Genomic DNA, 72089 nt, shown 5'->3' with positions numbered 1-72089 from the left:
TGACTTAAAATGTTTACTGGGTAAACTTAAATTTTTGCAACGGCATGTATTATTGGCGAAATATTTTTGAAAAACGCTGGATTACAGATTAAAACTAATTCAACCGATAGCGTAATGGATAACTACCCAACACTATAGGACAAATTGGGTACATTTTGGATTGAATTTGTGTGCTTGTTTCCCATATTTTCCAAAAGATTATTTTTACCCTTCTTTTGGGTAAATATTTGGGTATTTACACATTTTTACCATATATAACCAATTTACCGGGTATTTACCATTTGGGTATTTACCCCTTTCCCATCTCTAGCCATGCTAGAACAACAGGATTTTTCGTGTATTTTTTTTTCTGTCTAGGTGTCAAGCTGCCATAAAGATATGAGTCATTAACCCATGTATGAGTCATTATCCACTATTTTTCAATAAAATTGCATGTTTTACTGTATTGTTAATCAATATATATGCACATATATCGTGCTAAAGCATATTATTGTTGTCTCATATGGCCATTGCTTTTTCATCCTAAGGGAAATTTCTATCTCGAAAAACCACAATTTCGCCTTAAACAGTAACGGCAAAACAACAAACATTATGAAACTTCAAAAATTCCCAAATACGTAAAAAAATTTTGAGTGGAACTACCTTCTTTTTTGTACCATGGTTGAAACCATGATGGAATTACATTAATTATTATTATTATGGCTGAAACTATGAAAACCAATCTCAAAAACAAAGAATTCGATAATTCGAGAAAATTTTACGAAATTTGAGATATTTGACATGCAGAAATATCTCGTACCTGATCGTATCCTGCTGCCCCATGATGCTCTGGCTATGACCAATTGCCCGATCACCTGACTTCCACTAGTAGTGCGACCAGCAGAAATAGTTGTAGTCCAACCGGTGTTCTTCGTTGTTAGATATGGTTTTTCCTATGGTGTTTTATCAGCACCAGGCCAGTTCGTGATAACCCCACATAGACTGAATGAGACCATAGTGTGGGATATGTCTTGGAGAAGGAGGAAAACAAAATCATGCAAATGAACGACCGACGAATATGCTTATCTGTGAGAGTCATACCATCTTATCCAGTAGCTGACCAAAGCTTCGTCGCCCAGATTCTAGTCCGTATTTCAAAGTGGCAGTCTCTTTCACAGTTCCGATAACGTGTCTTTCAGATACATAAATTGCCCAGTTACATAGGTTAACTATTCCACAGTTAACTTTAATTCTCGGCAATGTGCTGGGCAAGCATATAATAGTCATGGGGAGCTGTACAATGTATATGATATATTGAATTTGAAGCTCATAGGTGTCTCGAGTTCTCCAGTAGTCCTGTGAAAAGTGAGCACCGAGTTAATCTGGATATATTTAGCCTATCCATCTTTTCTCCTTTACATAAAGATCAACGACTACTGATGACGCTGCAGGACTGCAACTGTTCACTGCTACAACAACAACAACAACTACAAATATTTTGTTTTGTTTACTATTATTTGTTTATTATTAACGTCCTAAAAACTAGTGGTAATAGATACAATTTTTGATAGGATAAAAATAAACTACTTCGCGTTTCCAACATCCCTAGTTAAAGAAATACTACTCAAACTCACCTAATTCTTGACCCACTCTCTTCAGTGAATAACCAAACTCTATGTTATCTTTGATGAACGAAAATAACAAAATGTAACCGGGACGACGACTACTTTATTACCAGTACTCTGCTTGCATGCGTCCTGGAAAGCAAGGGTTTCGGGTTTCAGAACGCGCCATAGACCAGTGAGCCTCATAAATATGGAGGTTTGGGGAGTTTTGCAAAGTTTTTTGTTCTTACTCCAGAGGTTATTGAAATCAGTCGAAACTGCAAGTTTACAAAAGTGAAAACAATGCAATATCCCCTTTTACGGAGTTATGTAAGTTACCTGTGATGTTTTAAGTCTTCTCGCTCCTGATTTCTTTAAGTTATCTCAGGAACTCTTTACTACATACGACTAAACTAATCGGGTCCTTACTTTAAAGCGGGCATCGGGCGACATGATTTGCCGAGCTGGCTGTGAGAATACTGTTGGTGGTAGCAAATAAACCAATACTAGTGCATCGACATCTATTAAAATACTGTGACGAATATTCACATCATTATGTGATACTAGCATCCTTAATCCTATACTAAGCAGCCACTTGTATGTACGTAAACAAATCCATCATCATTTACACATGTACATACAAGGCAGCAGAGAGATGCTCACCATCAGCCGAAGTAGTACTCACATATACACACGCATATGTGAGAGACTATATACTATAAAATAATAATAATAAATATACATGTACATATATGGCTGGTAACCAATCATGAAGTTCGCCAAGTTACTAGACCTTAGGAGAAATGGGTGGACGAGGCAACAGATAGTATAAAAGAAGCGAAAGCTGAGTAGTCAGTAACCAGTTTTGATTTAAACACGCTATTGGTTGTGAAGTATAATTGTGAAGTACTACTCTTGAAGTAATCTAAATAAATACCAGTTTGCAATACTAAATATCGGAGTGATTTATTCAACAGTTTAGCGATTCGAACGTTTGCAGAAGGTGTAAAATAATCGGAATTCACCAAAATTCGATACAATACATATGGGGTATTCCATCCCATTTCGACCAATTTTGAACCCGACCCCTTTAGAATTGGCTGAAAGTTTTTCTTCTTTTTCTAGCTTACGAAAGACGTATTTCAGAATTTTTTCAAATTTTTTCATCCAACTCAAAAAAAGTTATGAATTTAAAAAAAAAAACACCGTTTTTGTTTTCAAAATGCTATAACTTTTTCAAAAACTAACCGTTTGGGATCTTTTTTTTTAATAATTTGTTTTACATACATAGTACATACATTTAGTACTTTTCGGAAAAAATACAAAACAATTTTTAAAGTTTTTTTTTTTTAATTTTTCAGTTTTTCGAGATTTTTCGAATTTCGCCATTTTTTTTCTCATAAAAAACTTCAATCAATTCTGCAATCACCCCCAATAATCCCGGAGTGGGCCGATTTTTTTTTATATTTTTTTTTATTTAAATGAAAAACAAATTTTCAAATATAAAAATTTTTTTTTTATCAATTTTATTTATATAACAAAAAATGTAAAAAAATGATTTTTAAGTATTCTTTTCTTTATATATTATGGTAATCTACGATTAAAATGACTCGTTTCCTGTGTCATTCATTAATCCTGGTTATTTTAATCGTAGATTACCATAATATATAAAGAAAAGAATACTTAAAAATCATTTTCTTATATTTTTTTGTTATATAAATAAAATTGATAAAAAAAAATTTTTATTTTTGAAAAAATTTTTATTTTTGAAAATTTTTTTTTCATTTAAATAAAAAAAATATAAAAAAAAATCGGCCCACTCCGGGATTAGTGGCGATGATTGCAGAATTGACTGAAGTTTTTTATGAGAAAAGAAAATGGCGAAATTCGAAAAATCTCGAAAAACTGAAAAATTAACAAGAAAAAACTTTAAAAATTTTTTTGTATTTTTTCCGAAAAGTACATTCAAAAACAAATTTAATTAAAAGATCCCAAACGGTCAACTTTTGAAAAAGTTATAGCATTTTGAAAACAAAAAGGGTGTTTTTTTAAAAATTCATAACTTTTTTTGAGTTGGATGAAAAAATTTAAAAAAATTCTGAAAAACGTCTTTCGTAAGCTAGAAAAGGAAGAAAAACTTTCAGCCAATTCTAAAGAGGTCGGGTTCAAAATTGGTCGAAATGGGATGGAATACCCCATATATACCAACGTAATACTTTATCAGCGACGGTCGGACCCGTTCCACAGTTGTTTCGAAACTGTTCATAATCTTGAATCTTGAATTAGTCTTATTGTTTTTCGGCGTAGATGCTACAAAGACATACACGCAATGAACTGTTTGCAAAACAAGACCTCTAGGTAAAAGACTGTCCTCTAGGATGCTCTTCCATCTCGTCTGCTCATGCTAGCTTTTCCCGCACAATTTCCTCTTTAGTTAAATTTTATTATGTACAAACCAATTTGCATTTTATTTGTTCATAAAGGGAGGTAAGTGAAGATTATTGATTTCAGGTCATATGCTCACTTGAATTTCCAATGGACACAAACGAAAATATTGAAAAATGCAAATCAAATGCAAAATCCATTAGTAAAAATATTGATTCAATTCATATGCACAAGCAAATGCTGTAATGAAAAATCTCACTAGTCAGCCGTCCATTTTATTTTTGGGTAATCTAAATCTTCTTTCCAATACAACCAACCCTTCATTTATTCAACTAAAACTTTTCTCGAAAGGCATTTAGCATGACGCCGAAATTGTTTTTTAATTGCTTGCACTCAATCTTTGCAACACCTTGCATTCACCTAAATCTCTTATCTACCTAAAATTGTCAACAACATTACTCAATGACGATGCGCTCGTTTAGCTCCCAGTTTTAGGGTCATACGGAAAAGTTTAAGATAAAACAAGTAAAGATGTCTAAGATGTCGAGTGTAACCGAACATTATATACTCAGCGTGAGCTTCAATTGTACATTTCATTTCAGATAAATTACTTTTCTACATAACACGTGGCACCGCGCGGTAAAAAAAAATGTCTCCCCATTTCCTCTTACAATAAAACTTGATAAGTGAAATATCGTTGATTCAAAACTAGTTTTTGCCTAGTTATGGCTTATTATTCTAGTCTACGACCCTTTTAAACTTGTTTTATATCTAAGTTGCCGTGGTCTTTAACCGATCCCGCCCATTTTTACTAGAAATATTTTCTGCTATAAGGAAAATATGTGTACACATTTCATTACGATATGTTAATTTATCTTCGAGTTATGGCTCCCGAAAAATAGAAAATTAGTCATAAAAGGGGCGGTGACATGCCCATTTTTTTTAATTTGAAGTTTTTCCTATTTCTTGTTATAAATGCACTTGGGAAATGAAATGCCATTGATATAAAGCTCTTTTTTGCAAAGATATAGCTTATTTTATTCGTCCACGACCCTTTTAAAAATCTTTTATAGAAAAGTGGGCGTGGTCCTTAACGGATTTCGTTAATTATTCTTCAAATCATTCCTTATAGTAAAGGCAACCTCTTTGTCGAATTTTGTTACGATAGGTTTAACGATTTTTGACTTATGATTAATAATATTTGTAAAATTGATTTATCACAAATGGGCGGTGCCACGCCAAATTTTTATCAAGAGTCTCAATATCAGTGCACATGTCAAATTTCAAAATTCTAGGTGTATTATTTACTAAATAATTCAACGCTCAGCTCCCGAGAAGCTAGCTGATGAAGAAGTGAAATTCAGAAACATGTCCTAGTAACCATCGCCGTTTGTAAACTTACAATTTTTCTCTAATATCAATTACAAAACCCATTGTATAAAGCAATATGACCAAAACTCGCTAATTAAATACATATGATCTAAATAATTATGTTTTTTGTGTTTTCCAAAATGTTATATATATAAAAAGTGGGCGTGGTTATCATCCGATTTCGCTCATTTTCAATATCAATCTATTCTGGGTCCAGATAAGCTCGTGTACCAATTTGGTGAAGATACCTCAATATTTAGTCAACTTATCGTGTTAACGGACCGACGGACCGACACGGCTCAATCAAATTTTTTTTCAATACTGATGATTTTGATATATGGAAGTCTATATCTATCTCGATTCCTTTATACCTGTACAACCAACCATTACCCAATCAAAGCTAATATACTCTGTGTTCAAAGCGCTCTGAGTATAATGATAAGTGACTTTCAAACAGACAGTTATGCATTGCACACAGGCTGCACTTGATTTGTATACTCAGTTGAGCAGAGCTCACAGAGTATATTAAATTTGATTGGATCACGGTTGGTTGTACAGGTGTAAAGGAATCGAGATAGATATAGACTTCCATATATCAAAATCATCAGTATCGAAAAAAATAATTTTATTGAGCCATGTCCGTCTGTCCGTTAACATGATAACTTGAGTAAATTTTGAGATATCTTGATGAAATTTGGTATGTAGGTTCCTGGGTACTCGTCTCAGATCGCTATTTAAAATGAACGATATCGGACTATAACCACGCCCACTTTTTCGATATCGAAAATTTCGAAAAACCGAAAAAATGCGATAATTCATTGCCAAAGGCGGTTTAAGCGACGAAACTTGGTAGGTGAGTTGAACTTATGACGCAGAATAGAAAATTAGTAAAATTTTGGACAATGGACGTGGCACCGCCCACTTTTAAAAGAAGGTAATTTAAAAGTTTTGCATGCTGTAATTTGGCAGTCGTTAAAGATATCACGATGGAATTTGGCAGGAACGTTACTCCTATTACTATATGAATGCTTAATAAAAATTAGCAAAATCGGAGAACGACCACGTCCCCATTAAAAAAAAAATTTTTTTTAAGTCAAATTTTAACAAAAAATTTAATATCTTTACAGTATATAAGTAAATTATGTCAACATTCAACTCCAGTAATGGTATGGTGCAATAAAGTACAAAAATAAAAGAAAATTTAAAAATGGGCTTGGCTCCGCCCTTTTTCATTTAATTTGTCTAGGATACTTTTAATGCCATAAATCGAACAAAAATCTACCAATCTTTGAGAAATTTGGTATGGGCTTGGGTTCTAGGACGGTAACTCTTTTCTGTGAAAAAGGGCGAAATCGGTTGAAGCCACGCCCAGTTTTATACACAGTCGACCGTCTGTCCTTCCCCTCGGCCGTTAACACGATAACTTGAGCAAAAACCGATATATCTTTACTAAACTCAGTTCGCGTAATTATCTGAACTCACTTTGTATTGGTATAAAAAATGGCCGAAATCCGACTATGACCCCGGCCACTTTTTCGATATCGAAAATTACGAAAACTAAAAAAAATGCCTTAATTCTATACCAAATATGAAAAAAGGGATGAAACATGGTAATTGGATTGGTTTATTGACGTAAAATATAACTTTAGAAAAAAACTGTGTAAAATGGGTGCGACACCTACCATATTAAGTAGAAGGAAATAAAAATTTTCTGCAGGGGGAAAGCAAAAGCCCTTGGAATCTTGCAGGAATACTGTTCCTGGTATTACATATTTAAATAAATTAGCGGTACCAGAGAGATGATGTTCTGGGTCATCCTGGTCCACATTTTGGTCGATATCTCGAAAACACCTTAACATATACAACAACCACCGCTCCCTTTTAAAACCCTTTATTCCTTTAATTTGATACCCATATCGTAAAAACACATTCTAGAGTCACCCCTGGTCCGCCTATAGAACTAAGGTCCAGTCCCTTTTAAAATACTCATTAACAACTTTCATTTGATACCCATATCGTACAAACAAATTCTAGAGTCACCCCTGGTCCACCTTTATGGCGATATCTCGAAAAGGCGTCCACCCATAGAACTAAGGCCCACTCCATTTTAAAATACTCATTAACACCTTTCGTTTGATACCCATATTGTACAAACGCATTCTAGAGTCACCCCTGGTCCACCTTTATGGCGATATCTTGAAAAGGCGCCCACCTATAGAACTAAGGCCCACTCCCTTTTAAAATACTCATTAACAGCTTTCGTTTGATAACCACGTTGTTCAAACGCATTCTAGAGTCACCCCTGGTCCACCTTTATGGCGATATCTCGAAAAGGCGTCCACCTATAGAACTAAGGCCCACCCCCTTTTAAAATACTCATTAACACATTTCGTTTGATAACCATATTGTTCAAACGCATTCTAGAGTCACCCCTGGTCCACCTTTATGGCGATATCTCGAAAAGGCGTCCACCTATAGAACTAAGATCCACTCCCTTTTAAAATACTCATGAACACCTTTCATTTGATACCCATATCGTACAAACAAATTCTAGAGTCACCCCTGCTCCACCTTTATGGCGATATCTTGAAAAGGCGTCCACCTATAGAACTAAGGCCCACTCCCTTTTAAAATACTCATTAACACATTTCGTTTGATAACCATATTGTTCAAACGCATTCTAGAGTTACACCTGGTCCACCTATATGGCGATATCTCGAAAAGGCGTCCACCTATAGAACTAAGACCTACTCCTTTTTAAAATACCCATTAACACCTTTCATTTGATACCCTTATCGTACAAACAAATTCTAGAGTCACCCTAGGTCCACCTTTATGGAGATATCTCGAAAAGGCGTCCACCTATAGAACTAAGGCCCACGCCCTTTTAAAATACTCATTAATACCTTCCATTTGATACACATGTCACACAAACACATTCCAGGGTTACCTTAGGTTAATTTTGCTAAATGGCGATTTTCCCTTATTTTGTCTCCATAGCTCTCAACTGAGTATGTAATGTTCGGTTACACCCGAACTTAGCCTTCCTTACTTGTGTTTTTTTTTCATTTTGCAATTTGGAATTTTGCATTTTTGTTACGCCCAATCGAAATTGAGATTAAGCATTTAGCGATGAGATGGGATGCTAGGTTGAAGGGATAGTGCAAATATCGTATTGGAACTTTCTTTTGTAAGTTGTCAGCTTCGACTGATTTGCAGATGCAGATGCTGATTTAAAATTTGTTTTAAATTGATTGCTGCTAGAATTGAATAGTTTAAAAGAACGAAAAAATCAACTTTGTTATTTTAATGTGCGGACATTAGACAGGACCATTCTTTGCACAGTTTTCAACTTTTTATATTAAAAGCAGGGTCTTGCGCGTTCTACCAGACAGACACATCCAGACCAACACTCCATTGAAAAACATCAGCTTGACCCCCACATCATTACTCTAGGAGAAAGACCCCAGCGTTTGCCAATGAACCCACGGCAGTAAACCGAGGCTTTTCTACCTCTGTCCTTCCATGAAAGCTTGCTCAAGTAAAATGTCAAAGTATTCAATATATTCGATAGTATCACCCATAATTCTCCAAACGGATTTTTTAGTCTATATTATAGTATCATAAATATATTTAGCGAGTAAAGCTCTGGCGACCCCAAGTACCTAGTGAAACTAGAGAGTGATACGTGTTGGCCTGGAACAGTAGCGGGTTTGAGGGGGGAGGGCTATCGCCCCTTCGACCCACCCCCATGGGGGGGGGCCCCAAACTAGATCCTTTTTTTTCAAAATTTATTCGGAACAAAATTTTTTTCATGAAGTCCCAGAAACCCATTATTTAAATGCAGTATTTGTATAAATATAATGATGGATATTTGATCGCTACTTTTCATAATGCAGTTTTTGTATGCATGCTTTAATCGAGTATGAATTTTCAAATAATATTAGCGCTCAACAGTAAGAATGCTCATGCAAATCAATCCAATGCTCAGAAATATTTGCGCTGTTGATAACATACTGAATCAAACCTTACTTTATTGAATAAAGTTTATTCAGAACCTTCACTCTCACTCTACACAGTTTTCACCACTTTCTACTGGGTATTTGTCATCTCTGTAGAAACTGCAGTGCACATATTCAATTACAGTAGAATCGCGAAAAAGTTAATCGCCAGTGTTCGGACTTCTACCAATAAAGTGGTAGATCTATTACTATTTTTCTTTTATTTGAAGTTCTGCCACTTCTACCACGCAAGCTCGAAAAAAGCTGGTAGTTTTTTTTATAGGAGTTTTTTGAAGAAACCTTTGCTTTTCCACAATTTTTTGAGAAGAGAAACAATATTATTTGTAGAATAATAGTTTTATAAAACTCAAAATAACACCTAGCGATGCTTTGGTCACCAATTAATCTCTTTTCCTTTAGGTTTTTAGTACATAACTGCCACTTCCACCTTACTTACTTACTTACTTAATTGGCGCTTAACTGTCTAAACGGTTATGGCCGTCCAACAAGGCGCGCCAGTCGCTCCTTCGCTCCGCCAACCGGCGCCAATTGGTCACACCAAGAGAGTTTAAATCGTTTTCCACCTGGTTCTTCCAACGGAGTGGGGGCCGCCCTGTACCACTGCTTCCATAGGCGGGTTCCGATAGAAACACTTTCTTGGCCGGAGGATCATTTTTCATTCGCATAAAATGGCCTAGCCAGCGCAGCCGCTGCCTTTTAATTCGGTGGACTATGTGGATGTCTGCGTATAGCTCGTACAGCTCATCATTGAACTTTTCTCTCGAACACTCCCAAAGCCGCTTCATCTGCTGTTGTCAGGGTCCAAGCTTCTGCCCCATATAGCAGGACGGGAATGATAAGTGACTTGTAGAGTATGATTTTCGTTCGCCGGGAGAGGACTTTACTTTTCAATTGCCTACCTAGTCCAAAGTAGCATTTATTGGCAAGATTGATTCTTCGCTGGATTTCAGTGCTAATGTTGTTACTAGTGTTGATGCTGGTTCCCAAATAAACGAAGTCTTTTACTATTCCGAAATTATGGCTGCTAACAGTAGTGTGGTTGCCAAGGCGCTTATGCGCTGACTCTTTGCTGGATGACAGCAGGTACTTCGTTTTGTCCTCATTCACCATCAAACCTATCTGTACCGCTTCTTTTTCCAGTTTGGAGTAAGCAGAACTAAAAGCGGGTGTTTAGGCGATGATATCAATGTCATCAGCATATGCCAGTAATTGCACGCTTTTATAGTATATTGTTCCAGTGCGGTTGAGTTCTGCAGCTAGTATAATTTTCTCCAGCATCAAATTAAAGAAATCGCACGATAGGGGGTCACCCTGTCTGAAACCTCGTTTAGTTTCGAACGGCTCGGAGAGGTCCTTCCCAATTCTGACTGAGCTGATGGTGTTGCTCAACGTCATTTTGCACAGCCGTATAAGTTTTGCGGGGAAACCAAATTCAGACATAGCGGCATACAGGTAGCGCTTTTTCGTGCTGTCGAAGGCGGCTTTAAAGTCGACGAAGAAGTGATGTGTGTCGATTCTCTTTTCACGGGTTTTTTCCAAGATTTGACGCTTTGTGAAAATCTGGTCGATGGTAGATTTACCAGGTCTGAAGCCGCACTGATAAGGTCCAATCAGCCGGTTCACGGTGGGCTTCAATCTTTCGCACAATACACTTGAAAGGACCTTATATGCGATATTAAGAAGGCTGATTCCACGATAGTTTGTGCATTTTGCAGTATCTTGTGGACTGTGGACTGGGCAAAGAACACTTAGATTCCAACCGTCAGGCATGCATGCGCCTTACCAACTCCTCGCCGCCGTACTTGAATAGCTCCGTAGGCAATCCATCAGCCCCCATGGCCTTGTTGTTTTTCAATCTGGTTATTGCTATTCTAACTTCGTCATAATCGGGCGGGGGGACATATATTCCATCATCATCGATTGCGGGATCGGGTTCTTCATCTCTAAGCAGTGACTTGCTGCCTCCATTTAGGAGAGCAGAAAAGTATTCCCTCCATAATCTAAGCACTCTCTGGACACCAGTTACAAGGTCGCCGTTTTCGTCCCTACAGGAGTTTGCCCCGGTCTTAAAACCTTCCGTCTGTCGCCGTATTTTTTGGTAGAATTTTCGGGCGTTATTCCTGGTGGCTAGCAGCTCAAGCTCCTCGCACTCACGCCTTTCTGCTTCTCCTTTTTTCTTCCTGAAAAGGCGTATCGCTTCCCTTTTCAACTCACGATAGCGTTCACATACTCCTCTTGTCGCGCTCGCTTTTAACGTAGCCATGTAGGTAGCGTCTATTCTTTCGGTTGCAACGCGGCATTCTTCATCATACCAGTTGTTTTTTCGTGGCCACCGGTAACCAATTTTTTCCTCGGCGGCAGTACGAAGTATTTTGGAGATATGCTCCCACTGCTCCTGTATTCCTTCAGAAAGAGTTGTGCTCTCAGAGAGCAGGTGTGAGAGACGAGTTGCGAAATCATTGGCAGTCTGTTTTGATTGAAGCTTTTCGACGTCTAGCTTTCCTTGTGTTTTTTGTTCCTTGGTTTTAGCCGCGTTGAGGCGGGTGAGTATTTTGGCTGGAACGAGATAATGGTCCGAGTCGATGTTAGGTCCTCGGATCGTGCGCACATCTAAAACACTGGAGGCATGCCGTCCGTCTGTCACAACGTGATAGATCTGATTGCGAGTGTTTCGATGAGGAGACAGCCATGTAGCTTGATGTATCCTTTTATGCATGAACCTCGTGCTGGATATGACCATGTTTCGAGAACCGGCATAGTCAATCAGCCTCAGTCCGTTAGGAGAAGTTTCATTGTGTAGGCTGAACTTTCCGACTGTAGGGCCAAAAACACCTTCTTTGCCCACCCTGGCGTTAAAGTCGCCAAGCACGACTTTTATATCATGACGGGGGCAGCGCTCGTATGTGTGTTCTAATTGTTCATAAAAAGTGTCTTTCACCTCATCGTCTTTCTCCTCTGTCGGCGCATGGGCGCAGATGAACGATATATTAAAAAATTTTGCTTTTATTCGGATAGCGGCGAGACGCTCGTCCACAGGCGTGAACGCCAGCACTTGGCGACAAAGTCTCTCTCCCACCACGAATCCGACGCCGAAACTGCGCTTATTCTTATGGCCACTCCAATAGATTCACAATTTTTGATCTTCTTTCTTGCTTGCTTCGTCCAACGCATTTCTTGGATGGCGGTGATGTCAGATTTTGCTTTGACGAGGACATCAACCAGCCGGGCATCTGCACCAACCCCATTCAGGGAGCGGACGTTCCAGGTGCATGCTCTCAATTCATTGTCCTTCAAACGTTTGTCATGGTCGTCATCAATAGAGTGTATTTATCCGAGGCTTGTTGTTAAATTTCATTGGAGTATGGTTTTACGTGGCGGGTTGCACGTTTACATAGCGAGCCGTTTGTTCCAAGACAGACGCCCACTTTCAGCCGCACTTAGAGGTGTACAGACGCTGCCGATGAGATCTCCCACGGCTAGCCCTTAAACCGATTATGTCAGAGTGGCCTAGCCAGGTAGTCGCCTTCTTCACGCTACCCAGAGGATACTTGGCCGCAAGCGACCGGTAGTAGTGAGCTGCTTGAACCGCATTCAAAAGAATCGCTCTGTCCATTCCCAGGTGAATGGCGGTCAGAAGCTTTCCCCACTTTCGTGGACTTCTACACACGGCTCCACCCTTCACTACTTAAAAATATTTCAAATATATCCCAATGCTACCACCTTTTTCATAAATCTACCACTATTTTTTGAAAATCTACCACTAAACAAAATATTAAAGTCCGCACACTCTTAATCGCTTGGCTAAGTTGACCGAGTATGAGCGCCTACGTCCTGCTCTAAAAAGTTAACTATGTATTGGTTAACTTTTCTGAGCTCATCAATTTTTTCAAATCTAACCATTTGTTTGGCAATAAAAAAAGTGTGGGTATTCCCCGAATTCCTGTGTGAAAAATTAATGTCGGTGTCGCGTGGCGCAAATGTAGTTAGTCATGGGCATTTAAACTTGTGAGTTGTGTACTTGTGTTAACTTGTGTTAAAGCTTGTGTTTTGGTTAACTTTTTCGCGATTCTACTGTATTAACCTTAGAATATTAAAAAATTTAACCTAATTCATTCGATTTACCGGCTCTTTCGGCATTGTTAACTAATAAATCTGTTTAATTAATCGACAATTGGAAGTTCGAGTGACAGATAACCAGCAAACTAAAAGAGCGAGGGCGGAGAAACTCGAAAATTGTAAGTACGGATTTTCCATTAAGGTGGGATTCGGGTTTCTCCATCGAGCATACATTGCTATTTTCATATAATCGATAAACATTTAATAAAATTTCATGAATCAGACTGCTTTTTAACAGTCGAGTATAAATAACAATAGCGAGCAATATATTTGCACCAGCTTTTTTTCGTGAGATCACTCGGATATATATAGTATGTTTATGCATATACTGAAATCGCGGCACGAAAACACGTGCATATAGCTCGTTTTTATAGCTTTTTTTTTAATATCAAAAGAGGAATCTTGTATCTACGTACTTCTAATTCGCTACATCAATCAGCATCAAAAAAATTCAAGTATATAAATTTCACAACATGCAAATATTGCTCACTGCTTCCACGTGAATCAAAGAGAATTCTTGAATAACGTGAAATATATACTTGCAGAACTCTGAGGGAAAAGATAATAAGAAGCGACGAGAATATTTTTGCAAGCTGCCAAAACTTCAAGAACAGGTCTGCGATGATACAAATGTAGAAAACGGAAGTACTGTTCCACTCTTAACTCATACTGATCGCGACGCTAATACATTGTTGGTTGATAATAATAATGAGGAAACGTTGCATTCTTGCAACTTACTAAAATATCCTTGGGTACCACCGAAGGAATATATCTTCTCTTTTTCGAGTCATGGTGAAAAAGGAAAAATAGAAAAGCGATAATTTAAACATCATTTTTTAACTGAATGAGTGGCTTGTTTATTCTTAACAAAAAAAGGATGTTTTTTTAAATATTGTTTCTTATTTGCATGTGATACTGGTGACTTGAAATCGAATATTTCTTTCAATGCACTTGTCCTGTGACATCGTTTGCAAAGTTGTCCGGTAAAGAAGGTGTACTAAATAACCACGCTATTAACAAATATCACTCTAAGTCAGCCCTCTTTAGTCAAGATTTCATAAATACTTATGAAAATCCAGGAAAGGAAATCATTAATTTGCTTTCTTCTCATCGCATGGAACAAGTTGAGAAAAATAGAAGATTTTATAAAGAGAGATTATTATAAAAACCATTATTCTTTGTGGGCGACAGAATTTAGCACTAAGAGGCCATAGAGATGACGGTAAACTTAACTTTTCTGAATCAGTAACAAACGAGGGTAATTTTAGGGCAATTTTGAAATTTTTAGTCGCTGCAGGTCATAAAGAGCTTGAAGAACTTTTAATTTCTACACATCCAAGAGCTAGTTATATAAGCAACACGACTCAAAACGATCTTATTCAATGCTTCAAAGATGAATTTCAATCTATTTTGATAGAGAGGGTTAAAAAAGCTAGATTTTTTGCAATTATTTTCGATGAAACTACTGATTGTAGTCATACTGAGCTACTCAGCCTTGGTTTGCGGTATTTAATTGATGGCAATATAATAGAAGATTTTGTAACTTTCCTTGATGCGTACGATTCGATCCGAGAAGAAGCTGTTATAAATGGAGAAAAAAATTGACAGGTGTAGCCTTGGTACACATAGTGATCGATATTTTTAATAATTTAGGACTATTGGAATGGCTGGATGTTCCATATTGACATCAAAAGTTAAGGGAGCTGTGCAGGAACTTCTTACAATATGTACCAATGCTAATCATTGTCCGTGTTTCAACAATTTTCTTAATAACTCGCTTGCGAAAGCGTCGAAAGTTCTTCAAGCAAAGGATTGTATTGCGTTGATAAAAAAAATTATCAGTTTTCCAAATCAGTCTCCGAAACGTACCATAGTTTTCAAAAAACATCTGCAGGAATCATTAAGTGGACTATGTGAAAGGCGCTGGTCTGAAAAACATGATGGTATATTGCAGTTTGAAGAAAACATCACAAAAATTGTTGCTTCGTTTCGAGAAATTTCTACTTGGCAAGATTCAACAACAAGTTCTGAGGTCCGTTCTATGTTGAAATCTATTTGCGAGACAGAGTTCGTGATTTCAATGATTTGTTTGAGCAATGTACTTTCTGTTACACGACCATTAAACTTACTTTTGCAAACACCGTAAATAAATTTGAATCAAGCTTGCGAAGCATTGATTGGCACTTTGCGAACATTAAAAAACCATAGACTTGAAGCAGGAAGTCGTTCTTCGGGACTTTACAAAAAAATAGCCGCTTTAGCAGATGAGTTGAAGTTTGATATTGTCCTCCCACGAATTGCTAAAAAGCAAATACATCGAGCGAATTACACTTCATAAGATGCTGAAGAGTATTATCGAAAAGCAATTTATATACCTCTTCTTGATCATATTATTCTTGATTTGCAAGGTAGATTACCTGAAGATACATTGCAAGTTTTTAATCTTAATTTGCTACTTCCATCGCGAATCATCAAAGATAATACACTGCAAAAAAAGAATTTGTCTAAAGAGCTTGTCCGAGATCTTGGTAAACGATACGCATCTCTTATTGGAGGAAATAAAATTAATCTACATCGAGAGTACGAAGTGTGGTCAGAACGCTGGTCTGATAAGCAACGAAAAAAATCAATTCCACTATCAGTTGAAAAAGTCTTAAATGATTACAATGAATATGCGTTTCCATCAATAAATGCTCTTACCAAATTCTGGCCACACTTCCAGCTAGCAATGCTTGTGCTGATAGGAGTTTTTCGACACTTCGCCGGTTGAAAACGTGGTTACGGTCCACAATGTCCCAGAACAGACTCACTGGTCTGGCACTTTTAAATACCCATTTCGATATTGAGATTGATATTGATCATATAATTGAAAGATATGTAAAAAAAGGGAAGCATAGAATTAAATTTACTGTGTGAATATGAACTATGCAGAAGATAAAAATGACGTCAAAAAATTAGATGTACTATTGTTAATTTGAGTAACTAAATGAAACCAAATATGTGTATGAAATTATTAAACGATGTAAAAAAATACTAATAAATTTCCCCCAAAAAAATAACGGTCTGCTATACGTTTCCCTTGTTGTTTTTTCTTGCATTTTCACGTATAAAATATCTTGATGTGAACTTTGTTTAAAACACATCAGCTATTGGAAGAAACAATTACTGACTGAAAGTTCGAGATTGACTCGCCTGGATACATTGCGAATCTTGCGGCCTATTCCTTCAATGCACAGCGTCGACTGTGATGAGCTCAATGATAGGATATTCAGGATTCTCTGCATTATTAAATTAACTTGCGACCCAGGGTCGAGTAGTGCTCGAAATATGCCACTGGGGCTATTGCTTCCTGTCACCTGTACCCTTGCTGTCGCTAGTAGTATGTAATGATTATCGAACTGTGGCTGGTATGCTGACGCTACGATTGGACTGGTTGAGCCTTTATTACTCTTGTGGTCGTACCTTCTGGTGTTGTGTTTCTTCTGAGATGGTTGTTGGCTTACGTATTGACGTCTCCAAATTTAGCAATGTGTCATGCTTCTTTATGCACTTGGAGCAGGAGAGTCTGGTACATTCCTTGCTCCGATGGTCCGTCATAAAACAGTTGACACACAACCGCTTCCTTTGGGTCCATTGTAATCTGTCATTCGGTGACATTTTCAAAAATTTCTCACAGTAATATATGGGATGATCTGCTGATCCACATACTTTACACACAGTGGTCGAGGCAATTACCGTTGTTTTGACCTTGTCATTTACCGAGCCAGTTTCGCCGGTCCTTCCACGAGTTTCCAATGCTTGGAAGCGATGTTCTATGAATCATAGCAGCTCACTTACGCTTATGAGCCTCTTGTTATCATTAAGAGATTGCTCAAACAATGTTTCAGTGGAGTGATCCAATTTTATTAATAATAGGTGCACTATTATAGCATCCCATTGGTCCACTGGAAGCCCCTGTGCCTTCAACCCATGTATGCGTTCCTTGGCAAGGTCATGTAGGCATTTGAGGGCTTGCGCTGTTTCGTGTTTTATCTTTGGATGAGATAGTAGGTTGTTCCGTAGTGTCGTCACAATGAGCCGTTTGTTGTCGTATCTGTTTAGTAACAGGCTCATTGGTGCATTGTGAATCATCTGAACATACAGGTCCTTGAAAGCTATCCAATGGAGACAGCTTCCGTTGAATTTTGGGATCTGGATTTTTGGTAGCCGTACTAGGTGTTGCTCATTTGCGTTGTGGTTGGGTAACATACCTACTTGTGATGTTATTACCGATGTGCTGCTGTAATTTAGAGAGGGTGTTGTGCGCTCGGGCTTCTAATTCATAGTAGACGTCCAGTGTATAGCCGTCGATATCTTCACTAGTGCTCGATTGCCATAATACGTCGTTGTTGACAGAAAAATTCTGCAGATATTTGGTAATAAGTGCTACCTTGGTTGTGTAGTATGACTCAGGATGATCTTGATTGGCCTCATCCTTTACTTCGTCAATATTTCGGCTTAAGGCACGTATTAAGGCCTTCTGATTTCGAAGAACCTTATTGAGCGTGTCATCACGTGGTTCCTGATTTTTTTCCTTAGTTGCACCCTCTTGACCTTCCTTCCGTTGAATATCTGCTGATTTCAAAATCCGCAGCATTTCGAACTCAAACAATTCCCTGTCGTCATATCTGAAATACGTAGATACTGGTCCGTGAAATATTGATGATGCATTGGTAGAGAAGAGAGACACCTTATTCCATTGTCTGTACTCTCAAACTCCGAACACGCATTTTCAAGGCAAGACAAAGGTTTTTCTTGAGTCCTTCCTGAAATTCCGAATGAGGGTCTCGATCTCGTCTGCCGTATTCTGCTGGGCAGCGACAAGCCCTTCGAAAATGGTCATGACGTTGGTCAGAATGGATAATCGTTGGGGTTATGGCGTTCTATAAGTTCGTTTCCTAAAGTGAGCATGTGTCTTGTTACAGCATGACTTGTATAAGTTGATGTTGGTGCCAATGTAAAGCAACAACTTGGTTTTAAAGCTTGATGATGTTGGTGCCAGTATGAAGCAGCAACTTGTTGTAAACAGCTGATGATGACGGTGGCGCGTCTTCTTGTGTGATCCTGATCCTTGTTCGCAGGATCACGTCGGGGTCACCAAAGTGTTCGACTTGATAGAACACCAGTCGAGTAGATTGAATAGCTTAGGTAGATTCACCTTTAGCTGTTGTGTTAACTTGGGCAGATACGCCTTAAGTTGGGTTATTGGGTTTGAATTTAGCTAGGGTAGAAACACGGTTAATATAATCATAAAGGAGTTGATGGGCTTAGTAGTGTCACTAATACCGTTATGCAATAAAAGATGATATTTCTTTTCTGCACACTGTTCTACTAAGTCTTTTATACAAAATAAATGCTTACGCTAACATAAATATCTTTAACTGTTAACAAATAATAAATTGTATGCTTGGCAATAAGGAAATAAAGTTGATGATTACTAATAATTAATTAGGTCACGCGTTGTGCCTACATTGCATATTTTACCAATTTATGCATTTGCTTGCGGAATTTAGTTTTATTGGTCTTTACTTATTATTATTGATAGTGTATTATGCTTACGATTACATTTATTGCCCTTACTTAAACTACTTCTAAATATTTGTACATATGTATTAACAGTCCCATTTGAGGGGTAATTTTAAATTGCTCCTACACATTTTCATGAGGTATTTTTGATTGTTTTAAAGGATCGTATTAATTAAGCAATTCATCCTCTTTCCAACAATCACAATATATATATCTACTAGCAGACCCGGCAGACGTTGTTCTGCCCTAAATTTGGCCTATATGCATACATTTTAATAAGCTTTTTCCGTCTAACACTACCCCCCCCCCCCCCCTCCCCCCGCCCCACCACCTCTTCGCTTTTTTCTAATCATTCTATTCACTTCTCCCTCCGTCTTTTTCGCTTCATCTATCTCCATCTTCGTCTCTTTCTATCTCTTTATCAGCATCTTCCTACTCTCTGTTCTCTTCTCTCAATTCTTCTCATTCTTCTTCATCCCTTATTGCCTCTCCTAGACGGTGGTATGTATTTTGTTCTAGTCCCAGTCCCAGTCCCACTCCGATTCTTAGTCCCAGTCTCACCCCGAGTCTCAGTCCCAGTCCGTTTCCGGTCTACTTCCCGCAAAAAGGGCCGTAAATACTAATATAGGCAAATTTATATACCAAATTGCAGGCAAATCGCATAGGACGTATGTATGTAGGAATGTGGGTATTATTAATTCATGTCTTTATTTCGGCTTCGCATGCATATTTATCAGTTTTGGCAGGTTGATGCGACTAAATCGAATATCACAATGAAAATTACTTTAGAGCTCTCAGCAACAGCTTTCATTTGATATCCATAATACACACACATTCTAGGGGTATCCGGGTCCATGTTTTGGCCTATATCTCGAGACCCTGTACGTCGATCCCAAGGCTATGTAATAACCACCGTGTGAGGTATACGCCACTTGTGTGAAAGCTTGAACAAAATCGACTGACGCATCAATATTAAAATGAAATGCAGATATTCGTTGCTTTTGAAATTCGGCTTAAAAATTGCACATTGAACAACTAAAGACTCCGGGCCCGGGGGTAATCCCCCATTCCCCTCCCCCACCCCGTCTCAACGGGCCTGGTGATGTGCTATACTTGATATCATTCGCTAGAATGTTTTTTATTGATAAGCACGTTGTGTAATTAAACACCAAACAATTACACGGAAATACTACCTAAAAATATGAGTGCCGGTGAGTATACGTAACATTTTATTATTACATATAAACATTTAAAAAAATTGCAATAAAATAATATTGCGTCTATAAACTGAGAGATTACCTATCCTACATTTCAAGCTAAATCAAACTACACACGGGGTGCAAAACTAGTTCAAAATCGGTTCAGTAGTTTACGAGTCTATCGCGGACAAACATAGTGACACGTGATTTTTATATATAAAGATAATATAAAAACAAGTAAAGGTATCTAATTTCGGGTGTAACCGAAGATTATATACTCACCGTGAGCTTCACTGTACATTTAATTTAGGATAAATTACTTTTCTATATAACACGTGGCACCGTCTCACCATTTCCTCTTAAAATAATACTTGATAAGTGAAATATCATTGATTCAAAACTATTTTTTGCTAAGTTATAGTTTATTATACTAGTCTACGACCCTTTTAAACTTGTTTTATATCTAAGTTGCCGTGGTCTTTAACCGATCCCATCCATTTTTACTAGACATATTTTCTGCTATAAGGAAAATATGTGTACACAATTTCATTACGATATGTTAATTTTTCTTCGAGTTATGGCTCCCGAAACATAAAACATTGCTTAGTCATAAAAGAGGCGGTGCCACACCCATTTTCAAAAATTTTAGTGTTTTCTAATTTAATGTTATAATTCAATTTAGAAAGTAAAATTCTATTGATACAAAGCTTTTTTTCGCTAAGATATAGCTTATTATTTTCGTATAAGACCCTTTTAAAAATCTTTTATATAAAAGTGGGTGTGGCTTTAACCGATCTCGTCCATTTTTTCTAGAAATATTTCCTTATTTTTTTTTTTTTATTTCCTGTTATAGGGAAAATTTGTGTACCAAATTTTTTTACGATCCGTTACTTTTTCTTCGTGTTATGGCTCCCGAAATATAGAGAATTGCTTAGTCATAAAAGGGGCGGTCCAACGCCCATTTTTTTAAATTTCAAGTTTTTCCTATTTATTGTTATAAATCCACTTGGAGAATGAAATACAATAGATATACAGCTCTTTTTTTGCAAAAATATAGCTTATTTTATTCGTCCACGAACCTTTTAAAAGTTGGCGTGGTCCTTAATCGGTTTCGTTAATGTTTCTTCAAAGAATTCCTTGTAGTAAGGTAACCTCTCTGTTACGATAAGTTTAACGATTTTTGATTTATGATATTTGAAAAATTTATTATATCACAAGTGGGCGGTGCCAGGCCCATTTTAAAAAGAGTCTCAATATCAGTCCACACGTCAAATTTGAACATTCTAGGTGTATTATTTACTAAATAATCAGGTTTTTTGTGTTTTCCAAAATGTTGTATATATAAAAAGTGGGCGCGTTTATCATCCGATTTCGCTCATTTTCAATACCAATCTATTCTGGGTCCAGATAAGCTCATGTACCAAATTTGGTGAAGATATCTCAATATTTACTGAAGTTATCGTGTTAACGGACAGACGGACGGGCGGACATGGCTCAAAAAAATTTTTTTTCGATACTGATGATTTTGATATATGGAAGTCTATACCTATCTCGATTCTTTTATACCTGTACAACCAACCGTTATCAAATCAAAGTTAATATACTCTGTGTGCAAAGCACGCTGGGTATAATAAGTGGGGTTTTCCTTCCTGACGCTATAACTCCAGAACGCATGAACTGATTTCAACGGCTTTGCATTCGTTGGAAAGATCTCGGGCTCCGTGAAGTTTATAGCAAAGAAAATTCAGGATCGACGAACAGAGTCTCGAGATATAGGCCAAAACGTGGACCCGAGTACCTCTAGAATGTGTTTATAGAATATGGATATCAAATGAAAGCTGTTGATGAGTGCTTTAATAGAGGGTAATTTTCATACCCCTGGGTCACTAGGGTCTCGATATATAGGCCAAAACGTGGACCCGGGTACCTCTAGAATGTGTTTATATATAATATAAAAATAAGTGGGGTTTTCTTTCCTGACGCTATAACTCCAGGACGCACGAACCGATTTCCACGGTTTTGCATTCGTTGGAAATACCTCGGGCTCCGCCTGGTTCATAGCAAAGAAAATTCAGGATCAACGCACAGGTCCTCGAGATATTGGCCAAAACGTGGACCAGGGTACCTCTAGAATGTGTTTATCTTAATATATAAAAAAACACGTGTCATTGAGGCCAATGGACTCCTAAACTACTAAAACGATTTTGAATTTGTGGAGGCCCGCTATTTAGAGGTACTATGACATTTTTTTTAATTCAGGAGGGTCTTTAGTTGTTCCATGTACAATTTTTAAGCCGAATTTCAAAAGCAACGAAAATCTGCATTTCATTTTAATATTACATTAAAGTGTGAAAAATAAAAATCTATATATATAAAAAGAAAGGCTAAAATGTGTGTTAGTTGGTCGCCGGTGTTTGAAGAGATGTGTCGGTCGATTTTGTTCAAACTTTCACAGAAGTTGCGCAAACCTCACGCGGTGGTTACTATATAGGTAGAGACGAAGATGGAAATAGATGAAGCGAAAAAGGCGGAGGGAGGAGTGAATAAAAGGATTAGGAAAAAGTGAAGAGGGGGGAGAGCAGAGTCAGACGGAAAAAGCTTATTAAAATGTATGCAGATAGGCCAAATTTAGGGCAGGACAACGTCTGCCGGGTCTTCTAGTCTATAATATAAAAATAAGTGTGGTTTTCTTTCCTTACGCTATAACTCCAGAACGCATGAACCGATTTCCACGGTTTTGCATTCGTTGGAAATACCCCGGGCTCCGCGAGGTTCATAGCAAAGAAAATTCAGGATCGACGCACAGTGTCTCGAGATATAGGCCAAAACGTGGACCCGGGTACCCCTAGAATGTGATTATAGAATATGGATATCAAATGAAAGCTGTTGATGAGTGCTTTAGTAGAGGGTAATTTTCCCTGGTGACTAGGGTCTCGAGATATAGGCCAAAACGTGGACCCGGGTACATCAAGAATGTGTTTATAGGATATAGATATCAAATGAAATCTGTTGATAAGTGCTTTAGTAGAGTTTAACTTTCATACCCCTGGGTGACTAGGGTCGTGATATATAGGCCAAAACGTGGACCCGGGTACTCCTAGAATGTGTTTATAGAATATGGAAGCTGTTGAAGAGTGCTTTAGTAGAGGGTAATTTTCATACCCTTGGGTGATTAGGGTCTCGAGATATAGGCCAAAACGTGGATCAGGGTAACACTAGGATGTTAGCTGAGCGTGGGGCAGTTGAGGGCGAGCAGTTTAATGTGTGTTATAAGGGAGTAATTTGATGTGCCTGTGGGTGTATGAGTCGTGGCACAGTGAATGACGTACCCGACTCAAACGTTTGGGGTTGCGGCTTCAAAGCCCACTGCAACCAAGCATTTTTTAAATTTATTATTTTATAAATTATTAGTTTAATGGACTTTATTTTATGTTCATTTAGTTTATGGTGTATTTAAAAACATGGGACGATGCAAAGCATCGGTACATCTTTATTTATTTAATTTGGGGCGAGCATAGGGAACTCTGAGGTTTCGCTCTAATGAGCCACCTCATCTTCTATTTGAAGACCCCTTTAAAAATGTGATGTGGAGACGAGCACTGTGCTCTGAGGTATTGGCACCCCATCTTCTACTCGAAGAACCTCTATTTATTTAATTTGGGGCGATCATAGGGAACTCTGAGGTTTCGCTCTAATGAGCCACCTCATCTTCTATTTGAAGACCCCTCTCAAAATGTGATGTGGAGGCGAGCACTGGGCTCTGAGGTATTGGCACCCCATCTTCTACTCGAAGAAACTCTATTTATTTAATTTGGGGCGAGCATAGGGAACTCTGAGGTTTCGCTCTAATGAGCCACCTCATCTTCTATTTGAAGACCCCTTTCAAAATGTGATGTGGAGGCGAGCACTGGGCTCTGAGGTATTGGCACCCCATCTTCTACTCGAAGAACCTCTATTTATTTAATTTGGGGCGATCATAGGGAACTCTGAGGTTTCGCTCTAATGAGCCAACTCATCTTCTATTTGAAGACCCCTTTCAAAATGTGATGTGGAGGCGAGCACTGGGTTCTGAGGTATTGGCACCCCATCTTCTACTCGAAGAACCTCAATTTTAAATTAAAAACTAAAACTATGTCTTTAGAATATTTCATAAACCGGATGAGAATTTCAGCGCTTATGAAACAAACGAAAGAAAAAAACTCATAGTTTAAGTCGCTTAAACATGCCCCCCCCCCCCTAGACGGCTTAGTCGTCTAGTTGTAATTCCATAGGAGCCGGTCATCCGGCTCGAAGGACCATTAGTTATTTCGAGACTTACCCGGGTATTTCGGGGGATTGCCGCTTTGTGGAGATGGTTATGATGATGTTCTGGTGGTGTTGTGCTGCTACGCGCGCGGACACTTCGCTGGCGCTGTGTTGAATGCGTCGATTTCTCCTGGTCAGCAATGCGTTACATTCGCTTACAGCTTGATTTGAACTCTTTATTGATCTGCTTTGAAGATTTTGTAGGTACTTTGTATATGAATACACTCAGCACTTTGTATGTTGCCCCAATTTACGGTAATTAAAGGGAACAACAATTATTTATTTTGCTCGGTACTGGTTTGTTTTAAACACTTTTTGGATCTATGTATTTTAGAATAAATTGTTTGCGGAGAACCTTTTCGATACAGAGATCAGATTACAACTTTGCGGATTTGCGCTAGATTTATTATAAACTGCGGATTGTCGAATTACAATACTTTTTTAATTATAATAATATTAAAGAAAATAAAACCGGGGATTTGCAGAGCACAAATGAAAATTTGCAATTTACAATAAGCTAAGGAAATTAAGCAATGACCAAAAAGGTGGTCGTTTTTTGACAGGTGGCGATCGTGTCGGATCGCCATCCTATACTTGCGGCGAATTCAAGTTGGTGGATTTTCGCGGTGGAGGCTGCCACACATCCATGAGCATTCCCAGTGGGAAATTCAACGCTAAGAGCCATTCATCGCTTTTGGGTAATAGCATAAGATACATTGCAATATAATATAATTCAATATGTATACAATGCTAGATATATAATATGATATATGGGTTAGTTATAAATTCATGTATATAAGAAATGGGGATGGAGACGTAAACAGATGTGTTTTTACAAGCTGAAGCTTTTGATGTGTGCTTTAGTACAGAGTAAGTTTTATGCTGGTGGGTAACAGGGTCTCGAGATATAGGCCAAAACTTGGACCCGGATATACCTAGAATGTGTTTTTGCATTATGGATATAAAATTGAAGATGTTGATGTATACTTTAGTACAGAGTAAGTTTTACACCTCTGGGTGACTAGGGTCGCGAGATGTAGGCCAAAACATGGACTCGGATACCCCTAGAATGTATGTGTATTATGGATATCAAATGAAAGCTGTTGCTGAGAACTTTAAAGTAATTTTGATTGTGATATTCGATTTCGTCGCACCAACCTGCCAAAACTGATAAATATGCATGCGAAGCCGAAATAAAGACACGAATTAATAATACCCACATACCTGTTTACATACGTCCTATTCGATTTGCCTAAAATTTGGTATATAAATTTGCCTATATTAGTATTTACTTACTTACTTACTTACTTAATTGGCGCTTAACCGTCTAAACGGTTATGGCCGTCCAACAAGGCGCGCCAGTCGCTCCTTCGCTCCGCCAACCGGCGCCAATTGGTCACACCAAGGGAGTTTAAATCGTTTTCCACCTGGTCCTTCCAACGGAGTGGAGGCCGCCCTCTACCTCTGCTTCCATAGGCGGGTTCCGATAGAAACACTTTCTTGGCCGGATCATCATCTTTCATTCGCATAACATGGCCTAGCCAGCGCAGCCGCTGCGTTTTAATTCGCTGGACTATGTTGATGTCTGCGTATAGCTCGTACAGCTCATCATTAAATCTTCTTCGGTACTCGCCATCACCAACGCGTAGAGGTCCATAAATCTTTCGAAGAACTTTTCTCTCGAACACTCCCAAAGCCGCTTCATCTGCTGTTGTCATGGTCCATGCTTCTGCCCCATATAGCAGGACGGGTACGATAAGTGACTTGTAGAGTATGATTTTCGTTCGCCGAGAGAGGACTTTACTTTTCAATTGCCTACCTAGTCCAAAGTAGCATTTATTGGCAAGATTGATTCTTCGCTGGATTTCAGTGCTGATGTTGTGGCTAATGAATATTAGTATTTACGATGCTTTTTTCCGGGAAGTAGACCAGATACGGACTGGGACTGGGACTGAGACTGATACTCGGAGTGGGACTGGGACTGAGACTCGGAACGGGACTGGAAAAAAATACATACCACCCTCTGGGACTGGCAATAATATATGAGAAAAACTTGAGAGAAGAGAAAAGAGAGAAGGAGAAAGAGACTGAGAAAGAGATAGAATGAGACGAATATGGAGATAGATGAAGCGAAAAATAAGGAGGGAGGAGTGAATACAAATATTTGGAAAATTTGTAGAGGGGCGAGGGCAGAGTTAGGCGGAAAAAGCTTATTAAAATGTATGCAGATAGACCAAATTTAGGGCAGAACAACGTCTGCCGGGTCTGCTAGTATTAATATAAACTTCTTAAATATGTGTAGAAGGCAATTTTCTAATACCCGCCAATCAGGTACATTACAAATAAAAATTGAAATTACGTCTCTTATTATATCTATCCTCTCTGGTTTGAGCATAGAATTCACGCATGAGATTTTGATTACTTGAAGCACAAGCTAAATTGATTGACTGCCTGCTTCCCGAATTTTTGTCGCTGCGCTCAAACGACATGTAAGTGAACGCCGAATAGTTTTCCGAAGCTCTCTAGTGCACCACTGATTTAGTATGATGATTTTCCACATGCCCCAGTGCAAACCAAATTTTGATGTCTCAAACAAATATACAAAAATTATTATTTTGTCCAAACAGACGCAACGTCCATACTATAAACACGTCTTTCTTTCGTTAATCCATTTTGTTGCACGGCATAATTAACGACCCGCCTTACGGCCACACTTTACCGCGTCGCAGCTTGCTGCAACTGTACTGGTGTGGCGCGTTATTGTTGCGATATAATGCCCGTACGAAATTGGTTTTCAATTGCGAACAACGTGCGTCCCCTTGTCTCGGGCAGCACTAAGTAAATATAAATTGCCGCCAACAAAGCCATAATACCGTAGAAGACAAAGCAAAACTCATTCCCCAACGCATCTCTCATTGAAGGATATGTCTTAATACAAATAAAAGAAAAAACCATGCCCACAGAAACTGTGAGACCTCATGCAGCACCGCGCACCTTTTGCGGAAAGAGCTCGCATATCATAAAGAAGGGCAGCGTATTCAAACCAAATGTGCTCAAAACAATGAAGGCGATAATGGCTAAGACTGATAAATATGGTATACTGCGTAACAATGAGATCCAACTTTGACCAACCAAGAAGCACATACAAACACACATGCCCAATGCAGAAACTAGTCCTGATCGACGGCGACCCCAACGCTCTAAAATTACGGGCATTATACATGTGGTTACTACGAGCCCAAGCCCAACAAATATTGCACTCATGAAAGGATCTATGTTGACACCAGCCTCCTGAGATATTTGTACAGCATACACAATAACAACGAAAATGCCGGTTAGCTGTTGAAAGGCGAAAAGACCCATGAGTATTAGTAGCGGCTTATAGACTTCTGGTTGGCGTAGACATTCTAAAAATGGTGGCTTCTTTACACCATCGACTAGTTGTATCGATTTTTGTAATAAATCAAATTCAGCTTGCACTTCCGCATTTGTGATTTCACCTTGAAGGGAGGGATAGAAAAGCAGTTAAATATTGACCCAATTGTTGTCCTGCAAAAAATACTCACTTGACTTTTCCAAGCCGCGAAAATAGTTGAGCGCCTGTTTTGCTTCTGCTATGCGACCTTTGGACACCAACCAACTAGGTGATTCAGGCATTGGTATGACGCAACGCAAAGCCAAAAATTGATAAGCACAGCAAAGTATTGCAATCAACTGCCAGTCCTTACGTATAAAATATCCCAACAAATAGATTACCAAAATGCCAGTAGCTGTCGATATCGATGAACCCAGTATGAGTCGTCCACGTATGCGCGGTAAACTAATTTCGGCAGAGTATACGCCCACTGGAGCGATGGACATACCCATAGTGACGCCTGCAAACAAAAAAAAAATAATAGAAAGACATTATAGAGGAGATACAAAGTCGTTAAATAATAAATAATAGTTTAAAGAAACAGTAGTAGAAGGTCAAACAATCATTTATAGTTAATCGCCAAAAAATAAAATTTTAATAAAATTTAAGTTATTAACAGAATAATTTAATACAGTAAAAATCGTGGGGGCATTTGACTACATTTCATATCTTTCCTCTCAGATAGTTGCCAATAGAATGATTGTAACATTCAATATCAAGCACCCCACGCTTTTTACTGTGAATTAAATTATTCTGTTAATTACTTTAATTTTATTATAATTTTATTTTGAGGTGATTAACTATAAACGATTGTTTGACCTTCTACTACTGTTATATAAACTATTTTTAATTGAAAGTTATTTTCTATTTTTTAGTTCGGTTTGCTATAAAAGCGTGTTTTTTTAGTTTTTTTAAACTATTATTTATTTTTAATTTTTTAGTTCAAGTAATTTTAAAAGTTTTAGTCGAGAATGATGAAACCTCACGGCACCGAAAAGGGCCAAGACGCAGACATGCTGGACGCGGTCTTTCGCCGAAATTGCCAAGGGGCGGCAGATCATTTGCATTATAGACGAGATCAGCGAAGATGACAGGATCCCGAAACAACAGTGGAAGTGGATCGAGGCCGCGCTCGCTACGGTGGCCGTTAAGGTTAAGAAAGACAACCCTAGTCCACCGCCATCTTATACCGATGCAGGGTGGTTCCAGGGCAATATCAAGCTTATTGCCTGTAATGATGCCAGGTCGGTAAACCTCTATAGGGCCGCCGTCACGCTGAAAGGGTTGGTATATCCGGGCGCGCGCCTCAAAGTAGTGGAGGCGCGTGATATCCCCTCACGACCAAGGGCTAGAACCTGTGTTCCAGTGATGCCAACGGACCCAGCTGACATCCTGGAGCTGCTCCAGGAGTACAACCCGCCACAGGTTTGGAAGTCAACCCGGATAAAACCGAGCTTGTTCTCTTGACGAGGAGGTACAAAGTATCAAATCTTACACCGCCAAGAATTGGGGGTACGTTCTTAACGTTTAGCGATCAAGTCAAGTACATATTTGGGAGTCATTCTGGATAGGAAGCTATTATGGAGTGACCATATAGTGGAGCGATCCAAGAAGGCAGCAGCAGAGCTGTTCACATGTAAGAGGGCAATTGGCACCTCCTGGCGATTCTCCCCTAAGGTGACCTACTGTATTTACACAGCCATTTTGCGCCCGATTCTTTTTTAAGGTGCCTTGGTCTGGTGGCCTGCACTAGCTAAAAGTACCTATCTAAAAATGCTTCAAAAGGTGCAACGGAGTTCGGAGCTCTGCATTACCAGGGCTCTCGGCTCCACTTCAGATTCCTTTACATACATACATGGATACATAGATACATAGATACATAGATAGATACAGGCCAAGGTAATAAAAGCGTGTTAAATAGGGCTCCAGTATGCTCTTTCGTAGATGTGCCTTGCATCCACTTCTATCATTAATAAAGGAATGCCTTTTTCGCATTATGTGCAAGGTTTCAAATCTATGGCCATTTGGGGTGGTCATAAGTTCAATTGACCTTATGCCCGTTAACCTTATGTGACCCCACCATCACACTATTGCATTGTCATCGAGCCTTGATAAGTGCGCAAAGTTTCAATCAAACTTACGGCCATTCAAAGTGGTAATAAGGCCAATTGACCTTATGGCCGTTGACCTTAAGTTACCACACCATCACACTAAGCATTGTCATCGAGCCTTGATACGTGTGCAAAATTTCATTCAAACTTATGGCCATTAAAAGTGGTAATAAGGCCAATTGACCTTATGTCCGTTGACCTTATGTCACCACACCATCACATTAATGCATTGTCATCGAACCTTGCTACGTGTGCAAAGTTTCAATCAAACGTATGGCCATTCAAAGTGGTAATAAGGCCAACTGACCTTATGGCCGTTAACCTTATGTCACCACACCGTCACACCAATGCATGGTCATCGAGCCGTGATACGTGTGCAAAGTTTCAATCAAACTGAGTATTTTCAAAAGGAGTGGGCCTTAGTTCTATAGGTGGCCGCCTTTTAGAGATATTGTCATAAAGGTGACGCAGGGGTGGCTCTAGAATGTGTTTCTACGATATGGGTATCAATGAGTATTTTAAAAGGGAGTGGGCCTTAGTTCTATAGGTGGACGCCTTTTCGAGATATCGCCATAAAGGTGGACCAGGGGTGACTCTAGAATGTGTTTGTACGGTATGGGTATCAAATTCAAGGTACTAGTGAGAGTTTTAAAAGGGAGTGGCCGCTAGTCGTATATGTGAAGGCGTTTTCGAGATATCGGCCAATATGTGGACCAGGGTGACCCAGAACATTTATTTATATATGTAATACCACGAACAGTATTCCTGCCATGATTCCAAGGGCTTTTGATTTCGCCCTACAGAACTTTTTCATATTCTTCTACTTAATATGGTAGATGTCATACCCATTTTACAAAGTTTTTTCTAAAGTTATGTATACTTTGCGTCAAACAACCAATCCAATCACCATGTTTCATCCCTCTTTTCGTTTTTGGTATAGAATTATGGCATTTTTTTTCATTTTTCGAAATTTTCGACATCGAAAAAGTGGGCGTGGTCATAGTCGGATTTCGCCCATTTTTAATACCAAGATAAAATGAGTTCAGATAAGTACGTGAACAAAGCTTAGTAAAGATATATAGATTTTTGTTCAAGTTATCGTGTTAACGGCCGAGCGGAAGGACAGACGGTCGACTGTGTATAAAAACTGGGCGTGGCTTCAACCGATTTCGCCATTTTCACAAAAACAGTTATCGTCATAGAATCCATACCCCTACCAAATTTCATAAGGATTGGTACATTTTTGTTCGACTTAAGGCATTAAAAGTATTCTAGACAAATTAATTATATAAAAATAAATTACTCATATATAATGTAAATATATTAAATTTTTTCTTAAAATTTGACTTAAAAAAATTTTTTTTAAGCAGGTGTGTTCGTCATCCGATTTTGCTAAGCTTTATTTGGCACACATATAGTAATAGGAGTAACGTTCCTGCCAAACTTCATCATAATATCTTCAGCGACTGCCAAATTACAGATTGCAAAACTTTTAAATTACCTTCTTGTAAAAGTGGGCGGTGCCATGCCCATTGGTCAAAATTTTAAAAATTTTCTTTTCTGCGTCATAAGGTCAACCCACCTACCAAGTTTCATCGCTTTATCCGTATTTGGTAATGAATTATCGCAATTTTTCGATTTTTCGAAATTTTCGATATCGAAAAAGCGGGCGTGGTTATAGTACGATTTCATTCATTTTAAACAGCGATCTGAGATGAGTGCTCAGGAATCTGCAGACCATATTTCATCAAGAAAGCTTAAAATTTACTCAAGTTATCGTGCTCACGGACAGAAATACGAAGGGACGGGCATGGCTAAATGGATTTCTTTTTTCGCCCAGATCATTTTGATATATAGAAGTTTATATCTATCTCCATTAGTTTATGCCTTTACGGGGTACCGTTATGCGAACAAAATTAATATACTCTGTAAGCTCTGCTCAGCTGAGTATAATTAAGAACATTCGCTGACAAGAGTCTGTTAAGTACGTTTTTTCTTAACTCGTGACCGACGGACTTTTTTTAAGAACAGTTTTCCAAGCACACTGTTCGTATTTTATCACCAGTTTGGTATTGATGTGTGAATCTTCTGTGCGCATTTCAAGCACTACTTGGGCTTGATTTAAGATTTTTCGTTCTCTCGCTTCGAGAACGATTTGTGGTCGATTTAACATTTTTCGGTCTCACTTCAAGAACGGTTTGTGTTTGATCTTTGGAGGGAGTGGGAAGGTGATTTTTTCAATTAGTATACCCATTTATTTATTATTAATAACTAGCAGACCCGGCAGACGTCCTAAATTTGGCCTACGTGCATACATTTTAAAAAGGTTTTTTTCCATCTAACTCTGCCCTCCCCCTCTTCACTTTTTCCTAATACTTTTATTCCTCCCTCCCTACGTATTTTTCGCTTCATCTTTCCACATCTTCGTCTCATTCTATCTCTCTTTCAGTCTATCTCTTTTATTCCAGTCCCAGTCCCTGTCCCACTCCGAGTCTCAGTCTCAGTCCTAGTCCTAATCCCAGTCCCAGTCCGTCACTGGTCGTAAAAAGGATCGTAAACACTAATACAGGCAAATTTATATAACAAATTTCCGGCAAATCGAATAGGACGTATGTAAATAGATATGTGGGTATTATTAATTCATGTCTCTATTTCGGCTTTCACCATGGTGTGATGGTAGCGTGTTCCGCCTACCACACCGTATGCCCCGGGTTCGCACCCCGGGCAAAGCAACATCAAAATTTTAGAAATAAGTTTTTAAATTAGAAGAAATTTTTTCTAAGCGGGGTCGCCCCTCGACAGTGTTTGGCAAGCGCTCCGGGTGTATTTCTGCCATGAAAAGCTCTCAGTGAAAATTCATCTGCCTTGCAGATGCCGTTCGGAGTCGGCATAAAACATGTAGGTTCCGTCCGGCCAATTTGTAGGGAAAATCAAGAGGAGCACGACGCAAATTGGAAGAGAAGCTCGGCCTTAGATCTCTTCGGAGGTTATCGCGCCTTACATCGCATGCATATTTATTAGTTTTCCAGGTTGATGCGACTAAATCCAATATCACAATGAAAATTACTTTAGAGCTCTCAGCAACAGCTTTCATTTGATATCCATATTACCCACACATTCTAGGGTATCGTGGTCTACGTTTTGGCCTATATCTCGAGGCCCTAGTCCCCCAGCGGTATAATATATTACTCGGTACTAAAGCACTCATCAACAGCTTTCATTTGATATCCATATTCTATAAACACATTCTAGGGGTATCCTGGTCCACATTTGAACAAAATCGACTGACGCATCTCTTCAAACACCGGCGACCAACTAACACACATTTTAGCCTTATATATAGATTTTTATTTTTCACACTTCACTATAATATTAAAACGAAAGGCAGATATACGTTGCTTTTGAAATTCAGCTTAAAAATTGCACATGGAAAAATTAAAAACTCTCCTGAATTAAAAAAAAATGTCTTAATACGTATAAATCGCGGGCCCCCTCAGAAACACCGGGTCCGGGGGTAATCCCCCATTCCCCCATTTCACGGTGATCAAACACGCGCCACACGATCGCAAGCGCAACATCATAGCCGGTGCTTGATAGCTTGTGCCAAATGTTGTATATAACATTGTAGTACACACGAATTGTACCGTTTCTTTTTTCTTGTACTTAATTTAAGAACATCGTTCTCATTAATAGAACATTGTTCATATTTTAAGACCAGCCGTTCTCTTTTCAAGAAAATGGTGTCAGTTCAAGAACAAGGTTGTTGTTTTAAGAACAGGTCGTTAGTTTTTCAAGAACAACAAGTAAGGAAGGTTAAGTTCGGGTGTAACCGAACATTACATACTCAGTTGAGAGCTATGGTGACAACATAAGGGAAAATAACCATGTAGGAAATTGAACCGAGGGAAACCCTGGAATGTGTTTGTATGACATGTGTATCAAACGAAAGGCATTAAAGAGTATTTTATGAGGGAGTGGGCCATAGTTCTATAGGTGGACGCCATTTAGGGATATAGCCATAAAGGTGGATCAGGGTTGACTCTAGAATTTGTTTGTACTATATGGGTATCAAATTAAAGGTATTAAGGAGTGTTTTAAAAGGGAGTGGTGGTAGTTGTATATGTGAAGGCGTTTTCCAGATATCGACCAAAATGTGGACCAGGGTGACCCAGAACATCATCTGTTGGATACCGCTAATTTATTTATATATGTAATACCACGAACAGTATTCCTTCCAAGATTCCAAGGGCTTTTGATTTCGCCCTGCAAAACTTTTTCATTTTCTTCTACTTAATATGGTAGGTGTCACACCCATTTTACCAAGTTTTTTTCTAAAGTTATATTTTGCGTCAATAGACCAATACAATTACCATGTTTCATCCCTTTTTTCGTATTTGGTATATAACTATGGCATTTTTTTCATTTTTCGTAATTTTCGATATCGAAAAAGTGGGCGTGGTCATAGTCGGATTTCGGCCATTTTTTACACCAATACAAAGTGAGTTCAGATAAGTACGTCAACTGAGTTTAGTAAAGATATATCGATTTTTGCTCAAGTTATTGTGTTAACGGCCATGCGGAAGGACAGACGGACGACTGTGTATAAAAACTGGGCGTGGCATCAACCGATTTCGGTCATTTTCACAGAAAAGAGTTAACGTCATAAAATCTATGCCCCTACCAAATTTCAAAAGGATTGGTTAATTTTTGTTCGACTTATGGCGTTAAAAGTATCCTAGACAAATTAAATGAAAAAGGGCGGAGCCACGCCCATTTTGAAATTTTCTTTTATTTTTGTATTTTGTTGCACTATATCATTACTGGAGTTGAATGTTGACATAATTTACTTATATACTGTAAAGATATTAAATTTTTTGTTAAAATTTTACTTTAAAAAAATTTTTTTTTTAAAAGAGGGTGTGGTCCTTCTCCGATTGTGCTCAACTTATCTACTCTTTGGAGGTATCAGCCAACTGGCTGCGGCACATATATACCGCTTGTTTGGCTATGAACTATATTCCGTGTGCATGGAGGAGCGCCACGGTCATATTCATTCCTAAGGCAGGCAAAGCCTCTCATTACGAGCCGAAGGACTATAGATCTATCAGTCTTTCATCCTTCGTACTCAAGACCCTAGAGAGAATAGTTAGCGATTTTCTCACTACAAGCATTGATAGGAATCTCATTTCGGACTATCAACACGCGTACACCAAAGGTAAATCTACGGAGACTGCGCTACACAGCCTAGTCTCTACTATAGAAACATCCTTGTTCGAAAAGGAGTATTGTCTTGTGGCCTTCCTAGACATTGAAGGAGCATTCAACAACATAAGTCCAGACGCCGTTAACATTGTTTTAACTGATCTGGACGTAAATAGACCCCTAGTGGGACTAATTGATCAACTGCTCAGGGGAAGGAAAGTGCTTTCCTCACTGGGGAAGTTTGAGATAACACGATTTGTCGCAAGGGGCACGCCCCAGGGTGGTGTCCTTTCCCCCTTACTATGGAACCTAACGGTAAACTCGCTATTAAGAGATACTAGTTGGGGGAGCGGGAAGGCATATGCTGATGACCTAGCGATTATCTACAGAGGCAAGTTTCCTCAAACTTTGTGCGACTTGATGCAGGTAGCATTGCGAAAGGTTTCCTTGTGGGCTTCCCGATGTGGACTCAGCGTCAATTCCGATAAAGTAGAGCTTGTCTTATATACCAAACGATACAAAATACCATCGTTGAACCTACCAGAACTAAATGGGGTGCGCCTAAGCCTTGCAGATAAAGCCAAATTTTTAGGCGTAGTTTTAGACAAAAAGCTGAACTGGAAGGAACACGTTATCCAGCGACAAAAGAAAGCGTACATTGCATTATATACGTGTAAAAGAGCCATTGGCAAAAAATGGGGACTCACCCCCAACATATGCAGATGGATTTATACCGCGATTATCAGACCCATACTGCTGTATGGGGTAGTAGTATGGTGGCCAGCCTTGAGCAAGGCGTCAAACCTAAACTTGTTGGGTAAAGTCCACAGATCCAGCATGATAAGCATAAGCGGGGCTCTAAGAACAACGCCTAGCGAAGCTCTTCAGGTCATTCTTGACATCTTTCCACTGGATCTGGCTGGCCATCGAGCAGCGGCAACGTCAGCCCTGCGTCTAAGGGAGTTGTCGTGCTGGAACAACCGGACCACAGGACACTCAAGTATACTAAACAATTACAGTTTTCTCCCTCCTAGCACGGATCACTGTGCGACCACAACAGTTGCGGAAACCATCTTGAAGATAAACATACCCAGCAGGGATGACTGGACGGAGTCGTACAAGTGCCTTGCTATGGGCAACAGCATTTCCATATACACGGACGGCTCCAAGCTAAACGGGAGAGTTGGAGGTGGAGTATACTCAAGGGACCTTGACCTCCAGCTCTCATTCAGACTACCCGACCACTGCAGTGTATTCCAGGCAGAAGTTGCAGCCATAATGGAAGCCGCAGCTAGGATAGGGACATACATTATCGGCAAAGAAATTTTTATCTTCAGCGACAGCCAAGCTGCCATAAAATCTCTGGGCTCCCACTCGTTCAATTCTGAACTAGCACTAAACTGTCGCCGATCTCTTCAAGAGATGGCTCAACAGAACCGTGTACACCTCACGTGGGTCCCTGGACATAGGGATATCGAGGGAAACTTCATTGCAGATGAACTCGCTAGGCAGGGTACAACCAAGCAGGTTCTTCCTGGACAAGAACGCTTAGGTATGCCCCTGTCCACATGAAAGCTAATGCTAAAAGAGCACATCTACCGTCAAGCCGACGAAAGATGGCTACAAACACCAGGATGTCGAAAGTCGAAAGAAACCTAGCCGAAATGGGATCCTAAAAGGTCCCGTCACGTTTACAACATAAGAAGGGATACAATTTCCACACTTGTAGGGGCACTAACGGGTCATTGCCTCATAGGTAGGCATGCAGAAAGGCTAGGAGCGCCTTATCGTCGTTGCTGTAGGAGTTGTAAAGAAGATGAGGAGGAGGAAACGGTGGTTCACCTCATTTGCAACTGCCCAGCGCTAAGCGGAGCACGACAGCGCTTTCTGGGAGCTACATTTCTTGATACTATGAGTCAGGTTGTGGAGCATGACGTCAAGGACCTGGTAGCTTTCATCAGGTCCTCAAAATGGTTCGAAGAGGAGAGGTAACGGTGTTTTTTCGTGGTACCACAACGGGCCTAGTACTACTGGCCTAAGTGTGCCCTCGGGCAGCCACCCCAACCTAACCTAACCTATGCTAATTTTTATTAAGCGTACGTATAGTAATAGGAGTAACGTTCCTGCCAAATTTCATTATGATATCTTCAACAACTGCCAAATTACAGCTTGCAAAAGTTTTAAATTACCTTGTTTTAAAAGTGGGCGGTGCCACGCCCATTGTCCAAAATTTTACTAATTTTCTATTCTGCGTCATAAGTTCAACTCCTCTACCAAGTTTCATCGCTTCATCTTTTGTAATGAATTATCGCAATTTTTCGGTTTTTCGAAATTTTCGATATCGAAAAAGTGGGCGTGGTTATAGTCCGATATCGTTCATTTTAAATAGCGATCTGAGGTGGCTACTCAGGAACCTACATACCAAATTTCATCAAGATACCTCAAAATTTACTCAAGTTATAGTGTTAACGGTCGGACGGACGGACGGACGGACGGACATGGCTCAATCAAATTTTTTTTCGATCCTGATTATTTTGATATATGGAAGTCTATATCTATCTCGATTCCTTTATATATGTACAACCAACCGTTATCCAATCAAACTTAATATACTCTGTGAGCTCTGCTCAACTGAGTATAAAAAAGTAAGAACATGAAAATCTTGAATTGAGTCCAGTGTTGCTGGATTTTAGAACGGCATTTTTCTCTGAGTGTGGCGCTCGCCCATGAATAAAAATAAAATAAATAAATGTGAGACGCGATAACCTCCCAACATATTTTAGGCCGTGCGTCTCTTCTCGCTTCTTCAACAATTTGGCGGGACGGGACCAACATGTTTTCTGCCGACTCCGAACGGCATCTGCAAAGCAGATGAGTTTTCACTGTCAGAAATACAATCATAGTGCTTGCCAAATCACTGCCAAGGGGCGAAAACTTATTTTAATTAAAAAAACTTGTTTCTAAAATTTTATGTTGCTCTGCCCGGGGTGTGAAACCAGGATATTCGGTTTGGTAGGCGGAGCACGCTACCACACACCATGCCGGCCGCTCGCCCGTGGGTTGAATTTAATTCACAGCAGACGTAAATTTTCCTGAAAACGAAGCTGTCGTTGAGGCATTAGATTGTTATAGGGCTCTTATAGCCGCGGCAAAGACGACTTGTTGTCGACCGGTTACACATGTGTCATCGGTTTTATGTTGAAATCTTATCGATATCTGCTTCATAGCATACTACCCGTCGATAGCACGCTGATAACAAATTATTAATACTCTGATAGCAAGTCGATGGATTTTCGAAAACAAATATTTAACTTTTTGATAACGAATAGCAATCGATAACTTTTCTATACTGAGTCCATAGCAAATCGATAACTTTCCGAGAAAAAAATTTAAAAGTTTTTGAAAACAAATCGATATAGGACAATAGGAATAGCAAAAAAAAAATGGCAACAGCTAGAGACAAATCACAAAGAGGGCAGAAGGGCTTTCAAATTGCTGAGTAGATAAAGCAATCTGCCTAAACACTAGTGTGAATGCAGGTATAACTACTCGAGCTCAAAGCTCAGCACCCGAAAAGCCAGCTGATGAAGAAGTAAAATTCAGAAACATGTCCTAGTAAACTTCGCCGTGTGGAAACTTATCGATAATTTTTAGAAAAATAATCGACAAAATTTTGATTAGAAAACGATAACTCAGCGATAACCTTTCTTATCGGTTGCACGTTTATGACACTGGACCCTAGTAGTTCCGCTGTGTGCATGCTATTAAAAACCCTCCAGAAGGATCTCGACACACGAAAAGAGGTAGCGTCAGCCCAGCGCTTGCTTAGCAGGACCTAGCGAAAGGTTTCCAGGAGCAGACTGCAAGTAGCGAGTAGTGTTCTGTTGGCCACACAGCTTTGAAGCTCAGCACTTTGATAGCTGCATGACTGTCCAAGTAGATGTTGTAAGCCCTATCACATGATGCACTGCGTAGCATCCCGAAAATTAAAACATCCGCTTGAAAAAGCGGCGCAGTGTTTGGGAAGCCAAAGTTGCTTATGAATAAGCCCCCATACAGCTTGGACCCAGTCGTAAAAAATATCACCATATTCCCGCCCTAGACGAGCTCCCCACCCCACTTTTCTCACGAGGGTATATACGTTGTAAAGTTAACAGTCGGAGTAACACCGTGAACACAGTAATATGTTCTGCTAGGGATGAAGCCGAACTGGTAAGACTGCTGGTGTGCCTCGAAGCCTAACTATAGCTCGGTCCACCAGGTATGAAAATGACATTCAAAACCATAGCCAGTATTTTGCTGAGGGCCCCACCTCCGCCATTTTTTGCGCGGGCTCCAGCCTTTTTGCGTTAAACGCAGTGTCTAGTGCGATCCATCAGATCAGCAATCCAAAGAAGAGCACCCAATAGATCAACATGTCATACATCCAGGTTGCCACTTTGGAAGAGAGCTTTTGCTAATAGGCCCACTGCAGCGCCACAAGGCGGCTGAACCTTTTCCAGTTCAGATAGTACCAGAGAAACTCCGTTAGTGAAGGTTGTTCGGAATACCAGGATGCTTAACTCACAACCGCAGGACTCAGACCACCAATCCGCTGTAGCCAAGTATCCCTCTAGAAAGTGCCTCAAGCCGACGGGGAGTTTTCTCCCTCCACGTAAGCCCACGCCACCACTTGGCAGCCGCTACATTGGAGGCCTTGTTGTAGTTCGTTCACTGCCAAGGCCAAGAGAGGCAAGACAGAATAACGCGCTGCGGAGTACCCGTTCTCACCCTTCCTTAAGCTACTGAACCTCTGCATTTCACAGTGAAAGTCATTCTTCTCTTAATAACGAAGCTTTCGGTTCATGCAAATACTTGAACAAAGTATATTCGATACGAATGTATAAATATATGCAGCAAAGGGGAAAAAGTTGAGCAACAACAAGACAGGGCTTCGGACTAATCTGTTTTTGAAGAGATTTACGAAAAAGAGAAAAGGTTTTGAAGAGATTTACAAGGTCGCTTTTCTCAGTTGCATGGATACTAAAATCGTCCAATCATTATATACTACTGAAGTAGATAGGTTTTGCTGGGATAACGCAAAGCACCACAGACTGACATGTTCAAATATGTTGAGAGCTTGCCCATAGTCGAGGCCAATCTTATCGGTAATTACTTGGCTGCAGCACAGCGATTCACTAAGTGAGTGATTGGGAGCTGTTATCAGTAGGTAGTGTATATGATGTATTTCTCTTTTTGTAGCGATGTATCGATGTTGATGCTCCTTGGAGATACTGATCCGGTACTAGTAGCACCGTCAGGGATCATTTCGGGAACGAATATATATGATAAAGTTGAATCTTCTAAGTCATACAACTCCCTCTTCGCCAAAGCCTCGCCTGATAAATAAACAAAAAACGCCAGGGGTAGGTGACGTTGACAATTGGGCTCTATAAGCTATATACTGTATTGGCAACCCCTTGAATCTTTTAACATGATGTCATATCGAGTGATTTTGAAGTCACCGAAGGTCCTAGGTTCAAGTTCTCGACAAAGCATGACAAAAGCTTTAAACAAAGTTTTTCAATAAGAAGAACTTTTTCTAAGCTTGGTCGCCCTCGGATGTGGTTTCACAAAGACTCCGAGTGTATTTCTGCAATGAAAAGCTTCTTAGTGAAAACTAGTCTGCCTTGCAGGTGCTGCTCCATGTCGACATAAAACATCTAAGTCCCATCCAACCAATTTGTTGCTTTGAGGAGAGAAGAGAGCTTGGCCTAAAGCCGGAGTCATTGGTGCCGTATGTCGTATCGCTGTATCCGTATCCCTAACGTAATCAGCTGTTTATCGTTACGACGGTAAACCAAAACCCAATTGGTTGGCTACGATACGGTTACGACCTTAGCGGCACCAATAATCGATTGCATTGATTCTCATAAGATTGGTCGAATCAGCTGTTAAAAGGTAACCGATACGGTTACCGATAAAGCACCAATGTCTCCAGCTTAAATCTGCTCGAAGGTTGATCCCGCCAAGCATTTATTTTGTGTTTTTTTTTTTAAGACAAAATTTAAAGAGTGAGCAACAAGTCTCTGCAGAAACTGCTTACTCCGGCCTTCAAAGAAGTTTTGGTTGTAATCCAAGGGCATCTAAATGAGCATCGAAATATATGTGACTAATAAAATAAATAAGTCGGGTTTTTTATTCTTAACATACATCCGGTAAATTGTGTGTGAGTTTCTTTTGTTTAGTCGTTTCCGTTGGTTTAAATTTAACAATGTTTTATAAACATGACAGATTCTCATTCAATATAAGTTACTTTTTGTTAAAAGAACTGGTTTTTTTGGTTCTTTCAGCAGCGACAAACTCTCAATATATGCAAATGCATTAGCTCATTTTAAAGAGAAACTTACGCTCACGGCGCTCACAAATGGCCAAGATACAAGAGAAATCTTTGTCGAATTGGTCATATCTGGTCTGTTATTTTAACAGTTTTTATTGGTATTCCTGGCGACAGTAATAATTGTTAACTTAACAGAGCTATCGTGTGGTGGTAGCGTGCTCCGCCTACCACAACAAAGATCCTTGGTTTAAGTTCTGAGAAAAGGAAACCCAAAAATTTAGTACCAAATTCAACTCAAATTGGAAGAGAAGCTCATTCTTAATCTCTTCGGAGGTATATCGCACCTTGCATTTATATTTATTAAAAGAGCTAGGGCTTGTGTATGATGAAAATTTTTGAAGTTATGTGACCCAAAAGTCGCAGGTTGAATATGGAGTTCGTGTGTGTCTTCGCTGTGAATTGTACGAGCAAACTTGCTTTGAGTGGGATGTATTATATTCGAAAAAAAAGCCATCATTGCTAGCGCTATTTAGCGCTGCATATATATGTACGTTTGTAGGTATTTTCATTTCATATCGGCTTGACATACATACACACATTTATGCATGTTAATATTTTTAAAGTTTAAGAATGTATACATCTGTTTAAAAATACACTTTGCTTAAAAATGTATAACTTTTCGTTCAAATTCTTAAACAAAAGTTCTATTTCTTGGTATGTTTGTATGTACGTATTAACATATATGCATACTTATGTTTTTGCACCGAGGAGATTTAATCTATCTATATATATGTACACTGAAAAAAATGGTGCTAGTAAAATCAACAAACCTTTTTTGTTGTTCTTCACTTAACGGAGATTCGGCGAAATTGATCGAATTATTGTTAATTCGACGGAGTTGTTTTTCAAGCGAACAAATTAGTTTAGTCATTAGAGAGACATTGTCGCTCTTAAGTTAACAAAATTCTGTAAAATTGACAGATTCCTAATCAATCTAACTGATTTTTCTGCTAACACAATTGATCTCACTGGTCATTTCAACAGCGAACAACAGTCAATGCATGAGCAAATTTCAAAGAGGATTTTACGCTCACTGTGCTCTCTACTTTGTACTTATGACGATGGTGCCGCTTGTTAAAAAAAAAACACCAAAATAAGAAAACCACCAAATCGAAAAAACACACGAATTAGGAAAACTACAAAAAACTAGTTTTTCAGTTATCAATACAAAAGGAAAAAACCCTTTTTTGAATTTACTGTGCATAACACTGCAAAAAAAATTTGCGAGACCGGGACACCTATTTATCGGGTACAATTTTGCAACATCTCCTCCAAGCGAAATGCAAAATTGCGTCCTCTTGTTGCTACATTTTTGTCTGAACGAACAGGATTTTTCCCAAGTTAGTAACATTTTGTTCAAGTTTTTATGAATTTTAACTCACGCGAACGAATCTAATAAGATAATAAAAAACATACTTTTTTAATGTTGATGTTTGTGACAGCATAACAGTTTGAGTAGTTTGGGAATCGTTTCAAAATAAAGTGTTACGAGAACTAAACTTGCCGAATTACATGTAAAGTTACTCCAGTGGTGAATTACCTTCCCGCGATTTGATTCTTTACTTTTCTATAACTTTCAACTTCTCTATTAAAATGTTATGCCAAACATTTATACTACAAGTTTTGTTCGAAACAATCAAGTGTGGCAACTCTACATGCGAGAGAAGAAATTGAGAATGAGCTGCAACTGAAGGAATTGAGAATCAGTTTCGTGACTACTATTCTCGTTTCTATTTGAAAAGTGTATAATGTTTAATGTGTGCCAGCATATTTGATGTACGCCCAATTGAAGTTCGGTTAGAAAGTACATACATATACATACACATACACATACTTATTTGTCCGATGGTTGTTTTAAATTCAAAGAAAATGGAAACATTTTATATCAAATGTGCGTACACAAATATAAATATAATTATAATATAACAATATGGTGAAAATTTTTGAAGAAAAAGTTGTTCTTGAAAACCGACGCCAATGTGGTTTAACAAACGTTGCAGTGCCGTTATTTTCGCTAGAGCATGTACTAACGCGTGTGTGAATATGTATTTAGCAAATATATATGTAGCAAGCATACGTATTTATGTATTCACATATTTACGTATATATATGGCAACATACTTTCGTACAAAGCTGTCGATGTTAATTCGGAACAAGTTTTGTTTATTTGAATTCAGATTTAAGTTATTGTTATTTTAATTAATATTACTAAATAAAGCAATAAAAACATTAGAAATGAAATGTACTTATGTGTAATTTATACAAACAAAAAATACCACGTAAGTTTAAATATATGTGGAGTACCCTAATAGTCAGCATAACAGATCTGCATATTCTGTACAAACATTTTTACATATTCGCTTTGTATTGCAAATTTAACTCTCTTAAACTTGTTTACATAGTCACCTTTTCAATTAACTTTTTCGAGTACATAGCAATAGCATATATACCTAGCGGTAACCAAATTCTTTTATGCTGTAACCTTCGTGAAATATGAACAGTAATTTTATCAGGCCACTTGATTTTTGTCCTCTAAATACGTCGGACGTTTTACAAAAGTATTTTGTTAAAATAAAGCATAATTTTTGTTTAACTTAAAAGGTAAACCGTGCAAGTGTTTTTATTACGGCAAAAAAAGGTAAAGTCAACCATTCCAACTTCGAAAGCATCAAGGATTTAGTTCGATTGAATCCTAAAAGTGGTGACCCCGCAAAAATTGTCGTTGCAACGATTTCGAACACGTACTAGTAAGCGAATCTAGCATAAAGCACAAGGATGCCAAACGATAGCGGAATTTCTTCGGCACCAACGGCTAACACGCCACCACAGAACTCCAACAATTCCATCCACACAACACCGCTAGTCGAAAGACAAGCTGCTGCAGTTTACACCCGGCTACCAATCCCTGCCATGTCCAGTAATAATATTGAAGCTTGGTTCACGTCAATGGACTTTTGGTTCACTGCATCGGGAATCACCTCCGACAAACAGAAGGCGGCAACTGTGTTCGCCGCACTCGATCCCACGGTAATTGGTCAACTATCCGAGGTGATCGCAGCTATGCCACAACAGGATAGATTTGAGTACGTCAATACTAAAATAATAGAGCATTTCGCCGATAACGAACAAAGACGCCTGAACCGACTTCTATCCGAACTTCCACTCGGTGATAAAAAACCTTCCGAACTATATTTCGAAATGAAACGCGTCGCCGGAAATACATTAGGAGAAGCCGCCTTAAAAGGCTTGTGGACTAAACGTCTCCCAGAAATTGCGCAACCCGTCGTTGCTGCATCCTCGGGTACTGCTGCGGAATTTACAAAGATTGCGGACCCGATCATCGACGCAGTTACACCGCACCACGTTCATCAAGTGGAATCAGGAGGTGCGAGTGAAATAAATCAGCTCCGCTCAACCGTAGAAGACCTCGGCAAGCGTCTCGATAGATTCTCTATACGCTCACGTTCACGCACTCGGCAGAGATCAGCAAGTAAATTTCGACATCGAAGCACAAATCGACCAGAAACAGCCAATCCGGATTCATCAGCTAGTACCCAGTTCTGGTACCACAAAAAGTACGGCACAAACACTCGTAAGTGCCGCAGCCCGTGCCGCTATAGACACACACATAGGAAAGGCGATGGGTCCTGGAGACCATGCGGAGACTATAGAGCTCTAAACGCGCAAACCCTCCCCGATCGGTATCCCTTGCCCTATCTAACAGACTTCGCCAATATTTTTTTCGGAAAATCGTTGTTTTCAAAGATCGATCTAAAAAAGGCATTCCACCAAGTGCCAATCCACGCTGACGACGTGCAGAAGACCGCAATAACAACGCCCTTCGGTTTGTATGAGTTTCAATTTATGACATTCGGGCTGTGTAACGCGGCACAAACATTTCAGCGTCTAATCGATGAGGTCCTGCGTCGTTTGGATTTTGTCTTTCCATATATTGACGATATATGTGTGGCGTCAGAGTCGATAGAACAGCATCAGCAACATTTAAGATTACTTTTCCAGCGACTACAGGAAAATAATTTGACAATAAATATTTCCAAATGCGTTTTCGGAAAACCGGAAATAAAATTTCTAGGTCACCTTTTTAATTCCACTGGAATCAAACCGCTACCAGAAAAAGTTGCATCGCTGGTAGACTTTCCCAAACCGACTACCGCCAAGAATCTGAAACGCTTTATAGCAATGATCAATTTTTATAGAAAATTCCTTCCTCACGCTGCCGGCTACCAGTCTGAATTACAGCAGCTCGTTCGAGGAAATAAGAAAAACGACATGACGGCCCCCGTTTGGAATGCTGAAGCCGAGGATGCGTTTAAACGTTGTAAAGAAGAACTCGCAAACGCGACGCTATTGTTTCACCCATCAGGAAATGCGGAATTGTCACTGCATACCGACGCCTCTGATTTCGCTGTAGGAGCTGCTTTACACCAAATAATTGACGGCAAGTTCCAACCCCTAGCATTTTATTCCAAAAAGCTATCACCAGCACAGCACAAGTACAGTACGTACGATCGGGAACTAACCGCAATGTATCAAGCTGTGTCACACTTTCGCTACGTGATAGAGGGACGACGCTTTCATATACTTACGGATCATCGCCCTCTTGTCTTCGCATTCAGGCAAAAACTGGAAAAACAGCTCCTCGCCGTGCGCGTCAGCTTGACTACATAGGGCAGTTTACGACAGATATAAGACATATATCGGGAGAAGCTAACATTACGGCAGATCTATTATCTCGAATTCAGTCACTGGGCGAAGTAATCGATTATAATGCCATAGCACAGGCACAGCAAACCGACCCCGAGTTGCAAACGTTTTTGGCATCAGGTACAAACGCTAAATTTTCTTTATCATTAAAACCGTTTATTCCTACAGGAACGAACGTTCAATTAATCTGCGATACGTCTACGCCAAATATTCGTCCATACATTCCAAAAGAATTTCGAAACCAGATATTGTCTAAAATGCACAGCCTGGCACATCCTGGAGTTCGCGCCACTACGAAGCTGGTTACAGCTCGATTCGTTTGGAAAGGCATAAAAAAGAGCGTTGCAGATTTCGTCAAAAGATGTGAAGCATGCCAGCGATCAAAGACCCATCGTCACACGAAATCCCCACTGGTCAGATATGCTACACCTCAAGGTAGATTTACGCACATCAATATCGATATAGTCGGACCATTTCCCTTATGCGAAGGACAGCGTTACTGCCTCACTATCATCGATCGTTTTACACGATGGCCGGAAGCGGTCCCCATTCCTGATATGACCGCCGAGACTGTCGTCAAGGCGTTAATAACCGTTTGGATATCGAGATTTGGGGTCCCCGAGCGCATAACGTCGGACCGTGGGCGACAATTTGAATCCGCAATATTTCAGGAGCTTATTTCATCATTGGGAGCAACTCATTTGCGTACTACGTTGTATCACCCCCAATCCAACGGAATAGTCGAACGCTGGCACCGTTGTCTGAAATCAGCAATCCTTTGCCAAGGCTCCAGCAAATGGACGCACTATCTGCCTACGATTTTGCTTGGACTTAGAGTGGCATTCAAACCGGATATCGGCGCATCCCCAGCGGAACTGGTCTACGGTACGACGTTAAAAGTTCCTGGAGAATTTTTCCACCCACTAGGCCAACAGATGTAACCAGTGATACGGTAGCAGAATTTCGTAAGTCAATGGAAAAGCTTCGGGCTAGTGACACTGCCCACCATTCGCCTCCTACTACGTTTGTGTCACAAAAGTTACAAACCGCAACACACGTTTTTATAAGGAATGATTCCGTGCGACCCGCACTAACTAATCCGTACGACGGACCGTTCGCAGTAACGCATAAAACTCCAAAATATTTTACAGTGCTCATTCGAGGGCAACTACGCAACATAAGCATCGATAGACTAAAACCCGCATTTTTAACAAGCTCCGATTATCAATGTCCGTCAACACTCAGAGGGCCACAACTAACCCCGGAAATAAACGTATCAAAGACGCCTACGCATAGCTCTATCCGAAACCCTCAGCCAGATAAAAACAAAAACAACGCATCGACGAAATTTACACGAAGTGGTCGACAAGTGAAATTCCCCAGTCGGTACATGTAACTTTCGTCTAGGAGGGGAGTAATGTGGAGTACCCTAATAGTCAGCATAACAGCTCTGCATATTCTGTACAAACATTTTTACATATTCGCTTTGTATTGCAAATTTAACTCTCTTTTCTTAAACTTGTTTACATAGTCACCTTTTCAATTAACTTTTTCCAGTACATAGCAATAGCATATAGACCTAGCGGTAACCAAATTCTTTTATGCTGTAACCTTCGTGAAATATGAACAGTAATTTTATCAGGCCACTTGATTTTTGTCCTCTAAATACGTCGGACGTTTTACAAAAGTATTTTGTTAAAATAAAGCATAATTTTTGTTTAACCTAAAAGGTAAACCGTGCAGGTGTTTTTATTACGGCAAAAAAAGGTAAAGTCAACCGTTCCAACTTCGAAAGCATCAAGGATTTAGTTCGATTGAATCCTAAATATATATTTATCCGACTTTTTTTTCCACAGGTATATGACATTATGAACAGAAAACTCTGTTGATGTAAAAGTTTACGCTAATAATCTAGAAAAACAGAAGTATCTGTTATTTCAATAAATTTCACTTGTAGTGTCATTTCGACAATAAAATCTATTAATTTAACAGTTTACGATGGTTATTTCGAATGAACAAAAATCTCTGTCATTTCTATGGCTTTCACTGTTAGTCTCATCTTAACACTAAATCTGTTAATTTAACATGTTGCACTGGTAATTTCAAAAGAACAGAAATCCCTTTCATATCAACAGTTTTGATTGGTCTTCTTAGAGCGACAGTAATAATTGTTAATTTAACAAAACTTTGGGTAAAGTATAATGAAACAACTTTTTTTGTTTATTTGACTACTAAAATGGTCAATTACGAATCAACGATTTCTTCGCAGTTGATTCAAAATCTTGTTGCGATGGATAAAAATTAACAGAAATTTCGGTTGAATTGACCCATATTTCGATTGATTTTACCAGTCTTTTTCTTTCAGTGTATATAGAAGGAAGTAATATGTGTGTATGCAGGTTATGGACTCCGAAACCACTCCGCCGATTTTATTCATATTTGCAGGATAGCTGGAAAGCGACCTGGAGAGTGTTACTGTGAAGTTTCTTTCCGGGAAGTGGACCAGGTACCGATCCAATTGAACAAGTTCTGTTCACAGTTCGATTTGCCTGAAATTTAGTAAATAGGTATCCCTTTTTGTTAATGATCCCAAAAAAGTATAACTTCTCACACGCGTAAATAAATACGCACACGGTTTTTTTTTGTTGAACTGACAGTTGAAACGAAAACCTTAACCTGACTAAAGTATCTCATCATAGAAAATATTGAGCCGTCGCGGTATTTAGAAGATATATTTGTAAATGTAAATAGTCAACTCATTGTCGCTATTATCAATTGAACTTACCAATAAAAAATCGCGATATCAACAACTGTATGAAAACCACATCGGCATCATCCTCAACAGCAAAAGCCATCAACAACCAAGCAAATAAAGCAATCACATTCAGTACGATGAGCGTACACTTGCGACCAAATTTGTCCAATAAAATGCCAGAAACTAAACCACCTAATGGACATGAAAGAGTGTTGATTGAGGCTAAAATAATAAATAAAATAAAAATTATAACAAAATCAAAGAATATCCAATACAAATAAGTTAGTAATTGATATGAACGCAAGATGATGAGTTTGAACAAAGCAATTGATTCATCTGTGTTGCAGCACATAACTTACCAAACCAAGACGCTTGCGATTCGCTTAAATGTACCAACTCATTCGGGTCAGTTAGTTGACGCATAGTGACCGTTGGCATACCCAGTGCCATACCAGTCGACAGCAAGCCAAAATTACCCAAGAAAACCATTAAGGTTTGACGCCGTACAGCAAGACTTTGTTCACCAAGTGGTATGTTTGTTGTTGTATTTGGTCCTGCGTATATTTGTGGAGTTCTGCCATTTTTTGTAATCAAAGGCTGTAACTCGTCTGATTTGGAGCTACTAGGTTCTGCCATGCTGTAACAAAGGAAAAAAATATAAGAAATAATTTTATGAGAATGTTGGCTTACAGAGTCAGCTTGATATGTTTGTATGAGTGTTCGAGCGCAGTATTTGGGACAAAAGTGTTAGTATGAGCTCCTTCAACAAACCTTACAAAGTATGAGTCTTAGAACAGATGGCTGGGAAGGTTCAAGGTATAACATGCTTGGGAATATCAAGCGAAGTGAGCAGCGCACCTCAGGCGATGCTTAACTTAGTTTTTCACTTGTATCATCCAGGCGGAGGTTTGCGTCATAGAGAGTAGCCAAACTGCTTTAGAATAGTACGGTCTCGAACAGCGAGGTAAAGATTTTTTCGACACAACATCTTCCTTTGCTGGGTTTTGGACACTGCGATATTGAAGAAAATGAATTCGCAGATGAGGTGGCTAGGTAAAGTTCCAAAGTAGACACTAGCGGGGCTTAAAGCTATGCATTACCACCACTGATCTATCTCCCTAGGAAAATGAGATGAATATGAGATCAAGACTTGTCGCAATAATAAATGCGAGACCTCACGGTGATCATGGCCGTGTTTGGATAAAAAAGTAATTAGGTTCCATCTCAAGCCAAACAAACCTACAGTGATAGTACTAATGCTCTGATGGCGGCGCATAAAAGCAAACTCCATCTGCCTAAGATGTTAGAATGGGGAGTAAAAGGAGTCGATTAATCTTTTTATCTGCCGATGTCCAGAATCGCAAACAAGGCAACTCAGATTTTGGGGGGCAAGGTTTTTCGACAGTCTGGCAGAGACTGGGAGGTGGGTCTTTCGCTGCTTGATCATTTCTTCAGAGAAACCAGGACACCCCGGCATTTGCATGCTCTTAAAACAGAGTGCATCATCACGGTTGATATGCAGTTAGACTCACCTTATCGGGCATCAGGGCACAGAAACTTTACGATAGGGAGTTGCCTTGTCTTACCGCGCATATGATGTTTCTCATCGTCATTTTGCATACTAATCATGCAAATTTGATCGGTAGTAGAATTTACAAATCTGAAGCAGCACTGCTTCGATTCAATCGGTATGTCGGTCGTTCACACAAACAAAGCTTGTGGTGGTTTGCGAGATTGCTTTAATAACAATACTGTCTTCTTATGATGCATCTCACTCCCTTCCTCATAGATTGCTGCGCCCATACGCAGCATGACTCTGTAGGCAACGTTATACTTTTCCGATTCGGCGCGATTTACCGTAACATAATAAGTAAAAAATGTGATCTTGATTTACAACGCAACTTCAAAGATTGATCTCAGTGGTGGAATAGTGGAAGAGGTGTGAATCCAGAGGTAAGTAATTGGTCCGGGCTGATACTTGGACCCCGGAGCTTAAAAAGACGTCAACCACGACGTGAACAATTTCGTATCTTGCCCCTGGATCAGGAGACAACTATATTGTTTTATGATGAAACCTTGCACTAAATATGAATATGTTTTGAGCCTGGGTTATCTTCTTTACCTTCAAAGCCCTTGGTGTCAAAGTGGCAAACACGGCAGCGCAGTCTCGGGTGTCTCTTTTATTTTCTGAAAAAGTCTAATCGCAGCTGCAAGGGGGAGTACTAGGTAGCTAAGTCTCTTTCCCACTACAAAACGGCCAACCGCAAAACCCTCGTGGCCTCAAGCCTTGTCACGTTCGTCGTGTTTTCAATCAGTCCTTAAAGCATTTGCCAGAAACGCTAATTCTCACCCAGGCTTGTTTTTAGTTTTTCATTGTAACTGTGGACCCAAGCCCAGCAAACAATCCGTGCACGTGCTAAGTACATAAATAACTAGAGTACCCAGCCCGAAAATTCGGTTGCCTTCATTTAAAAATTGAGCTTCGCTTCCCCTCTTCACTATATTTCCCATTCTTCTCTACACTATTCTCCATTTTTCTTATAATTCTTCTCCATCCCTTATTCCATTATTTTGCCTACTTCCACTCTCCAGTCCCACCTTCACTCCTAATTCCATTTCCACACCCACTCCAACTTCCGCTAAACTTTACATTCCCATTGCCTCTACCAGTCTTCGTCCCACTCGCATTCCCTCTCTCACCCCCATTTTTCTCATATATATGATCTGCATACCAAATATCGGGTATCTGCTTCATCCGGCCGACCAATTTCAATGTCCTTGTTTGTATGAACGTTTACGAAACTATGTGAAACTAAGGCAAGTTTTAAAATGGCTTTCATTTTTATAAATAAGTTACAGATAAATAATTGACCCGTTTTCCTGACCGATAATATTCCTCTCTGCTATGTTATTACTCTACAGAGGCATTTGTCATATTGTGGCTTTTGCCAAAAAAATTTAACTCCTTGCCTCTCCCTCCTTCTCTCCATATTTGATCCTTGCCATTCTCGAGTTTTCTCTCTTCTACTCCTACTTGCTTTTCTCTTCCTCAACCTTCGTCTTCATCTCCTTCTTTGCACATGCTTTTTCTCCTTCCCACCTTCCCCCGCACTTTCTTCATTTACTTCTCCCTAACCCTCCCTTCTTTTTCTTCCCCTCAATTCCTACTCCGATCTCTTATTTTCTTTTTTCGAAATGCTGTCTAAACAATAATTTCAAAAAAAATTGCACCAAAAATAAGATTTTTTCAAATGAGTTAGTCACTGGTCCACTTCTCGGAAAGAAAAGTTTTTAAAATGTTAAGTTAGACAAACTGTACCGAATCTAAAGCAAATCATGAATACGAGTTATTACAATAGGTCGAACTCTCACCAACTTTCCAGAAAGTAAAGTTTCTTAAATAATAAGATAGTCACGGAAGTATCTTACTTACTTACTAAATTGGCACTTAACCGTTTAAACGGATATGGCCGTCCAACAAGTTCGCTCTGCCAACTGGCGCCAATTGGTCACACCAAGGGAGTTTAAATCGCTTTCCACCTGATCCTTCTAGAGGAGTGGGGCCGCCCTCTTCCTCTGCTTCCATAGGCGGGTTCCGATAGAAACACTTTCTTGGCCGGAGCATCATCTTTCATTCGCATAACATGGCCTAGCCAGCGCAGCCGCAGCGTTTTTAATTCGCTGGACTATGTTGATGTCTGCGTATAGCTCGTACAGCCCATCGTTAAATCTTCTTCGGTACTCGCCATCGCCAACGCGTAGAGGTCCATAAATCTTTCGAAAAACTTTTCTCTCGAATACTCCCAGAGCCGCTTCATCTGATGTTGTCATGGTCCATGCTTCTGCACCATATAGCAGGACGGGTTCGATAAGTGACTTGTAGAGTATGATTTTTGTTTGCCGAGAGAGGACTTTACTTTTCATTTGCCTACCTAGTCCAAAGTAGCATTTATTGGCAAGAGTGATTCTTCGCTGGATTTCAGAGCTGAAGTATCCCTATACCAAATTTAAAGCAAATCGCACCATACACTATTTAATTTAGAATAGGTTCACTGTGCGGAATGAAAAGTTTCTGAAATATTATCTTTGTCAAAGAGGTACCCGTGTACCGAATTGTACCACAAATATAATTATTTAGAATAGGTCGGTCCCTGGTCCACTTCCCGCACCAAATTGTGATTTTCGGTAAAAAAAAAAAAAAAACCATGCCTATCCCGTTCTGAGGGCAAAATAAATAACTGTACTTTTTTGCGTTATTCGGCAGCGTGGTTTAGGCGTGATGCTCCGACCACGTACAGACGTTCACATTTGGGTATATAGATTATAGAAGAGCTCCAGACGACAGCTGACGGCCACCACTTATTATTTCGCAGTAGCCCCTAAAAAGCGCCCTTCGCGTTCTAGCCTCCGAATTTGATGAAGTATTCGTTCTGTAAAGATTCAGATCCACTCCCATTTTCCCAATTAAATTCTCATTCAATTTCAATTAAATTGTCTTACTTAAGACTCTAATAAATATTAGAGCAAAAATAACGTTTTAGTAATTTTGCTTCACCAATCACTTGTCTCGGATGGCTTCTATGGAATTCTATGGCGTACAATGAAGAGTTTTCCTGTTTCATTTATAAAATTTCCAATTAATTGAATAAATGAAATGTTCCTTTAGTTTGAAATAATTTTCATTTAAATAAGTTTTCATTCATTAAAATAATTTATTGACAATATCGCCAAGAACAAAACCCCTTTCGAATGTCTGCTGATCAAACGAATGCAAAATCGTAAAGGAAACTATTACATAAATAAATAATAGACAATAAACCATAATAAACCAATCAACTTTAATCAAAGTATTCAACGCTAATGTGAGGCACTCAATCGAGAGGAACGTCATTCCCAACAAATTGATGAAAAATTACAATTCCTTTCTATGTCGCTTTAATTGAATACAGTTAAGGTTTCATAGATTATTTAGTTTTCTTGATAATTTTTCTAGATAAAAGCGTTTAACTGAAATTTTTAAAACAGGGATAACATTTTACGGTTACTATGTTGCAGTTTTGTAACCAAAATAGGTTTTGGGAATGTTAAATTTCTCGTCCTATCTGCTAGAATTAATATAATGAAAACGTAACATTATGTTATTTTCAGGATCTGCATCGAATTATTATTCCTCAAAAATGATGCCAAAAAATTACACCACGACCCCATCGTATATTTTTAGGGTCGTACAGGAACTATTTCCGGGGCAGTTTTGAAATAATTTCTGAACTGTTTGGGAATAACTTTGGGATCATTTCGAGACATTACAACCAAGATCAACCAACTCTTGTTTGAGTTTAGTATCCTACAAAACCCAATGTTTCAATAAGACAAATTTTATCCTCTCTTATTTTAATAGCTAAAGACGTGAGATTTCAGGGTAAATACAAAATAATCCGAGGAGATTTTAGGCCGAGCTTCTCTTCCAATTTGCGTCGTGCTCCTTTTAATTTTTCTAACAAATTGGCTTTACTGGATCTCCTTTTTTTGTTCCGACTCCGAACAGCATCTGCAAGGCAGATGAGTTTTCGCTGAGAGCTTCTCATGGCAGAAATATGTTCGTAGTGTTAGCGTTGATAATAATGCGTTGTATCAATTTTCCCCAAAATATTTAATAAATTAAAGGAAATTATTTAAAAGGTAAAAATATGCAAGTTCTGAGTACGAAAACCAATTATAAAAACGTTTTCAAAAAAAATTCGAAGAAAATATTTAAAATTTACAAATATTTCGAACCTGGAACTATGGAAGAAAATATAAAACATCCTTCGGAAAAAAGGCCAACGGGTAATGAAAATTTTGAAAGACCTTTATATTGTAGACATTTATTGGACTGAATACTGCAAACTTAAAAAAATTTGAAATAGTAAATATAAAGTTCGATATTTTGTCGAGATTTGAATTTTTCCAAACAATTTTTGATACTGATTTCAAGAGTTTTAGTTACAAAATTCATAGAAATGTTTTATTAAATTATCGAAAATCGAAAAATTAGGATTTGATTGACGGAATTTGATAAAAAATGACACTGCAATTTTATCCTTCACAGCTGTTTATTTCAATTCAGGTATATTGGTGCTAGCATTGTTTTTTTTCTTGAATTATGACCCAATTATTACAGCCATAATAAAAATATTGACAACGCCGCGCTTATCCCGCTAAGTTGTCGCTAATTATTCTCTCCTCTTCACGCTTGAAACAGAATTACTTTTACATTGCAACTCAAGGGAACTAATGCTTTAGTTAGGCTAATATTTTCAGATCGCCTCTAATTTTCGCTGGGGGTAGTGAAAGAGTGGGATTATTGCTTGGTACCTTCCATGGAGAGTAAAAAATAGTGAATTAAGTGAAATAGTGAATTAAGTGAATTAAGTGAAGCCGTTGCGTTGTTTTAGTCACTTCCGCAACTGACACACTTTTAGTGGACTTATGGTAACAAAGTCTGTTTAGGCCACAAGCCTAAATATGGCGGTGCACCCTCGTATTGCTTTACTTTTCCTTTTCGTTATCTTTTCACCTCACATTTTTCATTTATTCCTATCGATTTATACCGATAATAGTTTACCCCGCCGGATAATAGTTAAGCCTAAGATTCGGCGGTGACCGCGAACTAAAGTCTTTTTACCTCGGTAACTTCTTTTGAAAACGTTGAAGAAACCGCCAGCAGCCAAGCCACCGAAGTTTGTGTTGCACCACCGACCTCACCCGCAGCCACATGAACAAAAAGGTTCATACCTGCATAAGTATAGAAGAGAGAAAGTTGAAAAAGCGCGAGGGAAAAAGCTTACATCAGAGGAAAATTGAATATGAAGAAGCTAGGAGAAGAATTTTTTGTGAAACAATAGATATTAATAAAAAGAAGAGAAATTTTAAGAAAATAGAGAAAATGCGTGAGAAGAAGAGATATTTTAAGCGGCTGAAAAGTAAAATAATTGCCACCGTAATCACCGTGAAAGGTGATAATAGATTTTTTGCAAAAACCATTATAGGAGGTCAGGAAGTACTGGCTCTATTGGACTCAGGGGCGAGCGCCAGCTGCTTAGGCAAAGACTCAGCTGCACTCCTTCGGGGAAAGGAAGCCTTGATTGTGCCAATCAAGGGCCAAAATATTCTAACCGCGAATAGGGAGGAAACCGCCGTGGTAGGAGCAATAAAGTTACCCGTTGTGTGGAATAACACCTCCAGGGAATTGGAATTTTTGATTGTACCTGATCTACAACAGGAGGTATACCTGGGGGTGGACTTTTGGAAGGCTTTCGGCATGAATGTTGTGAGTAAGGGTGTGAGTGGTAGTGTGAATGGTGCCAGTATGGCGGAGCTCGTGCCCGCCGAGGGTGACTTGTCTTTCGATGCTGTGCAGCACGTTTTAATGCCGGAGCAAAATAATAGGTTGGAGCGTGTAAAAGCCCAATTCCCGTCCTTCGCGGTATTAGGGTTATGCCAAACAGATAAGGAGGAACACTTCATCGAGGTGGTTGACGAGAATCTGCCAGTAAAGCAGCGCCATTATCCGATTTCACCAGCTATTCAAAAACTCATATACGCAGAGTTAGATCGAATGTTGGACATGAGAGTCATCGAGGAGTCCAACAGCAGCTGGAATTCGCCGGTATCGCTGGTAATAAAAGGGACGAAAAACCGCTTGTGCCTTGACGCTCGCAAAGTCAACGAACGAACAATTAAGGATGCCTACCCCTTACCCCACAATGATGGAATCCTCAGCCGACTACAAAATACACGATTTATTTCCGCTATAGATTTGAAGGACGCTTTCTGGCAGATTCCTCTGGAGAAGAAATCAAGAGAAAATACTGCTTTTACTGTCCCTGGCCGACCCCTATACCATTTCACGGTCATGCCTTTCGGGTTGTGCAATGCAGCACAACGAATGTGTCGTCTCATGGACAAGGTCATTCCAGTCGCTTTACGTGAATGTGTTTTTGTTTATCTTGACGATTTGTTAGTTTGTTCTGTAGATTTCGAGTACCATATGTGTTTATTGGAAAAGATCGCTCGGTGTCTTCGCGAGGCTAAGTTAACAATTAACGTAGAAAAAAGCAAGTTTTGTTTTAAAGAAGTTCGCTATTTAGGATACGTAGTCGGGGATGGTTGTATCAGAACGGACGCCAACAAAGTGGTAGCTGTGAGGAACTTTCCAGTTCCGAAAACCCCGAAGCAACTACGACGGTTCCTGGGTATGTCGGACTGGTACCGACGTTTCATACAGGACTATGCGAACATGGCAGCTCCGCTGCACGACTGCCTCAAGAAAGAAAAAATTAAGAAATTCGCTATGACTGACGAAGCGATAAAATCATTTGAAATTTTAAAGCAGAGTTTGGTTTCTGCACCGGTGCTCACACATCCTGACTTTAAGCGTCGTTTTTATATTCAATGTGATGCATCAACGGACGGAGTGGGAGGGGTTTTGTTCCAACTAGACGATGACCAGAACGAAAGACCGATTGCCTACGTTTCGGCAAAATTAAATAAGGCGCAGAAAAATTACAGCATTACGGAACTTGAATGCTACGCCGCCATCGTGAGTGTGAAGAGATTCCGACCTTATGTGGAAGGAACCCCGTTCACCATCATAACTGATCATGCCAGCCTCAAATGGCTCATGAATCAGAAAGATCTTTCGGGGAGGTTGGCAAGGTGGAGTTTGAAACTCCAGGGTTATGATTTCGATATCCAACATCGAAAAGGTGCGCAAAACGTGGTTCCCGACACACTCTCACGAATGCACATGGACGAAATACAGACGAACGATAGAGCTATAGACGTGTGTCTCGAGTCACCGTGCTTCGAGTCGGAGGAGTATACGGAGCTGAAAAAGACGGTGACCGAGAACAAGGACAAGTTACCAGACTTATGCATATCGGACGGTTACGTTTATAAACGGACGCAATTCGACAGGGGGGACGATCTTCTAGCGGACCAGACCTGGAAACTCTGGGTACCGTCGGAATTGCGACCGGGACTGGTAGAGTCTTCCCACAGCTCGCCGTCCGCTGGTCATGGTTGCATACACAAAGCAGTATCCCGACTACGTCAGAAATATTACTGGCCAGGAATGGTCACAGATGTATGCGCCCATATAAAAGATTGCGAAACTTGCAAAGCAAATAAGACACAAAACGTTTTCAAACAACCGATGATGGGTAAACAAAAGTTCACAGAGCGACCTTTCCAGCGTTTTTTCATTGATTTTATGGGTCCTTATCCGCGTTCTAGTGATGGTAATGTGTATGTCTTTGTATGTTTAGATTATTTTTCAAAGTTCGTGTTCTTAAAACCAATGAAAAGGGCAACTTCAGATGAAGTAGTCAAGTTTTTGGAAAAGGATGTTTTTCATGTTTTTGGCGTGCCCGAATACGTACATTCAGACAACGGAAAGCAGTTTATTTCTGAGATGTTCGGTAACTTTTTAGAAAAGTATGGCACCAAACATTTAAAAACAGCCTTTTATTCACCTCAGGGTAACGCTGCAGAGAGGGTAAACCGATCTGTCCTACAGATCATTAGATCATTTATAAAAGAGAATCAGAAAAATTGGGACAAATGCGTCAGTGATGCCGCATTTGCGCTCCGCAGCGTTACACATGCAGCAATCAACATGTCGCCGTACTACGCCACTTTCGGTATGCCTATGATACAGCATGCTGCTGAGTTATATCGAAAGCTGACAGCGGTGAAGGATGTGGATTGCGAGGTAGAGGCCCCGGGTGATAAACTGCAACTAATTCGGAACAAAATTATGAAAGAGCTGAAGTTGGCCCATGAAAGAAGCCAAAAGGTATATGACACTAGGGGTAGGGATGTTAAGTTTCAAATTGGACAAGTGGTATATCGCCGAAACTTTAAGCAAAGTTCCCAGGTCGATAACTATAACGCCAAGCTAGCTCCGAAACAAGTAAGATGTATTGTTTTAAACGTTATAGGGAACTAAATGTATGAACTTGGCGACAGCAATGGGAAAAAGATCGGCGTATACCACGCTAAAGACATTTTTGCAAAATAGTTTAATGTTTTTTTGTAGTGCTAGTACTCTTGTTCTACGTTATTTATTTGTTTATCGACGTATTTTATTTATTTATTTATTGACGTATGTGATTATTTTATTAAATTATTTTTATTTTTCTTGACTTTTTTATTTATTTGATTAATTTTACATTTATTTAGATTTTGTTTATTTATTTATTTTACATATTTTTTTACTTGACTATATGATCTGTGATATTTTATTTTATTTAATCCTTTTATTGCATCTTTTTTATTACCAGTGATATTTTATTTTATAGCTTTTATTAAGTTTTATTATCTGTGATATTTTTTTTAATTATTCTAGATTTTAGATTCTATCTGTGATATAGGTTATGTATGGTATAAGGAGTAGAAGTGACCCAGTGACGTAGTATGTAGACGTGGCAATAGAACAAGCTTTGAGACTTTGACATTGTTCGGGAAACAACAAGTCACAGGCTGCGTCTGAATCTTTTTACGCACACGCTCCATAGTGCAGGCACCATCGGCGGTTGCGAGCCTGTAACGACAGCCTTTCACCATAGGTACTGGTTTGAGTGAATGGTAGCGTGTGTCCGTATCTGTGTGTGGTGTGTCTAGATTCGTGGCTCAGCTGCAATGTTGCGAAGAACGTATCTGCACGCCGCTATGACAACATTGTTGCAGCGGAAGTGACCAGTCGGTTCGGCATCAGGTTGTTTTTAGCTGCAGCAATGTTGCCAAAGGTATAGCTACATTGCGGTGAGGGCACGAACGAAATGTATCTGTGTAGGTGTTATTTTGTGTGAACGTACACATGTGTGAATGGATGATTGTGTAAACGCATAAAGGAAATCGATTTGGTGTGCCAAATGGTCGACAAGGAAAACGTAGGTGCCCAGGGGGGTGATGTTCCGGTGCAGAAAGCACCATCAACGAATGTCGGCACTAGCCTTGATGCTCCTCAAAGCCACACCGCCCAAAATGCAAATAATGTCGAACAGCTGAGCCGAATGATGGCGATGATGGCGCAACAAAACGACTTGGTGGCGCAAATGGCAAATGAGGTGATGAGCATTAAGACCAGTGTCGATAACCTTGGTGGCCGCGTAGCAGACATAGAAACGTCTGCGCAAGCGGCTGTACATCGGTCCGCCTTGGCATCTATGCCCGAGCCTCAGAGCCGGAGGGGGGAAACTCAGAGCGCGTCAATGACCCAACGGCCAGTTACAGTACCGGGCGAGATGCCAGCGATCCTCCCAGGTGGAGGAAGCTCGACCTTGAAAAGTGGCACATCAAATTCGATGGGACCAGTAAAGGTATAAGCGTTGAAAGCTTCATCTTTCGGGTGGAGAGGATACGCGAGCAGCATAATATTTCCTACCTCCAGCTCTTCACGGACTTTCATAGTCTGGTTTCCGGCGGTGCTTTGAAGTGGTATTGGCAGGTCCTTGAGGACCACGCAGACGAACCCGATTTCGGCTACTTCGAGCTGAAAGCCGAAATGCTAAGCCACTTCAAATCCGCCGAGTCCGAATATGAAATCATCCGTGAAATCATGGAAAGGAAACAGCTGCCCGCGGAAGCTTTTGATGACTTTTATGCCGAAGTCCACAATATGACGTTTCGTTTGCGGAAGAGGATCCCTGAGAGGGAGTTGGTTGGCATCATCAGGGGCAACCTCAAACCGTACCTGGCCAACTTGACCTTCGTCATAAAAATGGACTCTTTGGCGGAGCTCAAGGCGGAATGCAAGAGAGCCGAAAAACTCATCAAAGAAAATAAGAGCAGGTCTAAAGTGGTCAGCGAGGTTAGCTTCGAGCTTCCTGAGCAGTTAGGAGAAGCAAAAATAGAAGCTTTTGATAGGAAGCCTCAACGTCCACCCCAACACCAATCTCAACCTCAACATCAACTCCCCACAAATCCCAATAGTGTTCGTCCTTCTGTTAGTCCCGCGTCCAAGTCCACTGTTAACTCCTTTTGTGCTTCCCCTTCCAATTAATGTTGTGTTTTCGTGTGGTATGCCGATGGATCACTTTGTGAAAAACCCGGCAGAAGCACAAAAACAAAATAAATGTTCGTCCTTGTTCCACAATATGTTATGTTTTGCGTGTGGAAGCGATTCGTCCTTTTGAGTTTTTAAACCGAAGCAAGGAAACCCCAGGCTGGCGGAGGTGACCGGGGACTCCAGCCAGAAGACAGGCAACCCGGCAGCACAACTGTAAAGATTTTGAGACGGGAAAAGGTAGATAAGAGAGTTGAAAAGATAAAAGGAAAGTACGGGAAAGCCGAAAGTAAAAAGCTTGTATGTGTTAAAACTATCCGTTTTGGGTAACTTTCCTTACCACGGCGGTAGAGATAAAAAGGCAAAACGTTAGGCAACGGGCCAAAAGTACATTGTTAACAGTGTCCAGTGGTGGTTGCCAAAGAAGTAATCATTTAAAAAGTGCGCGAATTAAACCGCAAAGTTACCATTTTGTAAAGAAAAAAAAAGAAGTTTTCTTAAATTGTGCTAGCCGCGCCGTAAAGTATAGTTTCGGGATATGTACCGCCGAATCAACCAAACCCTCACCAAAAGGCGATAAGCAGCCAGCCAGTTCCAGGTAAGTCCACCTCCAGTTTTTGTTTGTTTTCCTAAGCGTGCTCGACGGGATCTGGGTCCTAGTCCATCTCCTAAGCAAGCCCAAATCAAAATTGCAAGCATTCACATAAGCCTACGTACAAATATATGTATGTAAGGTGAGTATATGAGCATGCAAACAAGAAGTGTATGCATAAATATGGTTGATGAATTTTCAAAGCTCGACATATATTTTACTTAGTAAAGTTTGGGTTTTTATTCTTTTCTCCTAATTCTAGGTCACCCTGCTAGTTGGTAGGACCCACTGGGCACAGCCATTCCTGGCATATCGGCCACTCAACAACAACTACAAACCGTACCATTTGGCGGCACCCAGCCTGAACAACCAACGACCGCCACAACGACATTTTTTTTATATTGTTAAGTGCACCACAGCAACAACCACAACTCTTTCATTTGGCAGCGTACATCAATGTTATACTGACGCAAACCGCTCCAATAACACTTCGTATTGGCAACAAACCGACCTCAATAACAGCAACAATAATAACCAATTTTGGTTACAGCAACAACAACACTCACAAAATCCACCGGCAACACAATCAAAACGAACCCAGTTAACCTATCTTGATGCTATATCCACTTGGTTCAAAATCGCAGCAACAACCACTACGACATTTTCAGCAACATTATTGAGACAATCGCAGGAGCCATCAAGGGCCAACAACAACAACAATTAAATTGAATTTTTTTTTTTTGATATTGTATTTATACGTACACTGTTGTGATTTTGTGCATAATTTCGGATGTTCACAAACCCAGAGAAAGGGTAAAGAGGGTTTAAGGGGCATATGGGGTGTACATTAGTTATATTTCAACTTTAGGTCTTACCTTTTGGGGGTTTAAAATTAGTTGTACACAATTTTACATTTTTTTTTGCCCATAACGCACTTGTAAATGTTAGGGGCATAAATTTCCGTGCTTGCCTACAAGTTTTCAGGTTTTTTTTATAAATATTCACCTATTATTTTTTTTTGTTTTTTTTTACGACATTAATTCTGTTCTTCCATCTTTCATAATTCTATTCATTTCACTTTTTTGTACCTATGCATTACGCTCATTTCGTTTCCTTTGGGTTTAATTTTCCTTTTTTTTTCATTTTGGTTCCTTTTTTTGACATTCGTTATTAGAATTCCAATCCTCCAGATATTTCCTATAACTTTCGTTTTCTTTGCTTTTGCTTTCAATTTTAGCTCCTCCCTGCTTTACTTAGAACTTCATGGAAATCCTTCCCTAGCTCCACAAGCCCATGTGGCTTCTTTGATTTAGAATAACAACACCCCAATTTTCTTAAGTTTTTGGCCACCTAAATTTTTTGCCAACTTAAGATTTGGTAAATTACCCTGCTTTTCACCGGCACCAACACCTGGTTTCTAGCTGTGCAAGCGGGCAACAGCTGTCTATTCTATTAAAATTGTTTTTTTTTTATGCATATTTCTTTTTTTTACACCGCCACCGCAACTACAGATTTCATACTACCAACTAAACGATTCTCCAAGATCACCAACGAGTGATCTTGCTGAGTAATTGAGTGACAAATGTATGTTTGAGTCTTTTTTTTCCCTTTCAGCACAGGTATCTACTCAACTGCAGCGGCGCCGTTGGAGAACGAGAGACCGGTGAGTGCAATTAAAGAATTTGGTATTTATGTTTATAGCAGCGTACATATGTATGAACATGTATTGAGATCTATTCACTGATCTTGAGAAAACAGAAGATCAGGAAAGAAAGAAAGAAAAAGTTTGAATATATGTCCATACATAATTACGACAATTATACAAACATACATATTTTACTTATCTGCTTGCAAACTCAGTTGCTTTTAGTTCCTTTTTTCCTTCCTTCTATTTGTCCATTTACGGTAGGTCAGGGATTAGGGTTTTGTCTTTTTCATTTCCTTTTTTTTAGCTTATATTGTTTACGCGTTTATGAATTCGGAATTATATCTTTAGGATTTGAATTCACTGACAGTAAGTATTAAGGTATTAGGGGGGTCAGTAACAAAAGGCAGATGTTTGAACTTCTACAGTGAATTTTTTTCGTTTTGTTATTTTTTTCTGTACCCTTTGGAATTGGAATTTAACCTGTTAAGAAATTAGTTAATGAGAGGGCATTAAGGGGAGTCGGAATAAGTCTAGCTTAGTGTGAATTTATTTGAAGTTAGAGTTTCTGGTTCACTAATTGAATTGTACAATAACGCATTGTCATTAGGGTAGTCTAAGAACCAAACGGCAGCTTTATTAGTTGAAAGTTAATTTAGGCTTTATATAAGATTATTCCCTATCGGTTAAACTCATAGTTTTCTTTTAGAGACTAAGGAAATTGAATTCATGAATAAAATTGTTAGCATGTTTGTATGAAATTTGAATGTAATCATTATGCAAGGCTAGGTTGAAAATATTTGGGAAATGACTTGTTGACGGACGGACGGACTCATGTCAGGATTGGGGGCACTGTAAGGAAGTAGGAGTCAGCACATTGCCAACGGTGCGGTGCAAGTTGCACTGCAGAGGGAGGGTAGACTCCACCTGACAGGACAGGCCTTCATCTTTTCCCCCTCTTAACTGTGCCCCTCGCGTTTATTTCTATTTTTTCAGCTTTCCTCTTCTATACATATGCAGGTATGAACCTTTTTGTTCATGTGGCTGCGGGTGAGGTCGGTGGTGCAACACCCCGCCCATAACGACGAGCTAGCCTGGGCCCGCAAGCATACCTGCTTGCCGCCGCTCCTCACCACCCAAACAGTCAGCCACGTAACAGCCATTACTAGTCTGCACTCAATCTTTTCTACATGATTTTCAGATTGGAGCTAATGACAATCTAACTTCTATAGAACTAGATTTTATTTGGAACTTCAATACATGTTTTGAACTAGAAATTTATATCGTTGGTTACTGAGTTCCCTACAGGAGTTTTATAATGTTTGGCTTCACTCGAACTAAACTATTTTTACACTCCAGAGATTATCAAAAGTATGCTTATCAAGCTGTGCTACTTAAATGAAGATCATATTTCTGTATGTCGAAAACAACAAAACTTTTAATGTAATTGTTTTTCGCGACCTGTATTACTTTAAATAACGTAAGATAGCTGGCTCAAGGTCAAGGACTTTCTATGTATAATAATTTAATATAATATAACTTGTAAACTATACACTTTACAAAAATAATAAACTTGGTCTTGAAGACAACAAATTAATATATCTTAGGTTAGGTTGAACTGACTGTTCCATGAGAACCTCACATAGTCTGAATGAGTCCGTAGTATTACCAGAAGTTCGTTTTTAACGACCAAACTGAAAAACCCTATCAAAAGGGTTTAATATGTCCATATAAATCGTTCCCAAGATGCTCGGGCTAGCACCTTAATGGTGCTGTGTTACTGGAGCGTACCGGATCTGTATCAGGCAAAGGACCATCACATCGATAACACTCCCCAAGCCTTCGTGGAGAAACCTTATCCCTACAACAACAGCAACAACAACAGAACAAAACGTGTTCGATCGTTTCCTCCACCAACCCGTACTTCCTACATCTGCATCACTGGCCAAGCCTAATTTAAAGGCATGTGACGCCACAAGGCAGTGTCCAGTCAGAATGCCCGTCATGAGTCTACAGTCCTCTCTTTTTAATGATAGAAGCAACTTTGTTAGTCTAAGGTTGTAAGACCTACACATAATCTTCGCCACTTTACAGCCCCGCGCTTGAACCCACGCCTTTCCCGCTGGGTCGATCATGGCACCTCTCGCCCTCTCTTAATCTCGCCCAATCTAATTGGGACGCCTAAGGAGCAAGCTTCAAGGGATGCCCCTTTTTAGATAGTTTATCTGATTTTCTGATCATTCCCATCTATTCCCATATGCCCTGGGACCCAAATGTATGCTTCTCCCTGCCCGATTCTTTTCAGAGACGGTTTAAACTTTAACACCCTTAATTGCATACCCCCTCTAATTTTTTGAGGTAGGTTGTTTTTTGTGTGGCTTTCCACCAAACAATAACTCCATAGTATAGAATAGGGCTTACAATCGCTGTAAAAACCCAATAAGAAAGAGAGGGCGATAAACCCCACGTACATCCCAGCATTCCTTTACATGCAAAAACTGCCGTTGAGGCCTTCTTCACCCTCTCCTCCATGTTGAGCTTCCATGACAGCTTACTGTCTAAAATGCTTTCTAGATATTTTGTGCAAGGTTTCTCCTGTAGGGTCACCCCTCCTAACTTAGGCTTGGTCCAATTTGGAACCTTGTACCTCTTTGTAAACAAGACCACATCCGTCTTTTCCGCGTTGGCTGTCAACGCGACATTAGATGTCCAGGTATAAATATCCCGAAGCGCCCGAGCCGTCAAAGAGGTAATCGTTGTAAGGCGCTTTCCACTTATGACAATTGCAACGTCATCTGCGTAAGTCGTAAGTTTTACGGGTCCCTCACCGAATCGCCTGAGCAGTTGGTTGATGACTAGCGTCCACAGCAGTGGTGATAGCAGCCCTTGCTGCGGCGTGCCCCTGCCCACTGATTTCGTGGCCTCGTACAATCCCCATTGTGATGTAATCTTTCTGCAATTTAACATGCAGCCGATCCATCTGGTTAAGACTGGCTGAATTTTAATGTAATTAAGACCATCCATAATCGCCCATTTATAAACATTGTTGAAAGCCCCGGCAATGTCTAAGTTGACTCCTAGAGCATATTCCTTATATTCCAGGGCTTTCTCTATGCTTATTGCAACCCTATGCAATGCGGTGTCTACCGACTTGCATGGTTGTGGAGAGCAGCTTTTCATCCACGTTGGACTTTATGTACATATCTATCAGCCTCTCAAAGGTTTTGAGTAGAAATGATTTTAAGCTAATGGGTCTATAGTCTTTGGCATACACGTGACCGATCTTCACCGTCTTTTGTAGGAAAGCTACACGATGAGTTCTCCAAGAGTGCGATACATAATTCAGTCCTATGCACCAATCGAATATTATTTTAAGCCATTCCACGACCGCTCTACTTGAAACTTGTAGCATGGCCGGGAATATACCATCTGGGCCAGGCGATTTAAACTTAGAAAACGTTGCAAAAATATCTCGTTTCTAAGAGCGGGTAAGCATTTTTTAGTAGGTATTTGAGGCACAATGAAAATTATGTACAATGCTTTTTTAATGGTATCTAAATATACAAACGCAGAATTGGCTAAGGGGTGGCGGTGCTGAAACAACAAAAAAATTAATTTTTGTATGCTAAAAATGTTTTTGAGGCACTTTGAAAATTAAATATGTTAAAATTTAATATTTGAAATATATAAAAAGAAATAAGCCAGGCTAGTTGGTTGGGTCTAAAACTTTGCCAGGTGATTGCAAAATAATTTTGTGTTAAATTGAAAAATGTTTTTGAGGCACATTGAAATTTTAACCACATACTATTTATAATTTTTAAAAAATATTGTCAGAAAGACAGAGTATTTAGATAGGACTTTCTACCTGCCAGGTGTTTGACAATATTTTAATGAGTGCGAGGGAACAGCGTTATGCCACATACTATTTATAATTTTTAAAAAATATTGTCAGAAAGACAGAGTATTTAGATAGGACTTTCTACCTGCCAGGTGTTTGACAATATTTTAATGAGTGCGAGGGAACAGCGTTATGCCTGCATGTAAGTGTGAGTGAGATCGTATATCGGCATATCTCTGCGTCGATTTTTTTTTTTCTTTATTAATTATAGACAACAAATTAGTATGCATACATTTGTAATTAATCCTGAATATAAATTTGATAATTGTTGTCCCTCTGATCACTTAAATAAAATTTTATTATACTCAGTTGAGCAGAGCTCACAGAGTATATTAACTTTGATTGGATAACGGTTGGTTGTACAGGTATAAAGGAATCGAGATAGATATAGACTTCCATATATCAAAATCATCAGCATCGAAAAAAAATTCGATTGAGCAATGTCCGTCCGTCCGTCCATTAACACGATAACTTGAGTAAATTTTGAGGAATCTTTACAGTTTATATGTAAATTATGTCAACATTCAACTCCAGTAATGATATGGTGCAACAAAATACAAAAATAAAAGAAATTTTCAAAGTGGTCGTGGCTCCGCCCTTTTTCATTTAATTTGTCTAGGATACTTTTAATGCCATATGTCGAACAAAACATTACCAATCCTTGTGAAATTTGGTAGAGGCTTAGACCCTAGGACGATAACTGTTTTCTGTGAAAAAGGGCGAAATCGGTTGAAGCCACGCCCAGTTTTTACACACAGTCCTCCGTCTGTCCTTCCGCTCGGTCGTTAACACGATATCTTGAGCAAAAATCGATATATCTTTATTAAACTCAGTTCACGTACTTATCTGAACTCACTTTATATTGGTGTAAAAAATGGCCGAAATCCGACTATGACCACGCCCACTTTTTCGATATCGAATATTACGAAAAATGAAAAAAGTTCCATAATTCCATAATTCTATACCAAATATGAAAAAAGAGATGAAACATGAAATGCAGGAATACTGCTCGTGGTATTACATAATAAATTAGCGGTATCCGACAGATGATGTTCTGGGTCACCTTGATCCACCTTTATAACGATATTCCGAAAAGGCGTCCACCTATAGAACTAAGGCCCACTCCCTTTTAAAATACTCATTAACACTTTTCATTTAATACCCATATCGTACAAACAAATTCTAGAGTCAACCCAGGTCCACCTTTATGGCGATATCCCTAAATGGCGTCCACCTATAGAATTATGGCCCACTTCCTCTTAAAATGCTCTTTAATACCTTCCATTTGAAATACATGTCATACAAACACATTCCAGGGTTACCCTAGGTTCATTTTGCTAAATAGTGATTTCCCCCTATTTTGTCTCCAAAGCTCTCAGCTGAGTATGTAATGTTCGGTTACACCCGAACTTAGCCTTCCTTACTTGTTTTATTTAAGGCTATCAGCGCAAAAGTAGTGTAAATACAGACTAAAAAAAAGTTTATTCACCTTTTGCTATTAGTAGTATAAGTAGGCCTAGACAACGGCAGGGGCATCACAATATACACCGACGGCTCGAAAATGGAAAAGGAAACTGGAGCTGGGATGTACTCAACACATCTACAGTTAAGCCAATCATTCCGAGTTCCTGACGCATGCAGTGTATTTCAAGCCGAGGTTTATGCCATAGACAGAGCGGCAAAGCTGCCCCAAGATAGTGCGGTCTCCAACATCGACGTAACAAAATTTGTTCACAGCCAAGCCGCCTTAAGGGCATTGGAGTCCAACATGATAAAATCGGACATCGTGCGGAGGTGTAGAGCCTCTCTGGCTTCCATAAGTCATCTCAATGTATCCCTTTGCTGGGTCCCTGGGCACAGCGGCATTGAAGGGAATTAACTCGCGGATGAGATGGCTAGGAAATGTTCCGACTTAGATATAAGTGAGGTGGACAGCTCCGTCCGATCGCCGCTGATTTAGCTCCTAGGGAGAATCGACGAATATGAAAACAGTGCAACGGACTTGCTATGGATCAATAAGGTTGACTGAGTCTCAAGGTCCTTATGGTCATGCTTGGATAGGAAAGGCACCAGCTTCCTTCTTAAACTAAACAAATCTGCGGTCAGAGTACTTACGGGTGTCATCACAAGTCATTGTGCTATCGCACCAATGCTCCGACGGTGGCGAATACCAACAAGCTCCCTCTGCAGAAGCTGCCAGGATGAGGAGGAAGAAGAATCGATCTACCACTTTCTCTACCGATGTCCGGCACTTCAAAGAAGAAGGCTCACGCTTCCTCGACAGCCTGACAGAGGTTTGGAAGGTGGACGTCTCGCTTCTTCTTAGGTTCATCAGGGAAAGCAAGTGGTTCGTTGAAGACCACTAGGAGGTAATGCGGCTAAACGAATTTTCCGCCACCCTGTACTTATTGAGGGCACTCACAATGGACAAAATGTATCCGAGTGGAAGTGTGGATAACACACACACACGCCCTCCTAACCTAACCTAACCTCTGCTATTATTGCTCTACCACTGAGCTATTTATACTAAAATCACTTTTGGCCTGAAAGCCCCATTAAATTTACTTACATTGCTACACTTTCTGTTTCTCACGCTAAATTAAAATAAATATTAAGCAAATGCAATTGAAGTTTGTAATCTCTGTTGAGCTTAAAACGGTAACGCTCTCCACGAAACAGGTGAATGATGTTTGCTGCACTTTTGATTATAAAAAAAAAACCAGAAATATGCGACACACTCAAATCCGGTTGCCCAGACAGTTCAAATTCTAAACGACTTGACTCTTATGGTGGTTACTTATAAGTTACAACTATAAAGCGGATATGTAAAACGAGACGCGGTCAGCGAGCAAAGAAAGCACAAACAAAAAAATAGAACTCGCAAAACCGTTTCCAAAACTCGCGTTGAATATGCTAAACGGCGAATGGTATTAGAGGTGCTGTCTGCCGAGTTTTTCAAGTTCACCATTTAATGTAACCGGCACTTCGATTGATTGTTTCTACTTTGGCCGCTTTTCAAGATTACTGTGCAGCAAGTGAAAATAATATTTTTTTTTAAATTCTGTGCAACGTAATGTTGGGTAAAGCGTGCTCAACGAACCCCGACGACTGCTTAATTTTAATGGGTTTTTGCTATTCATTAAATAATATTTCTTATAAACTTCAAGACTTTTTTTATTAAAGTAAAAGGCTTTAGGTATTTAAATTAATCTCGTGGTTTCACTTGATATGCTTAAATTCGCGGGGATTTCCACGAAAATTTAACCCACCAATGGATTTTGCATTACCTGTTTCCTTGAAATTTGTATAGCCTTTTGAAAAAGGTTTCCATATTTTATCCAAATTTTCAGAATGTAATCTTGGATTTAAAAAAAAAAGTAAAAACACTACTTATCTAGGCTTCTAAAAATTCATATTTTCACTTTTTAAAAAATTTTAAGATAAAAAAACATTTTTTTTTTTAAATTTATATATGTTATAAGTGAAAAAAAACGAAGAATTTGTACAATTTTCCATTAAGTTATTAAACAAAAATAAATATTTTATAACTTATCTCGAAATTTAAATAAAATCTGCATCTTTTCCACATTTGGTTCTAACTTCAATGAAATGGCACTTAAGAAATTTTATCCTCATTCCTCAATTTGAAAAATTTTTCCTCATTTTGAAGAAATTTTGCCATGCGAATGAGGATACAATTTCTTAAGTGCCATTTCATTCCCATTTTTCTTCAATCGGGAGAAGTTTTTTTCTGAGTGTAAAAATGAGAGGCGTAGCATAACCTTATTAAGGTTTTGTTGGTTTTATATATGATTATCAATAGAAATTTGACGCGTCCAACGCTTTTATTTAATTGTCTGATCAACGCCCTAGATTGATGAGGAGTGTGATGACTAGTACCTAGGACCTATCTAATTGTTTTCTAACTGTTAGTATTATTATTACTTCATGTAAGTATTGTTTTCAATAAAACCGTATAACTTAAATTTTTTTTTTTTGTATTTGATTAGCGAACTTTGATCATATTGCTTTATACAATGGTTTTTGTTATTGATATTAGAGAAAAATTGTAAAGTTTACAAACGGCGATGGTTACTAGGACATGTTTCTGAATTTCACTTCTTCATCAGCTAGCTTTTCGGGAGCTGAGTATGTGGGAGATTCGAGTTGAATACTCAGCTCCCGAGAAGCTAACTGACGAAGAAGTGAAATTTAGAAGCATGTCCTAGTAACCATCGCCGTTTGTAAACTTTACAATTTTTCTCTAATATAAATTTTTTTTAAATTATTTTTTTTCAAGTTTTTAGTCTTTATTTAATTGCCTATTATTTCTCATTCTATTTAGTCATTTAGTGACTCATTATTACAAGGACTCTTTCCTGACAATGTGTTACAATCTAAGTCCGCAATACATAATCCTTCCAAAGACTTTACTCGACTCTGCGCCACGTATGCTTGTCCCTCTTCGAACTGCAAAATATTTTGATGTCACTTCTACCGGACTGTATGTAATCATTTTTCCAAATATGAGCCAAATCGGACATCATAGGTCGCTTTCTATTCATATATGTATAATGTGTTCCAAATATGAACCAAATCGGACCACAAAAACGTTTTTTTGAATGTATCTATCCTTGCGCCACCTAGCGGCTATTTTTTTCATAGCTCTCTTTCTATTCTTGTATGTATTATGTGTTCCAAATATGAGCCAAATCGCACCGCAAATACGATTTTTTTGAAAATCTCGATCATTGCGCCACCTATCGGCGATT

At 39.3% G+C, this 72089-nt stretch overlaps 1 protein-coding gene across 1 annotated transcript; it reads right to left on the bottom strand.

Annotated features, from left to right (window-relative positions):
• Positions 1-27315: 27315 nt before the first annotated feature.
• On the bottom strand, positions 27316-63371 carry LOC137246964 (facilitated trehalose transporter Tret1-like). The gene is made up of 5 exons (XM_067778027.1): positions 62650-63371; positions 49493-49770; positions 49164-49355; positions 28113-28421; positions 27316-28046 (listed from the first exon to the last, which is right to left on the bottom strand). Exons 2-5 carry the CDS (start codon positions 49767-49769, stop codon positions 27523-27525), a joined length of 1302 nt encoding a protein of 433 aa, XP_067634128.1. The 5' UTR covers position 49770; positions 62650-63371; the 3' UTR covers positions 27316-27522.
• Positions 63372-72089: the final 8718 nt, after the last annotated feature.

The sequence above is a fragment of the Eurosta solidaginis genome, chromosome 3, assembly GCF_040869045.1.
Source record: "Eurosta solidaginis isolate ZX-2024a chromosome 3, ASM4086904v1, whole genome shotgun sequence".
Lineage (NCBI taxonomy): Eukaryota > Metazoa > Arthropoda > Insecta > Diptera > Tephritidae > Eurosta > Eurosta solidaginis.
Note: the sequence above shows the minus strand (reverse complement) of the source record. Positions and strands in the feature narration are given on the sequence as shown.

Coding starts and splice junctions, on each gene's coding strand:
- LOC137246964 (XM_067778027.1), bottom strand. CDS start 49,769: ATGGCAGAACCTAGTAGCTCCAAATCAGACGAGTTACAGCCTTTGATT. Junction 28,422..49,163: donor GATATCGCGATTTTTTATTG/GTAAGTTCAATT, acceptor TTTTGTTTGCAG/GCGTCACTATGGGTATGTCC. Junction 28,047..28,112: donor TCGCGGCTTGGAAAAGTCAA/GTGAGTATTTTT, acceptor CCTCCCTTCAAG/GTGAAATCACAAATGCGGAA.